We start from the raw sequence: 72089 nt of genomic DNA on the forward strand, positions 1-72089 counted from the left end.
CACAGACACGTTTGATCCCTCCCAGTTATTTACCGCTTTTTTTTTTTTTTCAGCATGAGAAATACAGTGTGTGGCGTGAGTGCGTGACAAAAGAGGCTTGGGGCCAAGTTGGTAAGCAGTTTTCAGTCAAGTCGGCCCAGACCAACTCAGCCCCTTGAGAGCCCCGAGCGAGTTTGTCTGGGGCCGACTTGGCTATGGGCTGACTTGACTGTATCCCCTTATTCAATGGGATTACAGTCAGGTCAGCACCAATTCCTAGTCGGCCCTGCCAACTCGACACCGGCCCCGGGATACAGTCAAGTCGGCATCAAGCCAAGTCGGCATCAAGCCAAGTCGGCATCTAGACAAGTCGACCTCGCGGGGGTGTGCTCAAGTGACCGAGTTGGTCGGTGCAGACTTGACTGTACGAGGAGGTACCCAAAAGTTCCCGGAATTTGGTTGTAACTTTTTATTTCTGACATTTCAAATAAAACAAAACAAAACCGTCGCCTTCAAATAATCTCCATCCGCATTAATGCAGCGCTCCAGCCATGTCTCCCACTTCACGAATGTGTCGTGACAGCGTGCGTAATTGTGCCATTTGGGGCCGGCTGCGTTTTTTCAGTTTTTTTTGTTCTTCCCAGTCAATGTCGCCATTTGGAAAAAGCGCAGACCGCAGCGGCACTCTGTTACTATAAATGGCGCCTGACAGGCGTCAGTGTCACTCTGGGAGCTCAGCTTTTTCACAGATATGCACGACAGCCAGAAGTCGAAACTCATTATTATTAGTATTTTATGACCAAATTCCGGGAACTTTTGGGTACCCCCTCGTAAGATGCTTACCAACTCAGCCAAAAGCCTCTTTTGATTTTAATCACGACGCCGGCTGCGGCACAACGATTTGCACAGTTTTTTTTCGTGCCGGCAGCGCCACTTCTCCTCACTTAGCAGGCGGGGGGGCTGGAGGACAAACTGTGTGATTATGGTGACTGACAGGTTAGAGGTGGAGAATGGACCTGGAGCTTCATGTTTGACGTTCTGTTTGAACCAAGTAGCTTAGCTACGAGCACGCAGCGCGAGCAGCTGTCTGGTCATGTGACCAGATCATGTGACCAGGCGGCGTTTGATCAAACCACTCGCCTGCATTATAATTATAACTGTGCAAATTGTTGTGCCGCAGCCAGCATCAGCTCCAGGATTGAGCTTGATGCTGACTTGACTGTATCCCGGTTGCGGTGCCGAGTTGGCCAGGGCCGACTTGGATTGGTGCCAACCTGACTGTATTCCTATTCAATGACAGTCAAGCCTGACCTGTATTGTGTTTGTGATTCAGACTGAGATTGCTTGACTAAGTGGGCTGAGAAATCCTGCCACTCATATCATAGTGTTGTAAGGGTTGTTAGGGTTAGGGTTCAGTAACAATACTTCTACTCCTACTTTATACCTCTGGCTTAGCTGTTTAAAGCAGGTTAAACTTTGTAGGTAAAATAAGGAAAAAAGCAGACCTTAATACATACAAGACCAGTAATTAGTGGCATTTCCCTTTCAGATGATGACCAGTAAACCAATAGGAAAAGTGCAGTCGTGGACCTACTGTTCGGATAGACATTCGAAGTGAAGGGAACAACAAGATCTTCATGTGCGAAGAGGGCCAGTGAAGAAGTCATGAGGTACAGAGAGCGGAATCCATTGCCCCTCAAAGACAACCCACTGCAATTGGTGGAAAAGGCAATTAGACCGCCCACTGCTTTCATCTCTGGCTAAAAGGTACCTCTGTATACCAGCAACCAGCGTAGCATCAGAGAGAGTTTTTAGTACAGCAGGGGATATCGTTTCTGCGCAACGCAGTGTTCTCAGACATGACCATGTCGATGAGTTGATGTTTCTCAAATAGAATCTTACCTGCATGAATGAACTCCTTGAGTTGTGTGGTGTAAATATACACACACCCACTCAGACGCGCACACATACACACCCAGATCCACTCTTGTGCACACAGATACACCCCATTACTGTTTCAGCCATTTATTTTTGTCTTGAAGGAGACTGATAAAATGTTATGTTGGGATGGAGAAAACCTTTTCCTTTTTTCTTTTTTGCTAATTAGGGGTAAGGAGCAGGCACACACAAAATAAGATTGACTTAGGGGCACACATATGCACACACGGACACAACAACCTTATCCATTCAGACACACACATACACTACTCTTGCAGTTTGAAATATTTTTTTGTATTAAGTAGACATCAAAAATGAAATTTTTTCAGATGGAGAAAAAAAAAGTTACTTTGTCAGATGGAGAAAAAAGTTATGTTGTCAGATGGAGAAAAAAACAACAGTAGTTTTTCATTGTTAAGAGCACTGATTTTCTTTTGCTAATTAAAAAACTGTTGCATTTTCTATAATACACTATATCTAAGTTATTTGTAGCACTTGCTTTTCATTTGGTAAGACATCGTAATTCCTTTTGTTTTTTTCTTATTCTTTTATTTTATCAATTTATTTTTCAATCATTTTTTTTTCCGCCTTAATTTTTTTTTATTGGTATTATATTTTAAGTACAGGCAGAGTTTGTTGAAATTACTGTAGTTGTTGAAGTCTGTTTTGGTTTACTCTAAATACAAAAAAATATACAAAAGCTGTTTTGAAGTTTCTGTTTTTCTCTTTCTTAGTTACAGAGTGCCTGAGAGTTACAGTAAATTGTCAATTTGTATTGATTCAAATCGAGCCGAATCGGATCGGACTGGATTAGATCGAAACAAATCGAATTGCTGAGTATTTCTTATGAATCGCCCCTGAATCGAATCGTAGCCTGTGAATCGAGATCGAATCAAACCATTTTGTGGACTCACACCCCTAATGGAAAAACACTTTTTTAATACAAAACCCCGACATAAAAAACATTGGAGAGGCGAGATGGAACCAAATCGCGCAACAGCGAGTTGTATAAAGAGCTCCATAGCAGAATACGAGCGATTGCCGGCTGGTGTTATGGATTAACTGGTTCCCGTGTTAACGAATGACAGCGGAGGTCTGTGTAAACACATGCTGATTACAGCAGTTGTTAAAGTAAGACTCACAAAAGACCTTAAACGTATACAGTCACTGTGACTGTCGATAACCGACGTTCGCCAGAACGACTAGATGTTTCACAGTCATTATTGGTCACAAGTTAACACGGGCACCAGTTAATTCGAAACATCGGCATGCGGCGCAGAGCTCACACCGAGACGTGCTGCTCCGTACGGCGGTGCTGCGGTCAGGGGAGCAGCCGCTCCTTCAGCAGGTATCATGGAGATTTTGGGACATTATTTGAGCAGATATCAGCAGATAAAAACTCTCTGCTTGGCGCTGAGGACTGCTGCTGCAGAGAGGAAGACCTGCAAGTTCCTCGTGAGACTTTGTGCGCATGTCACAGGGTCCTTGTAAACGAGGATTCATCGTGGATGCTTTGTATGCTGTACATGAATACACTCGCGTTTAATACTATTGTTTACAATCGGATTGAAAAAAACACCATGTAAACTGGGCCAATAATGTGTCGCATGGGAAAGCTGGGGAAAAATGTTCTGGTACATTTGTGAGCTTTTTTTACTTTTTCCCAACTGTACCGAAAAACGTACCGAACCGTGACCCTTACACCGAGGTACGTACCGTACCGTGGCTTTTGTGTACCGTTACACCCCTAATATATATATATATATATATATATATATATATATATATATATGTTTGTATGTGTATATGTATATGTATATATTGTATGTATGTGCATGTGTATATGTATGTATATGTATGTGTATGATTATGTGCGCGTATGTATATGTATGTATATGTACGATATGTGTATGCGTGTGTATGCATATGTATATCAGAGGTTTCTTTTGTGTTTCTCTTGTTTATTTTTTTTTCTTTTCTCTAAGATGTTCGAAATAAACAAAAAAAAAACAGGGAAGTGGATCTGACCAACCACAGAGCTTACCAGAAATTGCAGTCATATCCATCAAAAACACCCAAAATAGATGATTTTTTTTTTCATTTGATTTTATTCTTTTAGTTTTGAACCTGTTTTTGATGTGTGCGCTTACTAATTATTTTTTGACATGTTGATAATTGTTTTCAGACCCAGCCAGATTTTTCTGTGCTGCACTGCAAATCTAACCTTGCATAGCAGATGGGCCTGATTCAGTTCCTAAATCCTGCAGATCCCATCTTGTAGCGCTCCATAGACCAGTGATTTCACCGGGTTAAAATGTCACCGGCCCAATCAGGGGAAAGAGGCGGGAGCTACGGGAGGAGCGGAAGTGACGAAAAGACGTGACGACAGCGGGAAGCGCATGAAAGTTTGAAAACAATGGCGGCATGCGAAGCGATCTCCGTGGACATGGCAATGTCTGCAGTTTTATAAGAAAGCGACTCAGTTTCTTCTTTGAAAGAGGAGCACAGAACATCACTTAAAGTCTTTTTGTAAGGAAACGATGTCTCCTGCTTCTCAGCAGCACAGAGCGCCGTCACACCGCGGCTGGATGTGGATTGGCCTGTGGAGAGTGTGTCGCGTGTCAATCAGAACGGTCGTCCAATCTGCTTCTTCTTTGGTTCGAACGGTCGTCCAATCGTCAACTACGGATTGTTTTGAAGGTCCCGCCTCTGAAATCAAATCGGAAGAGCGGCTACCCAGATGGACTTGTGAAATATTTCCATGGCGGACATATGAAACTGTCCATCTGGCGTGTCAGGTTACTGCAAATCCACACTGACTCAAACATGCATACATGACGTTAGACCCGCTGTGAGATTTCATCTTATGTTATGGTCACATCCAAATTGATAAATGCTGATCCTAGTGTGCCATGCAGTTTTCTGCTGTATGTTCACTTGATAAATGAGGGTCCATCTTTCTGTCTTGAATATTTTCTGATTGTTTATGAAATTTGAAATTCTAACAGAGAATATTTCAAAAAGATCAGCCCAGTACATGGAAATAATCATGGTGAATGGTCAGACTTCAAAGAATTATCTGACCGTGTCATGACAGTGAATACATTTTCAATTTGTTTATCTATCATTGACAAGGGTCAGCAGTGTCTTTTGTGATGAAGCTCAGTGACAGTCACGCAGCACCCAGACCACGTGTCAGCTGCTCTAAAAAGGATGCGGGAGGGTTTTGCCTCCACAGCAAGGCATTGTGTTTTGTAGTGTTCAGCTACATTGATGACAAATAATACATGAGTTTGGAATTATCCCAGGAGTTTAAAGACTACAACTAATTCCAGCTGAAAAGAACAGGTAGGTGTCACTTCAGGTGTAGGATAAAAAAATGTAAATCTAACAAAAAATTTTCATTGCCTTTGAATGACGGGGTTGAATGTATTCTCATTTTACTTGATCAAAAATTTAAAGCTCAAGGTCAACTTATAAAAGTCCCTGAAGTTCACAGTAAATTCTGTAAGCACTCCGTTATGTACTCTGCACTCTACCTAGAATTCACTCCAAAAAACTTTGAACCTGAAAGAATTAGTCTCTTGGAACATTCTAAAACCTTGTTGGGAAACTGTAATCTGTATCATAGCTGCATTACTTTAGTATAGACTTTATTACTCTGATCTGTCTGGTTTTTGTTGTTGCTGTTGTGCTTTGTTTTTTTATCTTGCCTGATTTGTATTTTATGTGACCTCTGCAGGGTGTTTTATAGTACTTGAAATAATGTATTAATCTGCTGTCTTGGCCAGGCCCAGACATTGAAAAAGAGATCATTGTGCTTTAATGGGACTGACCTAGTTAAATGAAGGCTAGTGCCTCAAATATTTGAAATGTGCTGTTGTTTTGTGGGGTTGAAAAAAATACATGGAATATAAACTTCATGCACTTCATAGTTCACATTTGCAGAACAATAAACATAGTCTACATGTATTTGCAAAGTTGCATCGGATTCCTTTTTTCAAGGTCTGTGTATGTCTAGAAAGTCCCACTGCTGTACATGTTGGGAGAAGCTTTGTAGCTTTCTCACCTGCCACCTGTGAGTTCTAATGTGAGAATATCTTTTGAGGTTCTCTTGTCTCTTGTGTTTTCATTGAGCTGAATGTAAAACAAAAATAAAAATATAGTCCAATCCATCACCTGTTTAGGTCCCGTCTGATGAATATTCAGTCTACTATCAACAAAGAAGTGTTCATCCCTCAGGGTGAGCGGCTGCTGGTGGCGGTGGAGGTATGGAGAAGACAGAGAAAGAGGATGTCCTTCCTGCCTGTTGGAGCCAAGGATTACTCCACATTCATCTGTGTCTCAGGTCTAAATCAGTCTTTAGGCTCATGGGTCATGTTTCATAAGATCTCATGTACACATTTAGGGCTCTGTTTTTGTAGACCAGGCTCACCTGCACCTCATCAACAGCGTGTGTCCAGGGCATTTTTGAGTTTTCGTGCAAGGCACAGTCCAGTGCAGCACAGCACACCCTCCATCCTTTCCACCAGAGCAAGTAGCAAAGAGAGAGAAGAGAAGGCGAGAGTGGGTTTAATCCAGTCGAGTGTAGTCTTGACCAATCAGCCTTTCCTCATCTTTAAAGCAGAACTATGCAAGATTTGCTTTAGCGCTCCCCCTACTGGTCTCCTGTGAAAGCTCACTGTCGTAAACGTCCTCCAAATCCCCCCCCCACCCGCGTGCAGAGAGCGTCCCACTCCCGTTTCCTTTTTTCCGCTCGTTAGACAAAGTTTTTTTTTTCTGTCATTTTGGTTCTGCCATCCGTGAGCACCTCAGGGTGGCGTTGCTAACGCTAGCAAGGGTTTCATGTTTGTTGAACGCGCTTTTGTTAAATCTTCTGCAGCGACGGTTCCTCGCACTGCCCGGGAACTTCCTCTGGTTGCTCCCTCTGTCGTAGACGTGCCTGCTTCCCACAGTCAAACTTATTGGAAAATAAACACACTCGGAGAGCTACCGCTTTCAGCTCAGTGCAGCGAACTCACTCACTGTCTTGCGCTCACTTCTACGAGAGGAGGTGCCACTCCTCTTTATTTTTCAGTTACCAAACAGAAATTAGAACCAATCAACACATCATGCAAAGATTGTGTATTGCAACACAATGACAGATCTCGCACTCCAACAGCTTTTATACTTGTAATCCCGGATGAGTGCCGTAAAGCAGGTTTGTTCTCTCAGATGTAGTCGGGTCGCTCCTCTGAAATTGCAAGCGCTGTTTTCAGGACCCAGACCCCGGGGGGAGGGGAGGGACCGGCGAATCACCGTGATAAGTCTTTGTTTACCCCCACAGGGATTCTGAATAGGGATGAGCCGTATCCTCGTTTTAAACGAGTACTCGTTACAGATAATGCATTTTTTCTGAATCCGAGTACAGCCCGAGCATTGTCAGTCATTATTCGTACTCATGCTGATGGGAGATCCTCATTGGTCCTTCATTCTGCTCCGTGCTGGACTGAGACGACAGGATCCTTGTGAGAGAAGCCAATCGGACCTGATAAATTAAAAATGCGGCATTTTATTTCTTTGTAGCGTGCATTGTGCCTGAGAAAAACCTAAGGTCGAAACGTCGGGCGATTGTGCATGCTCCGGGTTTTTTTTGGGGGGAGGGGTTTAAGTTTCGCTTTCCCTTTTTTTTTCTTTTCTTTTTTCTCTTCTTTTTCATAATAATTTGGGCTTGTGCTCCACTGGGAGGCTGTGATCTGTGGGAGAGAGATGATAACTGGACCGAGGTCCACGTCCCGGTCATGTCCGTGGCACTGCAGCCGTGGACATGACCAGGAAGCTCAGCAGGGGGGATGAGAGGTTTCCCTGGACGCCGGGGAGATTCCGATGGGGATCATGGGGGGAGGCATTCATACAATTAAAATATTCATGTTCTGACTCAATAAAAAAATACTTTTTCTGTCAATAGTTCCTTTACTATTGTGACCAAAAATATTCAAATTTTATTTCTGAGGCTTTTGTGTGAATAAATAATAATTTATATAACTTTAAAAATATTCATGTTCTGACTAAAATAAAAAAAGAAACAAAAATCTGTACATTGTATCATTGAGACTGTTCTGTAAATAGTTTTCAAATGAAGAATCAATATAGCAACTTCTGAGCAATCCATATCAATTTCAGACTTAAAATAGTGCACCAATTTCTGCCCCAGCCCATTTCCAGTTAAACCATGCCCACTTCCATTTTAGACCACGCCCCCTCTGAGTACAGAACGGATACAAATAATTTAGATGGGTAAACAGATAGATAAAGATAGTAGTGTACTCGCTCATCCGTAATTCTGAAACACATTTATTGAGGTAAAAAAGTTGCAAAGTTCTGCTTTAAATGTGCTGCCGTGAGAGAGTGCTAATTGAACAAGATTAAATTCTTATTTCCTCCATTTAGCCATGAGCAACATGCTGCTTTAAGTTAATTTCTGTTTTTTTGTGCTTTTGCACAATTATGTTTAAGAGTAAAGTATCTTGAAAGTCCACTCAGTCAGGTAGTGGCTTCATTGTATATGTGTGTTCATAGAATACTTATTGATTAAACATGACCCCCCACCCAAAAAAAACAAACAGGAAAACAAAATACACTCATATATTTACTGATAATAAACCATCAGTATATATGCTGATTGTTTCCTACTTGCTATATTTTAACTATTATGTTCTAACATAATAGTTAAAATATACCAACCAGGAAACAACCAGAAAGACTTGCAGTCTGGATGAACACTTGTTACTCAGGTTTTTTTTTTTCTTTTTTTTTTGTGATTTGCCTCAATAATGTAGCAGTTTGCTAGCTGGTCCGTCCAATGATTCTTTTTCAATTTCTTCCATAAGAAAAAAAAAAAAACATTATTTAACATTATCTGCATCTTTACCGAATTTTATCTGTATCTGTACCTAGTGACCAACACGAAACCCCATCAGCTCCTGATTACAAAGGTGAAGCAGTTTGGTGGCTCTTCCTCCTTTGTCAGGAGGTCCCAGTGGACAGTGGAGCAGCTCCAACAGGTCAATGGTATCAACCCAAAAAAGGTGATCAACAACCTTCAGGCAGAGCTCACAGTAATTGTGTTCTCTAATGGCTAGGGATGGGTACCAACTGGATTTCTTTGGTACAACAGAGTACCGACACAATATTTTTTTCTCAAGCACAATATTTTTTCTCAAGACTGAGGAGTGCAGCATTTTAAACAGCTTCAGATCTACAGCTACAACTCATGCAATATGGCACTTTTAGCATGCAGGTGACTAGTCTGCTGCCAGCAGCAACATGGCATTTAAGACCACATAAAAACACACAAGAGTACGGAAAATTGTTAACATTGCGTACCGGTACCAACTCTCAGGTAGTGGGAATTGGTACCCTGTCTTTTTAAATGTGAACGGTACCCATCCCTATTAAAGACTGCAGTATGCTGTTATTTTCACAGTCAAAGTCCATCCCAGACTGTGGTTCTTCATCTTACAAGGCAATATTTTGTGTTCACCATGGCTTGTGTGGGAATGTTGATTTTTGTTTACATTTTTTTTCATGTATTTTCATTGATGACATATTTATTTTTTGTGGACTCCATTCCTCCAGGATACCCCAGAGTTTGATTTAGTGTTTGACAACACTGTGGACAAGTGGGTGACCTGCTCATCAGCAGAAAAGTGCATGTTTGTCCAAATCTTGTACAATGCCTGTGAAAACTTTTGGAAGACCAAAATAAGCAGTTTTGGCATCTCTGGTAAGATCAACAAGGCAGGCCAACAAAGACGAGCAAGTCAACATGCTCCTCATGAGCTCTCAGTAGATTCCAGCAAATATCACAGAAACCTGAGGCGCTATGATCCTCCTAAAAAGACGGAGTTCACCAACTGCCATTCCAAACTGACAGGAGGTAAAGTCATTGGACTAAAGTTTCTGATTTTGGAAAATACTTTCAGCATGTCTGTAACTTGCTCAACTTGTGTTGTCAGATGCCTCCACTGTGAATCTGGTCATCTATCGCTGCAAAGCTTTCTTAAATCGCATGAAGAGCATGATAGCCATAAGCCAAAGTCATTCACCAAGACCAGGTAAGACATTCAATTTTTCCAGACAGACACTGGTGATGGAAGTTGTCATTCATAAGGAATAAAGGAATATTTTCTTATATGCACAGAAATTCACAAACTCTGTGGCATGACTACAAAGTTTGGTATGCAAGTACAAGTACAAACCAAAACATTAAGGGCTGAGAAGTGAAGAAGAGATTAATGAGGCAGGCATGATGAGACAGACACTCCATATGAAAAGCGTGTTTTCCCAATGTGTGCATAGGTTTCCTCCCACGGTCCAAAAACATGCATATGAGTAAACGTTGACCCTATATTGTCCCTGGTTGTGGATGTGTGTGTGTGTGTGTGTGTGTGTGTGTGTGTGTGTGTGTGTGTGTGTGTGTGTGTGTGTTTGCCCAGTGATAGATTGATGAGCAAGCCTAAAGACGATAAGCTGTAGAGAAGATTATTGAATGGCAATATTGATTAATGATTAATATGAATAACAATTATAATATAAACCAGTCATGCTGCCACAATAAGATGAGCTATTCACTTTACCTGTTCATAATCACTATGATTCCATCTCAGTTCCTTACAGATTGTGTTTTGCTGATATTGCACAGTCCGAGAGTAGATTACTAAGAAGTCTGATCAGTCCTCTGTGCTTTATTTAAATTTGGTTTCTTAAGACCAATTCAAAAAAAGTACATTGAAAATTCTCTTCAATCAGAAAACAGCGCAATGCCAGACCTGTGACTTGGATTTTGGTGTAACTGAGGATATTTCTTCATTACTAAAAATATCTTTGTAAAACAGTTCAGACAGTGCCACTGTATTCTGGTTCTGTGCTGTTAGTTCCTGTTCAGTGTTTTTGTTTATTGTGTTTTCTGTTGCACCTCTTCTCTCAGACAGAAAGCCCTTTCTGTGATGTTTCAATCAGATGACAGTAGTTGTTTCTTTCAAGGGAGATCTATACAATAGCTGCTGTTTTGGGAGCGGACAGCCAGGCAGAGAGTGTGGCGCACCATTCAACCCACTGACAGAGATCTATGGATAGGACATGTGCTTATCCTCAGTTTACAGTTTTTCACGATTGTCAACACACGTCTCTCAATACAATAATGGCTGTCTCAATATTGCACACACAAAACTGAAAACTGCACGCACAAAATGCTAAACCTGACACTCCCTTTGCAAGAACACTGTTGCCATCAAATCTCTACATTGTGTTCACAAAAAGGAACTCATGTTTTTTATATGCTACACACAGTCATATTTTCCAATGACTGCTGGCCCTCCTTGATGACCTCCATGAACTACTTTTTCCACCAGATCACATTCATGATCCACAAAGAATTACAGTAAATCAAGCCTCATCTATGAAAATATATTCATATAGCTCATTCACCGTATCAAGCTCCTGGATTTGCTGAAACAAACACAGATAGAATGCAAGTTACTGTATGGACAGAGAGGTCAAAAGACACTGTAGAAAAGTAAAAAAAAAAAAAAAAAAAAAAAAAAATATATATATATATATATATATATATATATATATGTATGTATATTACTGTACATCACAGGTAGGCTACAATACCTTTATGTCAGCGCTTACTGTAACATATGGGACTTATAAGCACAAACTGGTGCTGTAACTCCTTCACATGGTCTGTGTTTCTTTGGAACGGGACCCTGTAGACCAGTGGTTCTCAAACTGTGGGGCGCGCCCCCCTGTGGGGGCACAGTGCGATGCCCGGAGGGGGGGCATGTGACCGTGCGGAACATGCTTTTTTCCCGCGGACTAAAAGAAAGTGTAATTGCACATCCACTCCAGTAGTTGGCAGTGGTGCTCTCATTGTCAGAGTCTCTACAGTGTAGGGTTTTTTTTTTGTGATGTGAAGCAGTAAACAAACCCTGAGACAACATGAAGACATTTGGGATGAAAAGAAAGGCGGAGAGAGACGAAGATAGTGAGTCAAAAGAGAATTCTGGCTGAGTGTAGAGAGGCAGGATCCACTCTAAGAGCAGAGGTCTGTGGGCATTATGCTTCCTTTTGCAACATCTTACCTTTGTGAAGCCAAACGTCCTCTGAGAAGCTGTGCACTGCAAAACCTGCTCATTGTAGCCATTAATCCTGGCTTCCTCATTTTGATAAAAAAAGGGAAAAAAATCAGCACAAATTGTTTTATTGGTTTTTGTTTTGTAGGTTAAAGTGTTTTATATATTGTGCTCCTGAGTTCATGTTGCTGAAGTGAATTTGAATTTGTTATTATTTATTGATTTTGTTTAATTTTATTTTCCAGCAGTAAATGGTGCAATAAGTATGTCAAAAATGTTTACAGTTTAAACAAGGATATTATTATTTTTTGAATTTCAGGCAAATTGATGCACTTAAAATCTTTTCTTTTACAGACTAATAAACACTGTTAATAAAGTCACTCTAAGTTGAACTATATCTCTTTCTTTTTTGTTTTCTTTAATGTTTACAAGGATGTTATGCAGAGGTGTACCTATAACAACTTTATAGACAAATGCTATTATTTATAGTTGCGGCAGAGGGGGGTGGGGGGGTGGCGGCGTGAGTTGTTTTCTTCTTGCTGGGGGGGGGCCTAACAGAAAAACATTGAGAACCACTGCTATAGACCATAGCTAATAAATTCCTCTTGAGGACACTGTCCAGTGTAGACAGGTTGACATTCTGGATTGTACTGGAAGCTGCAAGATCTGCTAGGATCTTATGTTTAATTTGTCTGAGGGTAATTGCATTGTTTTCAAGATCCATGTTCACAATAGGGTGTTCCTAATGACGTCATCGGTTGCTGAGCAACAGTTTCGGGTGCCATGTTGGAGGGCATACACGGAGTTATAAACACATCAGACGGTGGCGGATTACTGCAGACTTTTGAGCGGAAAAAAACAGGATTCTGTATCGCGAAAAGTGCAAGGGGATTGACTACTGACCCATACTTGATCGCAAGCACGGAATTTACCCGGAACGAGGATAAATGGGCTGACATCAGCTGCTTCGACATCATTAATTACCTGGTCTGCTCGCTAAACCGTCTGTACACTGTGACAACGAAAACTGCAAAATGCAGCGGTTCCATTCAGGCTGTGTGAACATCAAGGAAACCCCAAAGGGTGTAAGGGTTCTGGATTCTGTCCTGAATGCAGAGGTAGCAGGAAAAAGAGTCGTTAAAAGCAGCTCATGACATTACAGCTCCTCAGCTGCTTTACACCTGCTAGAGGTGTTACTGAAGTCTGATGTGGCATGTGACTCAAGTTGTGGTCGTACTTGATCTATATGTGTTATTTTGAAGTTATCTGGCCTTTTCTTGTTTGTTTTTATATAAATGCCTGAGTTGTGTTTTGATGTCTACTCAGCCTGCTGAAACATTTTACATAAGGGCGACAGTAGCTCAGTTGGTAGAGCGGGTCGTCTCATAACCGGAAGGTTGGCGGTTCGATCCCCGCTCCCGCAGGCGTAAAACTGGCGTTGTGTCCTTGGGCAAGACACTTCACCTAGTATGAAAGGTGTGAGAGTGAATGGTTGGTGGTGGTCGGAGGGGCCGATGGCGCAGACTGGCAGCCTCGCTTCTGTCAGCCTGCCCCAGGGCAGCTGTGGCAACAATAGTAACTCACCACCACCCAGTATGGTGTGAAAGGGTGATGTGATATTGCAGTGTGAAGCGCTTTGGGCTCTGTCATGCAGGGTAAAAAGCGCTATTCTGAAGTGATTGTGACAAAATCCACACCAACATATATGTAGGAGCTTAAATACAGTTTGAGTTTATCAATGTGAAAATTGCCATTTCATATTTAAATGCTTATTTGTGTTTTAGATGTGAAGTGATTATTTAAATAATCTAATAACCTGTAATTACAGGTTAAAATATTCACAGATGATTAGGTTCATTTTGTGGTTAATTACTTTTGATAATATGTGTATAAATAAGTTAAGGTTAAAAATCCATATGGATAAGGTTTGTTGGATGCTATGGAGTAAACTGAGGATTAATGAGTAAACTGAGAAGATAGGAGCGTCAAGCTTGGGCTTCATTATTCAGGAACCTACAATATATGCCTCTAATACAATTGGTTCTTACCTCTTACTTGTTCGTGAATCTGCAGGCATGCTGATACCAAATAAAACTGAGTGGAATTGTGTCTTTGCATTTATCATTCAATTGGTAACCAACTAAAAGGAAAGGCATATATTTATTTGGCAGTTCAAATACAAATCATAAGAAACATGTTAAGACAAAACGTAAAAAGCAGCATGGAGTCCTAAGTTTTCAAGAAAAAGAATACAGCTGGTCTTTAATACTGCACAGAAACATTTACAGTTCAGTCAAAAGGCACAACGGTGTCACCGATGTTTGTCAGTGCAGCATAGGTGCACAATTTTGTCTTCATCCTCTTCTGGCTGCAGCATGGAGGTCTGCTCCTCCATTGGTTCACAACCACTGGTCGCACAGTCACTTCATGACATGTTCTGTAAAGCCACTAAACTCTCAGCAGCTGTAAGTCTTTCCTCCTCTTGTTGCAGCTTCCAGCACATTCAGGACGGCCCGGGGCTGCTGGAGGGGGTGCTGGGACCTTGTTGTGGCCCAGATCCACTAATGGCTACCAGTCAGTTGTTTCTGGGGGAAACAGGTCTGATGGATGTCCTGGAGTGAAAACATTAAAAAAAAGACGTTTTTAAAAAAAATCAGTGTCACAAACAGATCATTACATTAACTACAATTTACATAGACTCTACCGTATAGAATATGAGCAATAAGCCTGGACATACTGTCTTGCAATCATGGTCACTTTTTTACTCCCATAATAAATCATAGTCACTTCATCATACACACATTCTGTTGCACTAAAACATACTGTATATATATATATATATATATATATATATATATATATATATATATATATATATATATATATATATATTATAGCTCCTGTTATATTTTAGATTTATGTTCTATTTAAAGTTAGGTCTTTCCTCCTTTTAGATCGAATGAATGAATGAATGAGCTTATTTGAGTATTTTTGTATATAGAAAAAAAACAGTACAAAAAGATAATACAAAGCAATATTTGACACTCAAAAGGAGTAGGTTGGAAGTTCAAAGAACTTAGTGGAATCCTACCCCTCATTCTTCAAAGAATGATGCTTTAGTGTAACACCTTGCTGCTGGATTCTCCCTTGTAACTTATGTACAGCATCATTTTATACATATCTCTGTATATACATATACACATATATAAACATTTGCACATGTGCTCTGTATGTCTACTAAATATACATACGAATACATGTATATACAGAGATGGTACATTCGTTTATGGTAGAAAAAATGAAATAATGGATAAAACAATTGGAAAGGTATATTGTACATTATTGTTTGTATTTCTGCAATTTGTCATTTATGGTCATATAAACTAAGAACAACAGCTAAAAGAAATGGAGAGTTAAGGTTGTACGTTATTTATGTTCGTACACATTATCATTTATGATCGTCTAAACTTAAAGAAATGGATACAAGAGACAGAAAAGGCATGTTGTACTTTATCATTTATGTTCGTACAAATTTTCGTTTATGATCATATAAATGTGAAGTAATGGATAAAAAACGATGGAAAAGGAATGTCGTACGTTATCATTTATGTTCGTCCACATTATTGTTTGTGATTGTTTAAACTTAAAGTAATGGATAAAGGAAAGAGAATCGTGCAATCTACATATTGTTTTGGTTTAGACACTCAGTACTAACACACAGTTTCTCCTTCAGCATATTTATTCATGAAATGAGTTTTGTAAAGTGCTTTGAAATGTATTAAGTCTTTTGCCGCTTTGATATTGTCGTCCAGACTGTTCCACATTTTCACCCCACATCTAGTGATACACATTCATTTTCGAGTTGTTCGGGAGAACTGTATTTTCAGATCAGTTTCCCTTCTCAAGTTATATTTTCCTTCTCTCGTGAGAAACATTTTCTGAATATTTGTTGAAAGTGGCCCCTGTTTCACTTTGAAAAGTAATATATTTGTTTTGTATTGAACAAGGTCTCTAAATTTTAATGTTTTTAATTGAAGAAAGAGGGCATTTGTATGGGCACAATATTCTGCTAAGTGTACAATTCTAATTGCCTTTTTTTGTACTCTACAAAGCAATTCAGAATTACTTTTGAAAGAGTTTCCCCAAATCTCTACACAGTAAGTTAGATAAGGTAAGATGAGGGCACAATAGATCGTATACAGGGCTTTCCTGTCGAGATAGTATTTGCATTTGTTCATTAGGGCTACAATCTTTGCTGTTTTATTTTTAATTTTTATTATGTGCAGTTTCCAAGAAGTTTTGTGATCCCGAGTTACACCCAGAAATGTGTGCTCATATACTCTTTCCATTTTAATATTGTTAATTTCGACTTCCATTTGCTTATCAAGTTTACGTGTGCCAAAGTACATCATTTTTGTTTTAGATACATTAAAGGGCAACTCCGGTTTTTTGACACCTGGACCTTATTTATAGGTGTGTGCATGCTCATATACTCACTCAGACAAACATGGTGCAGCTCGGAGTCCTTCAGAAGTTATTTAGATCCAAACGATGTAGCCGCACTAGCGCGGGTGCCACAGCAATGGAGCGTTAGCGCGGGACATAATCTCTGCAAAGTCGCTCATTTCGGCTGTATTTCTTCATCCATCGCCAGTGTTATCATAAAGTCAGCTCGTCTACCGTCTTCAGGTGGGTCAGCTGAAGAGCTGACAGTTTTTGCTAACTTAGCCACAATTAGCTCGGATGGGAACGTTGCGGCGCTCCTCTCCCCAGCAGAGAGGCACTTTGAGTCGGCCTCGGCTGTCACGGCGCCCCGGCGTCTGACTTCCAGGGCCGAGTTGGAAAACGGCCCTCAGCTGCTCCACGGAGGCTCCGGACACCGGCGAAGACACACGGCTCACGCGCGGCCGCTGGGCCGCAGGACGTCTCTCCTCGCCGGGAGGAAGCGTATCTCCGCTTCCCGGCAGATGCGCGCTCCACGCCGGCCGGAGCGCTCTCCTCGCTGGGAGAATCCAGATCTCCGCTGCCCGGCGGATGCGCGCTCCAACCCAGGCCGCGGGACACCGCCGGAGGCCCCCCTTCCGACCGAAAGGCAACCCAGCGCCGATGGAGGAAAAATACAGCCGAAATGAGCGACTTTGCAGAGATTATGTCCCGCGCTAACGCTCCATTGCTGTGGCCCCCGCTAGTGCGGCTACATTGTTTGGATCTAAATAACTTCAGAAGGACTCTGAGCTGCACCATGTTTGTCTAAGTGAGTATATGAGCATGCACACACCTATAAATAAGGTCCAGGTGTCAAAAAACCGGAGTTGCCCTTTAAGCGACAGTTTGTTTCTGTCGAACCAGTTTCTTGGCTTACACATTTCAGTTGCAATCTCTGTCAACAGTGTTTCAAAGTTCTCTCCTGAGCACAGAACAGTGGTATCATCTGCAAATAAAATGAATTTACATTTTTCAGAAGCTAAATATAGGTTGTTGATATATAACAGAAATAATTTAGGTCCTATCACTGATCCTTGTGGAACTCCACATACTGTGGTGTCACATACAGACCTGTGCTGTCCCCACTGAACATACTGTTTTCTGTTTGATAAATAAGACTCTATCCAGCTGTAGGCTGTTCCTCTTATTCCATATCGATGTATCTTTTACAGTAAAATGCCATGATCCATGGTATCAAAAGCCTTCTTTAAGTCAATGAAAATTCCAACCAGATACCTACTTTCATCTATGTTTTTTGTGATTTCTTCAACTAATTCAATTAAAGCAAATACTGGTGACCTATTTTTTCTAAATCCATGTTGGCTATCATTTAGTATATTATTTGTATCAATAAATGCATCTAATCTATCTATAAAAATTTTTTCTAATATTTTTGAAAGCTGAGGTAGGATTGATATTGGTCTGTAATTCTCAAATTGGTCTTTTGCACCATTTTTGTGAATAGGAATAACTTTTGCTACCTTCGTTTGATCTGGAAACATACCAGTTTTAAAGGATACATTGAAAATTTGAGATAATGGTAGCGCAATTTCCTCAATGACTCTTTTGATAATGCTTATGTCTAAGTCATCACTGTCAGTAGATTTTTTGTTAGTGCATTTTTTTACAGTATTAATGATTTATTTTTCATTTGTTGGAGAGAGGCAAAAGGAACTTGAGTTTAGAGGAATACCTTCACACACAGGCTCAGTACCTGTTGTGGCAATAGTTGCAGCTAATTGTGGACCTATGTTTATAAAATACTTGTTGAATTCATTTGCAAAGTCGTCTTTGTTTTCAATAATTTTATCATTATAATTGAAATTTTCAAGTATTGAAGTAGTTAATGTTGTCTTTATTATTTTGTAACTGTGTGCTGTAATATTGTTTTTTGCAATGTCCCAATATATTTGTGAGTTTATTTTTGTACTTTTTGTATCTTTTTTCTGCTTCCTTTGTTTTTGTCTTTAGAAAAGTCACATACAACTGTTTTTTTTTTTTACATGCATTTTCCAGTCCTTTAGTTATCCATGGCATTGTACTCTTTCTTTGCTTACAGTTTAAATTTATGTAGGGGCAATGCTGATCATACAGTGTCTTAAAGGTACTGAGAAAGGAATTATAAGCTGCATTTACATCAGATATTTCTAAAAGGGATTTCCAGTTACAGCGTGCGAGAGTTTCTTTAAATGCAGACAGAGTTTCATCATTTATTTTCCTTCTGTAATTAGTTGTAAGTTTCCCTGTATATTTAGTTTTTTTTGTTTTTAAATTATGGAGAACAAAAACTGGAAAGTGGTCACTTGTGTCGGTTATCAAAATCCCACTTGGGATTTCTTCATTCAATACATTTGTATATATGTTGTCAATGAGTGTTGAGCTTTCTGAAACAGATCGCACAATTTTTGGGTAAAATACACAAAAACAACTCTTTTTGACCTACATTTCCAAATAATTTTACAATACTATAAATATATTATAAAATATCAATATTAGTCCCCGGAGTTCTGTAAATGCAGCTTATTAAAACATTTTTTCTCTTCTCAAAGATTAATTCCACTGTAAGGCATTCCATTATGCCATCAACAGATTCAGTCATATTTTTTATAATTTTTACTTGTAAATTATTTTTAACAAAAAGTGCGACACCCCCTCTGATTTTGTGGTTTCTATTTTGTTTAAACATTTCATAACCATCCAGTGCAAGTCTTCAGGTTTCTCATTTTGCATCCATGTTTCTGTAATTGCTATGACATCAAAAGGCATACTGAATTTACTGAGAAAGATTCTTATACTATCAAAATTGGCGCTCAAACAGCTATTTAAGTGAATTATCGACAAGGTATCAGACTGAAATGGAATTTGATAACTTTGATAATATTTGCACGTACTTTTAATATTAGAAAAAAAACTGTCATCAGGATCAACGTTATTTATGGTAAGTGGCAAGTTTTGTTCTGTGTAGACAGGTGTATCAAGTTCATAACAATGGTTTACATTAACTTCTTTAGTATCACTTTAAGATGTAGATGTTTCATAGTTCTCGTCTGTCATTGCTTATTGTTGAAAAAAAGAAAGAAAAAAAATGGAAAAAAAGAACTTTCGCAATGAGATCTGTTACCTTGTCTATTCACACAATTTTTTCCAGGTCACAAGCATCTCTTATACATAAAACTCTGGCCTCTTCAGGTGAGCCATTGAGTTTTATGTATACCTTGCAGTTCGAAGTCCAAGAAGCTTGAATTTTTTGCTGTTTTTTTCAGGATGCGTGCTTGCCTGGCAATATCTGAGTTATTTTTAGTCAGGTGCTCATTAATGTACACGTTTGTTCCATTAAGTTTTCTTCCCTGTCTGAGCACAGCAGTTTTCTGTTTTCTGTTGGTAAATCTGAGTATTACAGCACTCGGACGTTTGTCCCTCTTTGGAAGTGGGTGGCAGGCTTCAATGTCTTTCGTGTCAATGTATATACCTTTGGTGTTGAGAAAATTGACCACCTGTTGCTCCGCCGATTCTTGGTCCATCTCAGTGGGTTCTCCGTTTAGTCCAGTCACTGCCTTGGCGTAGGATCTTGGCTTGATGGGTAGGCCGGTGACAATCAAATCATTTATCCTGCTGTATTGTTCCAAGTCTGCAATGCGACATTCCAGTGCATTTATCCTTTGATCTTTCTCCTGGTTTTGAGTTTTTAAGTTCTTGATTTCATCCATAAGATTTTAAATAATTTGTTGTTGATTAGCAATTGTGTCCGTTTGCTCCAAAACTTTACCCAGTGATCTCTTTATCTCCTCCAATTCCTCCTCCATTCCAGTGGACGCCTTTTTTGGAGGCATCCTGAGACGCTAATCCAGACGAGGTCTCCTTCGTAGCACACCCGGGCATCCAGCGCTCTGCGCAGACAAACACTGCGGTGGGAGCCTATTAGCTCCTTCGCTAACGTCATGCAGTGTCCTGCTCTTCGGCAGTAGCGGCGGTGATCCGGCTATTTCCCAGTCCTGTCTTTGACGACCCCAAACCGTGAGCCGTTTGGGGTTTGTGATCCATTAAATCCCTGTTTTCAGGCCACACGGCCTTGACATTGGCAGGCAGCTGGCCTCCGGGTTAGCCACTCGCAGTTTGGCACGCAGCAACTTCGTCAAGGCGTATAAACTACCCCAGTTCTTCTTAGGGTAAGGTTGTAGCCACCAGTTCAGGTATAATGTACGGCACCAACAACACTGTGATGAATAAATCCAAAAGTTTAATCCAATGGTTTATGCAGAGAAACTTACTCTCGAGCGTGAGCAGCAACAGCGCGGTACACAACCCGGATCTGTAAAAGGATCTAAATCTAGATCTGTAGATCTATTATCCTATTAATATTCTTATTAAGATTTGGACTATTATTTATTCTCATTCCTTATTTACACATTTCCTCACTGTTTTGCCCCTGTGTGTTCTTTGAGCCTCTGTAATGGTAAATTTCTCCGTGGTGAGATAAATAAAGGCTATAGTATTCTTTACACATCCATACACTCTCACTTATTCTAAACTTTGAAGACTAAGAAATGCTGAACGCTATCCTTACAATACCAAAAAATTAATATGATACATTGGATGTTGATTTGTTATTTTGGGGCACATTCACTTGAGGGTCCCCTGCAGTGGCTGCTCTCAAGCATCAGTTGCTATGATTAGAAATTGTTCCTAAAAGCAGCACTAACCCTCAGTAATAGTCAGTCCTAACTCCAGCACCAAAAACATGCTATAATTTTAGACAGTAGTCTAATATAAGTTCAGTTGCACCACAGTGCAGAGCACAGGGTTCCACAATAGTCATTCTACTCAAATGCTGCATAAAATCTTCAAGTAATAACGCTGATCTTACCGGATACAAAGTGGAGATCACAGACTCTCGTGTTCTTTATGCTTGATTCCTGTACATCAGCTCTTGAAATCCTCGTTAGCCAGCTAGCCGTCTTCTTTGTGAGACTTGTCGAGTCTGCTCTCCTTGGTGCGTGAAAACAGCCGGTTTCTGAAAAAAAAAACACAAAAAAACAAACGACCCACATCGCGGTCTGCCCGCATCCCACAACAGCACAGAAGTTCACCATTGTCAGTCTGGACTATTCTAGTAATGCAGGAGCGATGATATGTAGCTACTGGATAAACTGTTCAGTCCGCTTGAAACCGCTGTGTGACCACACCGTTTGTGCCCTCCAACATGGCGATTGCCATGGAACGTCACGTGACCGTGACGTCTATTAGGAACACCCTATTAGGGTCTCCTGCTCCGGTGTGAAAACACGTCTTTTGCCCCCACTGTGAGGTTGTCTTTCGGTCCTGCAAAATATAACTACTGTGAGCACACTGTATTATATTGAAATGTAGTACTGTATTACAGTACACAGTATGTACAGTACACAATGTGTACATTACAGAAATGCATAGTACACAAATGCGGTTTTACAGTACACAAGACAAATAGATTTATAGTAAAGTAGAAAGTAGTACCTGTTCTCCATCCTGAATGTTCTTATGATGGCACCAACTGTGAATCAGCTCAGATTGGGTTGGACCTTCAAGCCAGCCTCCCTCATGCTCAAACCATGGTTCAGCACCTGGTCTATCACAGTGACCCGGATCTCATTAGAAATAATAGTTCTCCTTCTTCTTAATCCTTCTGCTCCTCTCTGTCCTCCTCCTCCTCCTTCTCTCAATCTTCCTCCATGCCCTCCTTCTCCTCTCTCCTCCCCTCCTTGTCCTCTTTCTCCTTGTCCTCCTCCTTGTTCTCGCCCCTTCTCCTCTCACTCTTAAACTTCTCCTTCTCTGGTTGCTCTCTTCAAGGTTCTCCATTGTTCACCAAACACAGAGGAGGAGGCCCAAGGCTCTTGTATGCTGCATTCTTGATTGCTAATTGCTCACCAGACTTGAATGTGTTGAGTTTTGAACATGTGTGTTGTAGGTTACCACTGAGATGTTACATGAGAAGTGTATGGAACCACAGAACATTGTGTGTAGTGTTTTGACAAAACACTACAATTGTATACTACTAATACTTCAATTAACTGCAGCATGTATTGTAGGTTGAAGCTGTGAGCTTTTACTTGAGAGGTGTGTGCACCAACTGAGTGTGTGTCGTGTTTAGACCACAGGGTGATGTGAGATTGGCGTCAGAGTGTAAAGAAGGAAAGTCAGAGTCTAGAGGAGTCATAAGAGAATGTGAAGTAGTGACAATTCGGGTCAAGCGAATAGTACGTGAAGTTAAGGTTGTACAAATTGTGCCAAAGTTTAGAATTTTGCGTTTTAACAATTGCGAAAAATTGTAACAGCACAGCAAGGAATTGACCTCGGTGGCCTTATGTGTTATTAAAAAATATTCAAATGGTTCTTTCCTCCAGGCTCACCTGTACCTGATCAACAGGGTGTGTCCAGGGCATTTTGGAGTTTTCGTGCAAGGCGCAGTCCAGCAAACGGATCTTACGTTGTGTAGCGTTTTGTGTCTGGAGGTGCCGAATCCAGGCTCTTATTTCGCCCTCATCGCTGCTTTTGTGTACGCAGAAGAACTGTCAATTAGATAACAGTAAATATCCGCGTACTCCAGATCGGGGAGTTCTTCAGTGTCAGTCGTGCATGGCTGGAACAGGCAGCTGGCATAAAGTACAGGTCATGCTGCAAGCCTGAAATCCGTAGTTTCTCCCGGTATCGGTCTTTGTGTGTTACGTCAAGATTGTCCACTTGATCTGACAACACAACAATATCCCTACTCTCCTTATAAGTCGATATTTTCAATGTTAAAGAACACGAACGCGCACTACTGTATGTAATGAAACCGAGTATCACTGGTTGTTTTCACTCCAATATGGCGACGGTCCTCCGGTTGCCAACTCCCGGGTCACGTGACTGCAAAAACTGTATAGGTGAGCGCACACTTTTATACACAGCTATTCTAACGGTGTGTTTCCATTGGACGCGTTTAACGCGACTGCATTCGCGCGACAAATGACACCGCGCTGCGCTAGACGAACGAGTTTTAGCGCTGCTGTGTGAATTCATCCGCGCGATGCGGCACGCTGGTACAAATATGCAACACAGAACATCCTGCAGAAACATCACAGCCTCCTCATCACCGTCTCCTGCACAGCAGCAGTGGACAGGATTCTTCTGATGTTTTCCCACAGTTCTGTGTGCGCCTGTCTGTCTGTCTGTCTGTCTGTCTGTGTGCGCGTGCGCGCACATACTGATCAATGGTGCGGTTTTTGTTCTTTTTTGATTTTATGACTGTTTTTACTGTTCAGCACTTTGCATTGTTTTTTTTTATGAATATGAGAGGAGCTTATATAAATAAAGATTGAGATTGCGATGGCTCCGCCTGCCACCATGCTGCCTGTATTCTGCATGGGGAAGTCAGCTCCGGCTGAGGCCGAGGTGCCGGCATCGCTTCTGGATGCATGCTGGAGGCGGTATAAGCTCGGTGAGTTCCACCGTCTTCTACAGGAGCTGCGCCCTGCGGTTCCAGTGCTACTTCAGGCTGATGTAAAGTTTCCACCAGAAGCAGTGAACAAATTAGATCACGCACGCCACTCGCCACAAGCCGCTCGCCTTGGCATCACGCCAACTGTTCTGCGTGGTCGGAGCCCTGCATGCCCTACATCAGCACGTTTGTGACGACCTCCACGCTGATAGGCTGTCCTGGCGCCATTTCGCTTGAAAAGTTCAATTATTTCAACTCAAGCTACAAGCGTGGAGCGATGAAGTGGAGGGCTTTGGGCGGCGATCTGCAAGCAGTGGGCGGGGCCAAGTGGCAGTGCAAGTCGATGGGCGCGCGGATTTTTCACTGAAAACGCTCACCACCGGCCGCTCGCCACGTCATCGCTCACCGTCCGCCACCCGCTGCTCAAGATTGAGCGATAATCGCGTCATTACATTGACTTTGTATGTAATCTCATCGCATGAAAAATTAGCGTCGCGTCCGGTGGAAACACACCTTTAAACAAACAGTACACCTTCACCTCATTCTGTCTCCTACGTATATGCTACACTTCAAATAAGCAAAAAAATATGTAGCTAAAATCCAGTATCTTGAAAACAAAATTAAAGAACTTTAAAAAAAAATTAAAGAAAAACGCCCTGTGAAATCAAGGGATAATATCACTCTCCAACAGCGGAAATCAACACAGCTGGAATATAATGTGCTTAATACACATAAGACAGAAAATGCTATAAAGGGAATGAAGCATAGATATTATGAACATGGAGACAAGGCAGGGAAGCTTTTAGCTTGGCAGATTAAGAAAGACGAGACAAACATGGCAATATACACAATTAAAAAAGATGACAAATTTACTAGCAGTCCTAAAGAGATTAATGAGGCTTTTCTGAGTTACTACCAGTCTTTGTATACATCACACGGATGTAACACTGTGAGTATACAGCATTTTTTGGATAAGCTCGATCTTCCGACACCATCTGATGATAGAAAGAAGACGCTAGAGGCAGTATTACAAAGAAGGAGGTGATGAAAGCCTTAACCTCACGAGCCTTGGGAAAATCACCAGGTCATGATGGATTTCACATGGAATTTTTCAGAGCATTTATTTCTAAACTGGTAGAGCCCATACTCTCAATGTTTGATTATGCCATAGAAACTGGCAGGCTCACAGAAACACTGGAGCAGGCACTGATTATTGTTCTACTAAAGCCAGGGAAAGATCCTAAACTATGCAGCTCATACAGACCTATTTCAATTCTGCCCAGTAAATCTAAATTTTTTCTAAAATCCTTGCATTACGACTTGCAAAAGTACTCCCGAATATTATCGGCATGGACTAAACAGGATTTATTCAGAATAAATCATCAATTGACAATGTGAGCTCATTTTTTAACATAACTTACAGGTCCAAGTCAAATGAAAACTCATGTGTTGCAGGATGCAGTTACTGGATGCAGAAAAGGCATTTGACCGTGTCGAGTGGCAGTATTTGTTTGAGACAATGGGAAGAATGAATATAGGCCCCAACTTCACCAATTTGGTTAAACTCCTATGCACAAATCAGACTCACTCACAAATCAGACTCACTCAGCCAGATTTGTTCTATCACACAGTACGAGACAAGGTTGTTGCCTTTCACCCTTATTATTTGCTGGCACAATTGAGCCACTGGCTACAGCCATAAGGTCAAATCCAGCCATTCATGGTGTTCAAATTGGTGAATGCACTTACACTTTGTCTCTGTATGCAGATGATATATTGGCATACCTCTCAAATCCACAGAAACCTATCCCAGCTCTTATAGAAACACTAACAGAATATGGTAAAATATCTGGCCATAACATTAATATAAATAAAAGTGTTATCATGCCTCTAAACGCCAAAGCCAATCTTATGAAATACATAAGACATTCTCACTTAACTATCTACCATTAATAAAAAAGACAACGGTGGACTGTAAGAGATGGAATAAGTTACCATTCTCTCTAATCGGGTGGATTCATTGCATAAATAGGGGCGGCTGTGGTTCAGTGGGGAGAGCAGTCATCTTGCAATCGGGAGGTTGTTAGTTCGATTCCTGTCTCCCCCTGTCTGCATGTCGAAGTGTCCTTGGGCAGGACACTCACCCCCGATGCACACTGGATGTGGTCTGGACACTGCAGATAATCCGTAGTCATTAAAATCAATGCTGTGGTGCACACCGGCTGCAGTCTGACTCCGAAGCCTCTGCGGAGCTCCGGTCTCTTTCCGCAAGGATCCTATTCTTCCGGATGCCGCAGACCTACCGCGTCAATTCAGACAGAAGCAACTCGGGTGCCGGAAGGAAACGCGATGCGTGTTCCAAAATAAGTGACTTCAAAATAAAATCTGTGTCGTGTTTTTGCCTTAATATTCTATTTTTTTACTTCTTCTGGGACTACATCACGTTCTGGGACTACATCACGTTGTTTGTTCTGTATTCTAATACAGAACAAACAATGTGATGTAGTCATTATACGCATTAGAAGAATGAACGGTTTTGTACTTCATCACTGCTATAAAGTCAAATGACACCAAAATGGCTCAAAACAGCTCTGTGACCGGAGCAGCTCTGTGTTGCCAGATTGGGTGGGTTTCTGCCAAATCAAGCTTCTTTTTAGAACACGTCGGATAGGTTGATGAAATGATTATGTGTTTATGACGTGTTTGTTGTTATAAAAATACAGTTTTAACGTGCATTTTCAACCGAAATGGCGGTTTGGGCTGCTTTCTATTGAGTTAAACGGGTCATATTGTTTACGGGGAAGAGCGACATATCTGGCAACCTCCTCCAGTGGACTGCAGAGACACCGCAGGCGGTGTGAATCTCAGTGCTGCGGTATACCGGAGCTGGACTGGAGCCAGAATGCATCCAGTGTGCATGAGGGGTGAACCCCAAATTGCCCCCAGTGGATGGACTGAGCGCCTTGCATGGCAGCCGCCTCCACTGGTGTGTGAATGTGTGTGTGAATGGGTGAATGTGATAATGCAGTGTAAAAGTGCTATATAAGTGTAGTCCATAAATATGAATGTATTATCAAAATACTTATATCTTTTCCAGATCCTCTTCCGAAACTATTTTTTAAACACAGTTTGTATGGCGGAACAAACCACCCAGGATAAAGATGACCATATTACAAAACCCTCCTGAAAAAGGTGGGCTGAAAATCCCCAATTTTGAGCAATTCTATTGGGCAGCACAAACAAGAGCAATATGGGCCTGGCAAACAGAACAAGTCAGTCCACCTAAGTGTAAACAAATTGAGCAGAATCATTTATTAGCGTTAACACTGAAATCAGTCCCATATATTAGCTCACTAAAATCTCTTTTGGTTGCAACAACAAAGAGAAACAGCTTACCTGTATGGTACCTTCCTTTTTCTCTGCCTTAATGCCTCACAGTTTTTATTCACAAACACAGGGTGGAGCTTACAAGTGTTTCTTGGGATAAGATTGGTTTCAAACATGTTTTGTATGGAAACATTGCAACAGATGCACCAGTTGCAACAAGAAAAGGATAACCTACACTCAGTCAGCATAGATAAGATTAATCTAATCAGCATTTTGCAGACTGCAGACTCTTTATCCATTGTGCTCCTCTCGCTGTGTCAACCTTCAGTTTCCCATGCAGTTTTCAATACATTTAACAATTAAAGCATTTAGTAATGATAATCAACATAATATTTCCAACAAACCCCCATATGAATGAAAGGGGATTTGTCTTTGTATTTAAATTTGCACATTTTCTTTTTCATTTCCAGGTCAAACTTGGCATCGCGCCATGGGAGGAGCGATGGGTAAATTAGTGCAAACGATGAATGTGAGTGTGGGGAAGCGTGGAGACACACTGAGCTTGGCTGAAGACAAGACTGTGGAGCTGCTGCAAAAGGCCCAGCAGTTTGCCGACACTGCTCATATGGTGACATGAGAATATTCTATTATATTCTATTATATATCATATTCTACAAGATCACAATATTTCAAATGCTAAAACTGACTGTTATAAGTGTGGCAAGTAGGAGATAACAGCACAGATAAAACTAATACTGTTGCCAAAGAAAAGGGCTAAATAATGCCACCCTTGGAATTTCACCCAGAGCTTTTCAACACAAGATTCACACAACTTTTCTACCCAAGTGGGTCACAGGTCACTCATAAAATGTAGTTATAGGTTTTAAAATATATCTCTACAAAATAATAATTCTTTCTAAAAGCAAACATGAATCAAAGCTGCAAGTGGTGTTGAACAGACCACTTTCAGAATAGATATTCCATTCATTTTGTTGTTTAGAAGCCGTAAAGGCTAAACTTTGAATCAACATTTCAAGTGTGAAGCAGAGTGAAGCATGCACAGCTTAGTTCATTAATCAGTGAACCAATTTACTTAACCGAAAACCACCAGAATGCAGAGGGGTGTGTAATGATAATAATAAGACATTTTATTTGGAAGCGCCTTTCAAGTCAGCCAAGGTCGCTGAACAGAAAAGCAGGGTTTTGACTGGCAATTTAAAAAACAATATATCAAATCAAATCAAGTCAAACTTTACTTGTAAAGCACTTTTGATATTCATAAAAACCAACACAAAGTGCTCACCAGTAAAATAAGTTTAAAAGCAAACAAAAGTTAGGAATGTAATCCCGGATGACCGCCAGAGGCAGTGCTTAAAGCACTGGAATGTTCCCTTCGTGCATGCGCAGTTCGAGTATGTACACCAACAACATCACTCGTGACACCTGGGTGACCCAGGAACTGCTTTAAGTTTGGGTCTCTAAGGGCCAGTGCCCACATACTGCGAAACGGCTCCGCTGCGCCGCACAGTTTGCAGCACTCCGCAGCAATTACGCACCCATTGAAGTCAATGAAGTTGTAGGCAGAGCGCGCCCACTGCCTGCGCAAGTGCTGCATTGAGCGTCCGCCCGCCGTCGTACTGCGGGAGGCTCTCCGCACAACTTCGGTCCAGGTCTATTTTTGCCGGAGGCGCAGCGGAGCCGGAGTCAATTTCCCACAATGTCAAAGCACCGACAGGAAACCAAAAGAGTGCAACATCCATTTTATCAAAACAAATTACTACAAAAGTTGACTTTTTTATATTCCTCGGCATATTATTTATATAAATATCTATATAGATTACTATTGAAGCTGTCACACATGTTTTTACATGTAAACACAAGCGTAAATATACATTTTATGGATGAGTGTTTTATTTTGAAACCTGAACACGCTCTGGCGTCGCAAAACAGATGAGTAGTGGAAGTTTTTAAACTCAAGCAAGCGTGGTTGACGAAGAGAAACTGATCCTGGAGGAACAAGAGCACAGAATCCTCTCTGACACCAGTCATCCTTTTTATAAAGACACCAGCAGAAAAGAGAACACTTGGGCAACAATTGCTGAAGTTACTGGTGTGAGTGGTGAGTAAATTGTAACTATATAAAGTGCCTGTTCAAACATGTTTACATGGAGATCGTTATGGAAACATAATCCCACACATGCGCTGAGCGCATGTCTGGTCAAAAGGCGGAGTGGTGTGGCGCAGCCGTACCGCATCAGGTGGGCGCACTAGTACGGCTGCGTGAGTGCTGCGACCTGCGCGGCGCAGCGGAGCCGTTCCGCAGTATGTGGGCGCTTGGCATAACCCAGGCTTGAATCCTACGGAATCTTCCTGGTTGACCACGAGGATTCCAAGTGCTCTGGCGGTCATCTGGGATTCATAGAACCGTAGTTACATTTGTAACTTTCATTCTATTTCATCCCAACTGACCGCCAGAGGTGGTGCTTAAAGCTCTGGAATGACGTATGCCAACTTAGTCACGAGGAACCACGGAGACCAACCTCACTGAGAAGCCTCTGCAGGGCCCAGTACCAACCGCAGTGGATGCGGAGGCACAACGAAGGTGTCTGGCATCGTCCAGACAGCGTCAGCACATAGCTCATCCAGGGGCAACCCCTCCAGGGCGACCCATGACGTGGACACCGCCCTGGTGTAGTGGCAATGCACACCGTCGGGCAGAGGCCGGCCTTGTAGGCATGGCGAATGGTGTCCACAACCCCAGCGGGACAGGCGATGCCTGGAGAGAGCGGAGCCTCTAGGGCATCCTTAGTAGACAACTGGCTTGTCAGATGTCCGCACATCCCCCATAGCAGACATGTAGCTTCCCTGAGCTCCAACTGAGCACAAGAGCCCTGGCCGGCCCCCCGGGTCGTCCGACGAGGGCTCACATTGAGCGAGTCGTATAGGCTGGTGGCTCGCAGCCCCAGCAGCACCTAGGAAGGAAAGTGGCATTCACAGCGTGACACCTGCCCCATCTGGATGGGCCACAGGGACCAGGCAGAGCACCGGGTCCCCCCCCCCCACAGCTATTGCACCCCTGTGCAACCAACCTCCACCTATTATCATACAGCCGCCTGGTAGATGCCCTTAGCATTCAAGGTGGTCCGCCTAACAGGCTCCAAACAGCTGCTCACAAACAGCGAGTGTAGCCCCTTCATTGCCAGGTGCACAGAGAGAGGATGAGGGCGGGGGTGCCCAACCCTCTTGGCTAAGACAGCAGATCCCTCCTGCTGAGAAGGTGCCATGGCCCGCTGCAGGACAACCTGCTGAGTAGAGGAAATCAAGCCCACGCCTGCCAGTAGGGGGCCACCAGCAGCAGTGTGTGCCCCTCTGAAGCATCCTGATGGGTGTCGGCCAAAGCGGAAGGGTCGGCAGGATCAGCAACAGAAGGACCCGTGGCCACGAGTACACAATTGCATCCTGGCACAGAGGCCAGCGGCTCTTTCCAGGGGGGGTCAAGCAGACAGTGGGTCACTTCCTTAAGCAACCCCAAGCGCACAGCTCCCCTATGGAGGCACCACGAGAATTGCAACAGGAGAGGGAGTCCACTAGCGCCTTTAGGCCCCTGCAGGTACACAACCTGCAGGCCGGCCAAACAGTTCACCGACTACAATAGCAGGGTCTGTACAAAGCCTGGGGAAGGGCGCAGCATGGCCGTCACCAGCTACAGGCTCCGAGCCATCACCAACAGTGGGACAGAAGACAAGGTCAGTGTGATAAGCTGAAGAAGGTTGCATACGCTGCCTTCACAGCAGAGGCAGACACAACAAGATGCACACGACGCCAGAGCCAACAAGACGTAGCTGAGCTATGCTCAGGAGAGATAAGACAAGGCGGTGCCCTCTCTCTCCTACCCTCCTGCCAAAGGCACCCTGTACCACAGTAGGCACCAATAAGCCAGAAGAACGCAAAACAGTGCTTCCACTGGCGGTGTCCAAGCCAACACACACCATGTGGCGACCACCTGGGGTAGGAGGGGAAGCAGCATATGGGGAGACATTTCAGGACCAATCTGGATCTCAGACGCTCTTTTCCAGGACTCGAACGCAGCCCAGACACAGCAGAGCCTGGATCCATCGACTCTCACACTCCTCTTCCTCTTTCGTCTCTCCACATTCAAACACACAACACGCTGGTGTCCTCCTGCTCCTGTGCGCACGCTACCTACAACTAGCCAACACTAGCCCTGCCGGTATCAGTGAAGATCGTGCTGACAAGTGCTACCCGTCGGGAATGGTGGGTGCACACAACAGGTCTATACAACGGCAGTGCGATAAACTGGGGGAGGGGTGTATGCCGCCCGCACAGTGGATGCCATACTACCAAGCCCATGAACGTCAGCTGGGGCTGTGCTTGGGAGAGGGGACAGCCTCCTAGCGGCATCCTCGTTGCTGTGCAATTGGAGCAGTACCAGACCAGAAGAAACAGCAGCATACAGGAAGCCGAGGGAAGGAGGCGTGTGCCACCTGCACAATCAACCTCAATCACCAGCCAGCAAGCCGGCTGAGCCACATCCAGGAGAGGGACCGCTTATGCCACCATATGCCACGTCCTGTCTGCGGAAGTTCAGGGAAGGGGGCGTACGCTGCCAGCACAACCAAATCAGACTGCATCCAGCAAGGAGAGCGGCCACCAGGCGGCTCTCTCTCTCCTCCTGCCTGACCGCAGTGCCACGCGCATGCACCAGGCCAGAATAATGGCAGCGCGAAAGCTGAGGGAAGGGGGTGTACACTGCCTGCACAGCAACCGCAGCTGAGTCCGTCGGAGGAACAGGTGCCCAGGAGTAGGAGATGCTAGCACGGTAAGTTGAGGGAAGGGGGCATACACCACCTGCAAGGCAAATGCAGAGTGTAAGCTAGCAGGTGGGCAGCACCACAATAGAAGAAAAACAGTCGACCGGATTCACCTGTTCCCCACCACCCTGCAGTGGTGCCACATGTCGGAGTACCAGGTGCCTGGGACGGTGGTGCGGTAAGCCGATGGAAGGGGGCATATGCCGCCTGCACGGCAAACTAGATGAGTGCCGCGCTCTCGCCCGCATGCTTGTTGGCGCAATAGGAAGCCCAAACCAGCAGCTACGGCGAGCCCCGCACAGCAGGGAGTTCAAACACTGCTTCACAACAGTCAGAAGCACAGTATCACACCAGCAAAATCGCTGCTTCACTTCCTGAAACTGGGCGAGGGACATGAGTGGTGGGAGCAAGCCGCTACTCCCCATCACTCACCATGAAGAATAGTAGATTCAGTAACTTTACCGTCTGCCTGGAGGTTATGAATGAATCTCTCAATGCAGGCGACACTGCCTCAGTGTCGTCGAATTAGGTGAACGGGACCGCAACACATCACAGCCTTTGGAGAGCATCAGCAGCTCCGACCTACACGGTCACAAGGCTCCCAGCAACAGTGCGTCATGATGCCGCACAGGCTCGTACTGTAATCCTCAAGGTGTATATGAACTGAAGAAAAAAGGAGCCCAGCCTGGGTTAGAAACCCGAACTTATAGCAGTTCCTCGGTCACCCAGGGTTCACGAGTGACACTGTTGGTATACACACTCGAACTGAGAATGCACAAAGGGAACATTTCGGTGCTTTAAGCACCACCTCTGGCTACTGGCATCCCTGACCAGTAGGGATGAAATAGAACCGCACCTTCAATCAAGGCCGCGCACATGCAGGCAAACACATCCAGGCGTATACACACACACGCACGCACGCACGCACGCACACGCACACGCACACACACACACACTCCCAGTTTGTTTCACACAAAAGGGGGATGTGATGTGATGCAAAACTGATATAAGATGAGATTAAGAGGTAAAGGTACAAAATAGAAAAAAATTACGTAAATAATGCTGAAAAAAAGAGGAACATAAAAGGTAACTTAAAAGCTTGATAAAAAGGTGTGTTTTTAAACTTTAACCCTCCTATTGTGTTTAGGGATGGGAATTTCGACGAATTTCCCTGCCGACTAGTGTAAAATTTTCTTTGTGACTAGTCGACTAGTCTATAAGCAATAAAACCTGCAATTTAATACCCATATTTAATTAAAAATGTGAGATGTGAGTGGAGCAGCGCAGGCGTGGTGTCGGGGGGGATAAGAGCGGCACGGAGCAGTCCCCCCCCCCCACCACCTTCTCCTCCCTCCCGACAGCGTCTGCCGTCTCTATTTATGAGTTTTTCACTCTCGGTGTGTCTCTGTGTGGAGTCATCAAGCTGCAGCTCCATCTGCCGTCACTTTTACCGTCATGTTTTGTTTGTTGTAGCGCTCACAAAAAGAGGTCAGTCACAAAATCTGGCTTCTGCGCGGATGTCCGTGGATCGGTCTGTGCGGACCCTAGCGGACAGGAATTCATGACGATTTTTACATCACGCGGACCAACACGCAACGCACACCCAGCAGCATTTAGCTGACTAGTAAAATACTGAACGTTTAATAAATGAGTAGGCGGTTAAACGATTTAACGATTAGCCGTGCACATCCTTAATTGTGTTCTGTGTCAAATTAACCTGTTTTAAAGTTTAAAGATCTAAAAAAATACTTAATTTATTTTTCAGTATGAAACTTCTTCTCCTTGCCTTAATTAGTGTGATCAACATATAAATGATAATGGGTCATTTCACATATTTAATCCCAGCAGGAGTGCTCTGTAGAATCTCTATAAAACCTGCATCTGGTGATGTTAAAAAACACACAGCAGAAATCAAGACAAGAATCAATGTGGGGCAGAAGAGGGGGGGAGGTGGGGACAGGTCGCCGACGTCAGGACCGGGGAGCGCGCTGCAGGTGTAGCTGCACTGCTGGAAACAGCCTCATCCCTGGTGCGATGATCCTGGTGGAAGTAATTCCTGGACTGGACAGTCTCTCTGATAAGCCTCAGGCGAGCTGCTTGAGGTCGAAGCCAGGGGTGGTTGCTGCATCTCCGGACCGCGGAGAAATGATCTGGCTCCAGGAAAATGGTGGAGTGACGAGTTTCGAGGGCCATCACAGTGTCCGGTAGCACAGCTGGCACCACGGAGGTTGTGGCCACCAGATCATGGAGGCAGGGAGGGGGACACACCTCCGGCCTCGCCGTCCTCGCCACGCTGTGCCAGGGCCAGGAAGTGGTACGAGACAGGGGGTGGAAGCGGAACCGCGGTTGACTTGGACCGGGAGGTGTGGGTTAAGTCCGCGGTGCATGGCTGCCACCAGGGTTGGGAGGGTTACTTTTAGATTAGTTGTGTAGGACTAGATGTTATTATCCCTCAGTAGATACTAGGGGTGGGACGAGACACAAATTTCACGGGACGAGATATCTCGCGAGATTGAGTCCACGAGATCGAGACAACATGAGACGGGGGGGGGGGGGGGGGGGGGGGGGGGGGGGTTGCTGCTGAGGTGTGGGGGGCAACGCGGTACTCACATGCAGCGTCGGAGCATGGAGTGTCGGGTCGGAGTGCCCCTTGTACGGCCACGTTGCCCTCCGCTCTACACTGCGCCCGAGGCGGCCGCCTCGTTCCCCTATTCCCATTCAAACCGCGGCGCACAGACGACGCCATGACTGCATGTGCACTTCATGCCACTAGGTGCGCTGTTTGCATGTTCAACCTTATTTTACACAGACACCACAGAGGAAGAAGGGCTGCAGGCTGCAGGCTCTCTCTGCATGCTGTTAGAAAAAGAGTGTGAGCCGGTAAGACGTGGTAAAATGTGCATTGATGCGATGCACCGTTTTTTCAATAAAAGAGAAGAACTGAACGATCGTTTCCGCACATTTTCTTTACGTCGTATCAATTAAACTGTATCACAAGTAGTTTGTGGACTCAAAAGACCAAGATTCCTTGCAGATAGAACATGTGCAGAACAGTATTTCATGTCCTTTTCGACCGGGTTTTTAAATATGAATATGAGCATATTCAGGGGTTTGCACGTGTTTATATGGCTGTGCGCCTTGTAATGTATCATTCCGTCAATATTCCAGTTAATAAAGAGTTTTTGCCTTGATATAAACGTACTTAATCTCGCGGCATTGCGATCTCGCGAGATCTCGTGACACGAGATCTCGTCCCATCCCTAGTAGATACTGTTGTGGAAATTCTATTAATAAATGCACCAACGATGAGTTCCTTATTTGTTCCTTTATTTCCAGTTGCAACAGGAGAGAAGTCACAGCTGCTCAGTCAGTGTGAGTTCTGAAGTTCTGAGACACAGACTGATATTTATACCCTGCCCTGAACCCCTGGGGCCAGGGGGAGACATGTTAATGTCATTAACATGTCTTAGAGGCTGCCCTGAGATAGGAAGGGACACATATTTAACATATGAAGTGACAAAGGAACAAACTCCAACCACCCAACCTACTTCAACCCCCTGTGGCTGCCGATGCATCAGAGAAGAACAGCATACAGACCACAGATACCATTTGGAGATTACACCCGGTCAGGGGGAGACACATCTGGTTAAAATGCAACAGGACAAACAGGAGAGAACCCCCATTTGGGTTTCTTGGTGTCAGGAGTCCAGGGGGGCCGTCTGCTCAGGAGTCTACTTAAAGTTGATAACCATCACATGCATCAAATACATAAAATTTCCATTACAGTTTCCCCCTTTTGATTAAATCAAATACATTTCAATCATCATTATTGAATGGAAAATTTTACTCAAACATATGCAACTTTAAATCTTCAGCAGCAGCATAGTCAGGGTTCTAGCACAGTTCCCCAATAAGAGCGCAAAACCCCTCCTTTCTCGACAAGGAGATCCAAGGCCACTCTGTTCTGCAGGCTCATGACACGCATGGTTTCCTGTTCGTCTGTGAGAGTCAAAACGATACAGCTGGAATTATGAAGTCCTCCTGCTCCTGTGTGGACTGTTTTCCACCATAGATTGTCTTGAGGTCCCACGAGGTCTGCCATGTGTCTTTGCTGAGGCGAAGGTGCTGTTGCCGTCTGAGGCAACAGCTTCATCAGGAACAGGAACATCTTCATCGTTGCCTCGTGGAGGGTGGACCACCTCACACGGGAGTTGATCTCAGGGATTATTCTGCCCTGTGGCTGGGAGATCAACTTAACAGCAGTGTTGGCTTGTCTTCCAATGTTTCCTTCAGCAGTCCTTTACCAGGACCCGATCTCCTGGTTTCAGCTGATGACGAGGTTCTTCAGCAGGGCGAGGGAGAGCTTCTTTCACTGTCTGTCGGTCATGGAGACTCTGTCTTCTCGGAGTTGCATCCTCCAGCGTCTGTCGAGTGGCTGCTGCCTCCTCCTGGGTTGACCTCTTGTTTTGTGACTTCAAAGGATGACCTGGAACTCTTTCCATGGAGGTGAAGCATTGTTGAACTGCAGTCATGGCATCTGAAAAAGAAGAAGAGAAACAGAGACAGACCTCCCTACCCTAACTTTAAACATAAATATTCATTTAATCTCATGTTCCCTATCGTAACATGACCATTAAGAATCCTATGAAAACCTAGAAGTCAGTTACTGTTTCATTGTAAAAACCTTGACTCATTAGTTTCAACCTGAACCTTCGTTGATGCTAAATCACCATTGCAAATTGCCAAATTAACCCTTGACCTTGTATAACCTAAAGAAGTCCTTAAGCATAATGCAAGAATTTAGTGTCAAATTCAACATTATATCCCAGATAAAATGTTAGAATTGATCAGCCAATTTCTTCCCTCTGACATGCTGGAACTGCTGAAATGATAGAAAACAAAGTTATAATTCCATCATCCATATTCATCATATGATGGTATTGATGGAGGTGTTGGGTTTCAGGATCTTTGTCACCTGTTGGAAAAACTGTGAGTCTGGTTTAGAGTTAGTGGATTATTTCTGTTAGTTTAAGTGTTAGTCATATCATGCTTTGAGACATGCCAGTTCAGTTAGAAACAAGCAAACAAACAACAAACAAACAAAACATTTAACATTTAACATCCTATCAGGAGCTGATTGAACATCCCTCCATAAAACTGGATGCTGAGCGGAGCGCATCACAGCAGCACATACACCCATTTGGTGAGTGTGTCAACCCCCACCATGTGATAGTTCTTCCCCTCCACAGGGGTCAGTTCATCAGATGATCAAAGGAAAGTCTGGTGAGGATGAGGATGAGCAGCGTTCTCCACAGGCTCGACCCGGCCTGCATTGTGAGCAGCACACCTCAAACATTTTTTACAACTCTGTTCTACGACTACTGAGAATCCCTTAGTGGACTGCAGTGATGTAATCTGTTGAACCGTTCCCCCTTTTCAACACATGGTCACAACCAGGTGCAACTCTGCAGTCTGAGCAGAGTAGTGAGCAGGGAGGGAACCAGAGGTCAAAGTTTCATAATCTGAACAGACAGCGAACCCAACCCGGTTCTTCCTCTGCCTCGAGGGTCCATGGAACCGGTTCCCCAGCTGCGAAAATGCGACCCATAGATGCCTCTGTTTAGAGAACACTTGTGACCTTACCCAAAGAGATGCTGCAACAATGTCAGGGTGTCAACTTGACACTAGGCCTCTGTAGGTGAGCAGACCAGAAGATCATCTACATACTACAAGAGGAAGAGCAAAAGATAAGAGAGGAGGACACCCAGCACTGAATTGTAAATAACCTTGCCACAGCCATGTGAAGGTGTTGGTTTCCCTTGGAATTCAAATGCAAACCAGCACATCTGGGTGAGCTGGGGCAGAGAAGAATGCATTTGAAAAGGTCTACCACAGAGAAGAACGCTGCTGTTGGTTCTCTTGCTCTGTGTCCTGACCTCCTGCAGTGTGAAAAACACATCTCTGCAGACTTAAACTCCAAATTAACTTAAAATTACTGAATGTGCTGTGCAACCACTGTCTACATAAAATCTCAGCACTGGTCAAAAATTAAGGTCTTAAGATTATTGATCACAAAAAACTTTTACACATCACAGAAAAGTTGACCAGAAAATGTTAATTCTCCCCCTTTAAACTGGTGTTTCCTCATCATGCAAGCACCAGTTTAAAATATATCTGTGATCAATGGTGGCATTTAAAAACAGTTGACTTGTAACAGAATGATTTTTCACCATGAAAATACCATTCTACTGCATTCTCTTCATTTCACTTACTCTTCTCGTTCTTTACACTTTCCCTTCACCATCTTATCACTTTCATCATCTCCTCCTCTTAACCTGCTTTTCTCTGACTACAAATCTGTCTTTTACCTGATTTCTTTTTCCCATTTAAACTTTACATTTTCCCAAACTCTACCTTTTGGGAAAAGGCACTTCATTTAACTGGAACCTTCCACTTTGCTGCAAAGCAGCCACACATTCAGTAATTCTTCTAGTCTACATGAACCCATCATGCTCTTCTCTCACTTGCAGTATCACATCAACCATGCTCTCATGACGATTTGCCGACAGTGCCGGACTTACAAATGAGCCACTGAATAATTATTTGCCCAAAACATAAAACATAAACCATACACATATTTCAGACCTCACCATGTACTCACTCACATCCAAGACACTTCCTGGATGTGGAAAATCACACCTTTCTTCCAAAATCCAAACTACACCCCACAGATTGAAACTGGTGCAGTAGGTGTCCACTGAGTACAAAGCCAGGACTTTAACACACCAGAAAGATCAACACCATGTATTCAAGGCCTTCAGATCACTCAAACTTCCACATTCATACTCAAAACATCGATGTTTCTTCCACTGAATACATTCACACACACACAGGTACATTTGGGTTTCCCGTAAAAACAACTAATTTAGATGATTTAAAAGTTTCTAATTTTTCATTTTAGTATATTTTGAAGTCAATTTATTACAGTTCAGAGTCAGTCTGGCTTTCCCTACTCTCCCCACAGCCTCTGCAGCAGCTGTGGGCAGGGATTGTGAAACTGCCCCTCCTCTTTCTTAAAATCCTATTTCGCTTCCTTTCTTATTGTCTATTTGCAGTTTACTCTTCTTTTTTTTTCACTCTCTTGTTAAGTTTATTGATTTTGTTTTTATTTTCTTTAGAGCTTGAAAATATACTAACACGTCAGCTGCACAGTGCGCTGGGCAGGAAAGAAATTTGAAGCAAAGATCCTTCACCCCCCCTCACAGAGTGAACTGTGAAGGAGTGAGGGAGACCACAGTCCCACACCAAGTGTGAAACATCAAGTTTGTCATGTTTTCATGTGTCTCTCTGAACAACTGTTTTTCATAACTTTCATCTAGACCATCATAGCAGGAATAGGACGTACAGCGCAAATCTGCTGCTTCCATAACAACTAAGGAAGACACCACTCGATCATAAATCTTTTCAGCCAATGCAAATTAGTTGGTTGTTGACCAAATCTCCACTGATACACACAGCTGGGTGTTAGTGGACAATCTTTCACCATTGTGAATTTGCTCATATTGTCCTCCACAGGAACAGCTGGCGCCCAGCCCCTCAGGTCCTGACACAACCGCGAGCCTGAGTTTACTATTAGATCTCTACCCAGTAGATTGATCGGGCCTAATTTTGATAGAAGAAATTTGTGAGTGAACTGTGGTCCTGTAGAGGGTGAACAGGCTGCTGGCGCTGTAACCCACTCTCTCTGCTGATGCTCAGATGTGGCTGGAGTTTATGGAATCCTCACTCAGTCTTAGACCTGGAGTGAGGAAGCCATGCTGTATGACTGAATGGGTGGCTCCTGTGTCCACCATAAATACTACAATGTGACTTCTTGTATCGCTAAGTGTCTATATATGCTCGTGTGTGATGTCTCGCATATGCTTGTGTGTGAGATGTCTCACTTCCCTTTTCTGTCGCTGTTGAAATCTCATCAGTGGAATCCACGATCCTGGAGTCGCCTCCCCCCTCTCACACCATCAGTCTGCTTGCTCTTGGTTGTTATCCTGGTGGCGAAACTGTCCCATGGAACTTTCTCTGGCCCAATGTCCATGTTGTCCACACACAAAACAGCAACCAAAGTCCCTTCTGTGTTGACCTCCTCGTCCACAACCTCCTCTTTCGCGGCCACGTCCTCTCTCACTTCCTTGGACAGGCGTACATCCAGAGAACATGGTCAGAGCCGCCTTATGAAGTGCAGCATCTCACTTGGCAGTTTGTGCAGCGGCCTTTTCCCTGAGCCTGTGTTGGGCATGGCTGCAGAGCCTCCTCAGCAGAGACGGATCTCAGGTCTCAGGCTCATGTAGAGGTGGCTCACATGAGCTGCTGTGTTGGAAGACAGTCCATCCATGATTGTAGCACACAGAAGTCTTTCCCAGGAACCCGCGTCGTTCCCCAGTGTTGCAGGACGCTGCAGACCAGAGTGAGACTGAAGATGTCTTCTGCACGATGCATGAAATTCTCCTCCATTTTCTGAGGGCCCTGCTTCAAGGTTCTCAGGGCTGTCAAGGCCATGCGATGTGAGGCATTGTCTGCGTGGTCCCAGTCCAGGTCTCTCATGTGGCTCCATCTCCTGCTGGGTCGCCTGCTGAGGGTGACGGTGCCCGGTGTTGCTGCTGGTGGCGAGGTCTTCTCTCATCTCTGCTCCAGTGGGTCTGAATTCTTTGCAGAATGCTTGAAACTCCTGTCCAAATGCCTGTCCATTTTCTATAATGGTGGAATCTGCACCCCGATCGGATCTGGTGGACACAGAACACTGACGTTGGCGAGTGTGTGGCAGAGATCTCACAGGACTGCGATCTCGGCATCTGTTCGTAGCAGAATCTGAATCAGCGTTTCCTCTGGCTTGATCGTCTGCAGGTGATGATGGTGTCTGCTGGTGGTGGTGAGGGGGATGCGAGTCCAGGTCAGGGTCCACTTTCAGCGCAGTTAGTGCCTGTATAGCAGGAGCATAGGCCAGGAAGGTGAAGCACCACTGAATCAATGTACGGCGGGGGCTGTGTCAGATGGCTTTAAAGCTGTTTCCTTTCTGTTTCCTACATCTAAACTCGCATCCAAATCTCCTGCCATTTTACACTTAGTTGCTTTCTTATTTTCTCTTTTTTTTTCTTAAAGTTTCTGGTTCACACTCAAACTTCCCCCTTTTTGGGGAGGCCAAACTTCTCACACCATTCTCTCACACACTCCACACACTCGGGCCCATATTTCTTAGACATGTCATTACATATTGGACTGTCTGGAGGACTTTCTACTTTAACAGATCTGTTACCCATCCTCAGTTGGAACGTCTTCCACTGGCCTTTGCCTTCGTGACCCCGTCACAGGGTGCAATAGTGCTAAAAACCCCCTTCCCTTAATGTAACCCAGGCACTGTGGTCCTGCCACTTAGATATCTGGTCACTGTGGCCCAGCCACTTAGATAGGAAATGCTCTAGGTGGTCCAGCCACCCTTCCTATCTCAGTCCCCCAAACAACCCAATATGAAAGGAACTCACCGGGTGCCAGATGAATTTCCTCTGAGGAGAAAAAAATCTGTTCGTGGATCCTATCGGTGTCCCGGACGGTGGGTTCAGACCCAGTCCCCTTCTGGTCCAGCAAATGCGGTGGGGGCTGCAGTAATTTGTCTGCAGGATGATCAGTCACCAGGTCGTCGTCCGCCACCGGGGTTCACTCGTAGGATCCTGCCGACAACGCCAAACTGTTGTGGAAATTCTATTAATAAATGCACCAACGATGAGTTCCTTATTTGTTCCTTTATTTCCAGTTGCAACAGGAGAGAAGTCACAGCTGCTCAGTCAGTGTGAGTTCTGAAGTTCTGAGACACAGACTGATATTTATACCCTGCCCTGAACCCCTGGGGCCAGGGGGAGACATGTTAAAGGGATACTTCAACATTTTGGCAAATTGGCCCATTTAGCGCAATTCCTTAGTCATTTCGTACAGCATACTTACTTTTTTTGTGAGGGCGAGCTTATCCAGAGGTGAGTCGGGGAAGGTTTTCGGGATGGACTCAATGGAAGTGAATGGTATTTTTGTTCCCCCTCGTCAAACTCATCAAATACACAATCCAACAACCCCCAAACACTTTGGTGGACACGTTATAATCCGCACATTTACTACGCTGTGAAATGTTAATGCAAAGTTTCGAGATTGAGTTGTTTATACGAAGAATGCTCAGACGGAACTACTTACTAAACATGGCGTCTGGGCGTAGTGATTTCAAAGGAAAAAGTAGTTCCCAGTATTTGCTTTAGTGTCGTAACGCTACAATATTATTTGTTGGTGTTCCACAGCGTAGTGAATATGCAGATTATAACGTGTCCACCAAAGTGTTTTGGGGTTGTTAGATTGTGTATTTGATGAGTTTGACGAGGGGAACCAAAAATACCATTCACTTCCATTGTGTCCGTCCCGAAAACCTTCCCCGACTCACCTCTGAATAAACAATAGCTCGCCCTCACAAAAAAAGTAAGTATGCTGTTCGAAAAGACTAAGGAATTGCGCTAAATGGGCCAATTTGCCAAAATGTTGAAGTATCGCTTTAATGTCATTAACATGTCTTAGAGGCTGCCCTGAGATAGGAAGGGACACATATTTAACATATGAAGTGACAAAGGAACAAACTCCAACCACCCAACCTACTTCAACCCCCTGTGGCTGCTGATACATCAGAGAAGAACAGCATACAGACCACAGATACCATTTGGAGATTACACCCGGTCAGGGGGAGACACATCTGGTTAAAATGCAACAGGACAAACAGGAGAGAACCCCCATTTGGGTTTCTTGGTGTCAGGAGTCCAGGGGGCCGTCTGCTAAGGAGTCTACTTAAAGTTGATAACCATCACATGCATCAAATACATAAAATTTCCATTACATTTGGAGGCCCAGGTCAAGTCCTTCCTCTTGGTCCATAGCCACTGACTCCCCTTCTCAGCAGCCCTGGAGAGGTCCCTGACAGCCTGCCTGTGAGCCTTACCCCGCACTCCCATCTCCCTAAGTAGCCGAGATGTTGATGAGGCTACGAAGCCTCTGCAGCCTACTTCCACTGGGCATACTTTCACACACCATTCTTTGGCATCTGCTGCGAGATGGGAATACCTCAGCAACTTCCGCTCATAGGCCTCCTCCACTGCATTCTCCCAGGATATTGTAAGCTCAATCCAGTACAATTACAAGTTACTTGTCAAAAAATGTGATCAGTAACTTACTCTAATTACTTAAATTAAAAAGTAACGTACCAGATTACTTTGTTACTTTTAGATTACTTCACCAGCAAACATAAAAACAAAGACAAATACAATGTGTCATCCCCACAGTGTATTGACAACTCTACACAGTAAACACTAAATGCTCAGAGTGTTCTGAACTCTGCTGAACTCTGTGTTCAGCCCCAATTAATACCAAAAACATGACCTTTAACCTCTAAACCTACTGAGAATCTGACTTTTTCTTTCTGACTCAGGATCAACTCCATCTGTTCAGACTGTGTTCCTCTAGTAGTTCTACAGTCCAGCAGCAGCACCAGGAGCCAAACTGACAGTGTTAACACACATTTATACTCTATCCTCAGTCTGCTGTGTAGCTGTACTGCTGTAGTGAGGAGCAGGGTTGTCTTCAGGTCCGCCATGCTCAGTATTTTTTCAAGAGTTCAGAGTTGATTCAACCCTCAGTGACAGAAGGAAACATGCCGTCTCCAGTAAATCCTCCATCCAGGCTGAAGATATTATTGCTTCCATCAGATTCTTCTGAGTTCAGCCTGGTGAGGCTGCAGTTCTCAGCAGCAGGTTAGTGACAGGTTAGCAGGTTAGTGACAGGTTAGCAGGTTACTGACAGGTTAGCAGGCTAATAACACTTTAGCTTCACTGTGACTTCAGGTGTGTTTCATACCTGTACCTTGAGGTTTGATGATGAGTTCCTGGATGTTGAGAGCATTTTCACAGCTGGAGGCAGAATTTACATTGTACAGAGAAGTTCTGGGCCTCATCTGACTTAAATACAAAATGTCTATCTTTCCAGCCAGAGAAGGAGTTTCTCTTCCAGGGAGCAGCCATGACTCCAGCAGCAGGGGGTAAAAGCCACGGCATAGCGGGTTGTTTCATTCACGGTTAAACGTGTCAGTAGAGCAGGAGGCTGCTCCAAGACAGCGATCGATGTGGCATCTATCATTTATATATCTACGGTGTCTATTGTTTACAGATCTACGATGTGGCGGTTTGTGCCGTGAAGTGCTGGGATGTTCTGTAAAGTGTCACAATGTCTGTATACGGCGCGTATGTCTGTTGTTGCTTGTATATTCCGTCTGATTTTCAAAAGTAATCCCGCTCAGTGATCTGTGTTTTTATCAGGTATACTTGTAACGAGATTACATGTTGTTTGTGCGTACTGTAACGGATTACAGTTACAATTTTTCTGTATCCTGATTACGTAACGCCGTTACATGTAATCCGTTACTCCCCAACCCTGGTCCTAAGTTCCCTATGTTTCAACAACCATTTCCAACTGATCCACTGTCACAAAAACACCAAGCGACACTCAGTCATGGATGCACAAATTTAAACAAACCAGCATACCATGGGACAGTGACAGCTGAAATACCTTCATGCCAAACCAACAATCAATATTGGTCCAGGCCAATCCACCAGGAAGGCAAAAGACAATCAGTGGTCGCGATGTGTCCAATCAAGCTAAACTAAGAAAAGAAAGAAAAACCATTAAAATCAGCAAAACAACACAATAGAACACTGAACATCTGGTCATTCTCAAAGTCAGTCATCAATGTCAATGTTAGTTTGTTAGTAAGTCAGTTTTGTCAGTCTTCACACAGTCTCAGGCTGTGTTCACACCGAATTGAGTCGAGCCAGGACCCCTTTTGGGAAGTGTGAATTTGTAAATCAGCCTCCCCATAAATAACTCAATCGTGTTCTCACCAGCGTCGAACCGAAGGGGCGTCTAACTTTCATTTTCGCATCATAATCCAATGCTAATCCAACGTTGGAAGTCCAACAAATATTCAATGTCTATTTAACGTTGGAAGTTGACGTCAAGGCTACGTAAGGATTTAACGTAAACCTAACTTTCATTTTCGCATCATAATCCAATGGTAATCCAACGTTGGAAGTCCAACAAATATTCAATGTCTATTTAACGTTGGAAGTTGACGTCAAGGCTACGTAAGGATTTAACGTAAACCTAACTTTCATTTTCGCATCATAATCCAATGGTAATCCAACGTTGGAGTACAACATTGTTCCAACGTTACATCAACGTCAAGTGCCTGCTGGGTAACTGAGGCTGTGTTCACACCGAGGCATTTGGTTCGACATAAATGACGTGGTGGAGCCGGTAGCGACAGTGTGAACACGTTTTTCACGTTGGAGTGACCTACTTGTGGGTCCAGCTGGGGCCGCCTCGAGGAGGAGATCCGAGGTCGGCACCGGCTCGATCTACATGCGGTGAGAACACGGTCACTCCCCGGGTCCAGCCAGCTTCGTTTGCCACACTTTTGACCGCGTGAGGCTTCAGTAACGCACGACACGCACTGTTATTCTGAGCGCGCACATCGAGCATGGCGGAGAGTCTGTGCTTCCTTCTGAAAGGTGGCGATTTGTATGGTCTGCAGAAAAATCATGTACAACAGAACAACCGTTGTTTTGGCTGCGTTCCGTCTGCAAAACGGAATCACCGCAGCACCGTCTGCGGTGTCTCCGCAGTCCGCTGGAGGAGGTTGCCATATATGTCGATCTCGCACCATAAACCCGTTTAACTCAATAGAAAGCAGCCCAAACCGCCATCTCGGTTGAAAATGCACGTTCAAACCGTATTTGTATAATTAATAAAACACTTCATAAACACATAATCATTTCATCAACCTGTCAGACGTGTTCAAAAAGGAAGCTTGATTTGGCGGAAACCTGCCCAATCTGGCAACACAGAGCCGCTCCGGTCAGAGAGCTGTTTTGTGCAATTTTGGAGCTGTTTGACTGTCCTGCAGAGATGAGGTACAAAACCGTTCATTTTTCTAAAGCGTGTAATGACTACATCACATTGTTTGTTCTGTATTCTACCAGAAGAAGTAAAAAAATAGAATATTAAGGCAAAAACACGACACAGCTTTTATTTTGAAATCACTTATTTTCAGTGTTGGGCAAGTTACTTTAAAAAAGTAATTAGTTAGAATTACAAATTACTTCTCCCAAAAAGTAATTGAGTTAGTAACTCAGTTACCTCACTGAAAAAGTAATTAGTTACTCAGAAAAGTAACTGACGTTATTTTTCATGTTCTACACATTACCACATTTTATAACATCTATAACATCAAAGATGTTTATATCAACTGATTGAAGAATAAAAACACTTAATACAGTATTTTAGAACATTTAGTATTTATTTGAACTAAATTGCAGCCTGTTAAGAAAACACAAATGTAAACTTATGGCCATTAAGTATTGCAAATCTCTGTAACTGTACATTAGGCCTACTGTGTTCCAGTGGACCTGCAGTCAGTGTTCAGCTCGGCTCTGGTCGCCTGCTGGTTGCTTGTTGCAGAGCGGTCCCTCTCCCTCCTGCTGCGTTTGGACTCGGGGTCGGGTTAGCAGCAGCAGCAGCAGCAACAAGTGTCATGCTAGCATGTGGCAGACGTGGATAAAGTCTCCAGTGAGGCTTCCAGTTTCAGAACGCTACCTTTCTATGTCCTGAGCTCGAGCTCCACGCCATTGTCTCTGTCTTGTGTTTACCGGTCAGCGCGTGCAGCGAGTGAGACACGTGGGCAGGGCATGCCCGCCCACCAACCAATCAGCATCGCGTCTTCATCACCCCCCCCCCCCCCCCCCCCATTCCCCTCTCCTCCGTCCTCCCTGCTCTCTCCTGCAGCTGATGTGTGCGGCAGCAGCGGACACTCGCGCTTCATTCAGTCAGTAGTAACGCGCCACTTCATATTTTTAGTAACGGTAACGGCGTTGCAACGATGGGAAAAGTAACTAATTAGATTATTCGTTACTGAAAAAAATAACGCCGTTACTAACGCCGTTTATTCTAACGCCGTTATTCCCAACACTGCTTATTTTGGAACAAGTTTCGCGTTTCCTTCCGGCACCCGACTTGCTTCTGTCACTGTGCAAGACTTCACAACAGATATGAAACCTACCAGTTTTTGTCTTTCCTCCACCGAGTTCAGCGACTCGTCAAGACTTTTAAGTTCTTCAACTGTTGTAGCCTTGTCAGGAAGAGCTGTGTCCTGCGGCTGTGCTTGAATGACCTTCAGCTCCTTCAACATGTCTCGGATCTCCACAAGCATCTGCATAACTTTTCTGTGAAATCCTAAAGAAATGAAACAAATGACAATTGTAATTAATCAGAGCACAACCTTACCAACTCAGCACTTGCCCCCATTAGTTTTATTTGTTCCACTTTACTGCAGTAAAACTCACTGGAGGGGTGTACCCTGGTCCAATTTAGAACGCGTACAATTTTGGTGTGGATCCGACTCATCAGGCAGTTCCACTGGCCATCCAAACTTGACCTTCTGTTGACCTCCATTCATTTTTTGGACCAGGATTACACCTCATTTTCATACTTAAATTTGTTTGTCAATAAAAATTGTAATACATAAAATGTTTGTATACATATTTGCTTTCACCATGTTAAGTTTCATTATGGTGGGAGTAAAGGAAAAACGGCCGCCATCATGAAATTTTTGGTGGCTAACGGCTTTTATCAAAAAAGCAATGCCCAAGGAGCATGTGTGCCAATTTTGGTGCTTGTTTCCACAAGTGAACGATTCTCCTGTAATTTGCAGTTATCTGCCCCACTATCTAGTCTGTGTCGGGGTTTGAAAGTCACCGGTTCGAGGGTCCTACCGGCACGGCAGTGATAAAGGTGAGGAAATGGGTTGTTCCTCCACCGGGGTATCAGGATCAGGTTCTGGGACAGCTCGTCACCTCTTTGGTCAAGGAGGAATCCATGTTCAATCCAGGGGTTCAGCGTACCAGAGGTTATCAACCAAGGGAACAAAAGAAAACCCAGCCTGCATGACAATAAAAACCTTATTGTACACAGGATGTTACAGAGCATATGGCCATTTGTGTTATTCAAATTTCTGTATGCTACTTAGTAAAGAACACAGTAACAATCATTGCTATTCACTCCTTTCAAGACTTACTTGTCTTTATGAACCAATACATCAACTCAAATAGAATATTTTTTTAACCTATGAATTGATGATGGGTTCAGTTTGGGCCAATCCCAATTCTACCCCTTACCCCTACCCCTATGATATGCACGTTCACGAGGCTTAAGGGCTATCCCAATTCTCCTTTTTGAATAGGGGTAGGGGAAAGGCTATTCCACCCCTTTCAGCGAAGTCTGCATCGATGCTCCCTATTCTCTATAGAGGTAGGCGGAGTTTCACATTGGCCAGAAAAAAACAACATGGCGCCCACCACGGAGTCGCACAAATGTAAGATTGCTTTCTGCATACTATTTAAAAAGCTATAAAAAGTGCATTAGCTTTACTGAAATGTGTAGATATACTAGCATGACAGTGTCCCAGTCATGGATTGACGTTTTAGCGCTGCGCAGCACCGTTTCCGATTGTAAATTTGTAACTTCTGAAGAGCACTAATTGCTGTATTAACGTCATCTTTTATCATGTTTTTAACGTAATATGTTAGACACAGGGACCCCCGATGAAACCCGACTGCTGATTCAGTTTAGAGCCGGGTTCCTCAATTAGCGGACCGCGGTCCACGACCGGACCGCGGCACACCTCGCTGCGGACCCAGGGCAAATGTATGGGAAAAAAAAGAAAAAAATCTTTCTTTAAACGCTCCATGTTCCGTGTGAGCACCGTTCTGCACCGCGCCGCTCTGCGCGTGGTGTAATCGCCGCTTTGCAGCGCGCTCCGTCGCACCGCAACGCACTGCTCCCCCCCCCGCCCGCCTCCCGCTCCCACAGGGCGCTGAAGTCCTTGTATATAAATGCTTGTATATAAAAAGCAAATGTGGACCTTCAAGATTTGTATTTGAGGACCCCTGGTTTAGAGGTTAAAAAGGAAGAAAAGTTTTTTGAAATCAAAATACAGCGCCAAAACACATTAGGAGTAAATTATATTATTCGTCTCAGCTATAATATGTCAGTAATAAAACGTGTTTATATAAATATATCTGTATTACTTTAGGAAATTCATAAAAGAAAATGGCTTGGAAGGGCAAGTTACAGCCCAGCAAGCTTCAAAAAAGTGGGAGAACCTCAAAAAGAAATATAAGGTAAAGAATAATACCATTATTAAAAAATAAAAGTAATTTCTAATGTAATTTCTATCATTTCTAATATCCATAATTTTTTGTTGTTATAGGAGCGCGGCGGGGCTTAAAGGGCCGAGGGGGATCCCAATTCATAGTGCTGCAAAGATAGCCCTTCCCCTCAGCCCTATTCTAAAAGGGGTAGGAGAGTGATAGGGGTAGGGCCACGGGCTGAGGGGTAGGTGAAAAGGGTAGAATTGGGATTGGCCCTTTCTTTTAAACCATGAGTTATGATTACAAATTTTTACCATGAAACCCATTGTTTGTATTTCAAATCATGAACTAGAATATTTTTCTAGCACAACTTCTACACTGCAAAAACTGCAAAAGTTCAAACTCTTACCAAGTTCAAAAGTCTTGTTTTCATTCAAAATGTCTCATCTCACTTGATTGAAGATATATTTAAGACACAGAGACTTATTTCTTGATTTAATATTCTTATATCAAGATCTCGTTTTAAGTAAAATTCACTTGCTGCATGGACAGATAATTTCAATAGTTTTAAGAGTAATTTTCTTTTTTTTGCAGTGTAGCAAATTAACTTTTTATAGTTAATGCAACTTTTTTGCACACAAAAACATTATAAACCCATATTTTACAAACAAACTGGCAAAATCTCTTCACAAAACAATCAAACCAGTTAATTCAAATCAATACTCAAGAAAATTGCACTGGTGATTTTGCAAAACACAACTGAATTAAGCTACAGCTCACATCAGAGATCCCAAAATATAATCAAACCACAATAAAATGTCTTTTAAAATTAAATAAATCTATCAACTGTATCCTAGCAGTAACTGTAGTTTCAGCAGATGAACCAAGACGACAGGAAAAAAAAAACACAGGCTGCCAGCCCGCCATCAGCAGGCAGCAGCTAGCTTGATCAGACACGTCGCTCATTAGCTGAGCTGAAAATATCACTCACCAAGAATTTCGGAGAGTTTTAGCATCACTTCCTGGATGCTTCCTCGCTTCCAAGTGCGTTCATGGATGGCTCAAAGCTTTTCCAGCTCTTCATTCATCCTTAAAGTAATGATTTTTCTCAGTTCGCCTCCTCCTGTGTGTCTCCTCTCTGCTCGTCCGGATCAACTGCGCTGCTACCAGATGGGGCGGGAACTAGCTTCCCTCCAACCAATAGAATTTCAGTATTTCTACATAGCAACCAATGAAATGAATGAAGTCTCACAGATATCGTGAACAACCAATTAGTTTCTTTTTTTTTTCTTCACAGTGTCTGAGAATAAATGAATAAAAAAATAAAAACCACAATATAAACGAAAATAAATTAAAACACATTTATAAAATATACACACAGTTCAGAGAGCGACAGTCAGCTGACCAATGGTGCTCAGTGTTGCCAAAGGCCAGGCAAAAGCCCAACGGGAGACATAGCCTTTGCGGTCACAGCCCCCAAACTCGAGAACACACTCCCACCTCACATCAGAGCAGCCGAGACCATGGAGGTCCTTAAATCCCTCCTCAAGACCCACCTCTTCTCATTTGCTTTTAAATAAGTGTCCAGCCACCAGCCCAACCCATAGATAAGTTAGGCTTTTTCATTATTATTATCATATTTAATTACCCTCTGTATATATATTTTATCAAGCTCTTTATGCACTGTTTTTATGTGAAGCACTTTGGTTTCAGCTGTTGCTGTCTGTAAATGTGCTATAGAAATAAATTTGACTTGACTTGATGTTAGAATTTAATGTTATTTTGACGTTGTCATTATGTAATGTCCAGAGGATGTTGGAATTTGGTTATATACCCTACGGCTGAATGTCAGTATTCTACATCAATTTGACGTTAGCCTTTGACGTTGACCAGACGGTGGATGTTGGTTACTTGCCAACACAACTTGAAACCAGCTAAAGTACAACATTGGGTTGACGTTGAAATTTAACATTGCTTGGATGTTGTCAATATAATATTTAGAAGACGTTGGGCTTTGGTAATATACCTGACGTCAATGTAACGTTAGCACTCAACGTTGAGCAGACGTTGGATGTTGGTTACTAGCCAACGCAACTTGAAACCAACTAAATGACAACGTCAGATTGACATTAAAATTTCTACGTTTAACTGACATAAGCTTTAGATGTTGTATCAACATTGGCTTTTGGTTGTCCAACGTTGCAACCCATATCCAACCAAGAACCAACGTTAATACAACATAGTGTGTCTGCTGGGTACATTCACCCATATTCAATTCAGAAGATATTTCCAAGGTAAAAGTAAAACCACAGAGTAATGGCTTCACACCCCGACCCCCCTGCAGACAGGCACTCTGTGCTTTATTCAACAGCAGCAGAATGTGACACATGTACCATGCATCCGTTGTCCCGAACCAAAACCTGCTGCAGTGATAATCTCTGGTGGTGCATCAACTGCTCACAGACTATTTAGGAGCCCAGGAACCCAGTCAGGAGTCTGCAAGAGAAATAAGCATCAGGGTGATATGTGGTCCATGATCCGAACCAGAATACCTGTAGAGAACCGTCCTTTCCCTTGGAATAGAGATGGCAGGGCAGTCAATCAAAGATGACAGGCAATCCCAGACCGGAGGCTGATGTTTAGTCTTCCTCCAGATGTTGACCCTCCTGTGACATTGTCTCTGTTCACTCCAGTACTGCAGAAACATCCTTGTGTGTGGTTGTCCTTAACACAGTCTACAGCTGCAAACCAAAACCCCAGTGATGACAGCATTCCGCCAGACCCAGAAAAGACAATGTCTCTTCTTTTAGTCTGTAGTGGTCTTCCCGAAGACCAGGACCGGTTCTTGTCCTCCAGATCCTCTCCCCCGGAACATGTCCAAGGAACGTCACTTTCAGCTGCAGCTGGGCTCAGGATGCTCGGCGGCCTCCCTCAGGAAGACGGTTCAGGAGTAGAACAGTGTCAGGCTCTTCAAGCTGACCAGCCAACCAGCCACCACACCACAGGAGCAGCTATCTCCAAGAATGTGTCCACTGCTTCCGCAGTCACAACACTCTCTCCTTTCCTGTATGGAAAGTCTCAGCAGAACAGAAGGACAGAGAATCGCCACACGTCATCATCATAGAAAAACCAATTTTCTCACTAAAATCTGAGTTTCATCACTCCTGTGTGTGTGTGTGTGTGTGTGTGTGTGTGTGTGTGTGTGTGTGTCTGCACTTCCCGCTGCTGAGGATTGCGGCCGTGGATCGGAGCGGCGAGTGCCTGTACAGGACTTAAACAAAACAAACACTCAAGAGAGAAAAACATATTAGTATGTTATTTTCATATTTGTCTATCAAACAACGTGATTGGTGGACCTTCATCTCCATTCTCTCACTGGTGCTGATATTTTCTCTGGATTGTTTTCTGTTCAATGTCCTCGGCTCCTCAGCAGTCCGATAAGGAAGAACCACTGAAAGAACTGCTTGTTTAAGTTCACTTTGGAGGGTTTAGAATAGTCTGGAAATTCATGGGTTTTTCATGTTGCAATCCCAAAAAGTTGAACTCCATGTTCAGTTTGTTAAAAAAAACAAAAAAACAAAAAAAAAAACAGACGCTATGCAGGTTAAAGGTGTAATACAACATTTTGATTTCCGGGTGGATCACCTAAATAATTGGTGGGTCTGTTTGTCAATCATTCTGACGGGCTGCTTTCGTAAGGCGGTTCTACGTGCTTGCGCCCAATCAGCTTCTCCCTTTTGCGCATTCAGAGTGTTTATGTAGCCGGTGAGCTTCTGAGCTCATACTTACCGATGACAAGTCTGACATAATGGAACTGTAACTGTTTCGGAAAAAAAGCTTTATTTATGAGCGAAGCGGATCGTAGAAACTGTAAACAGAGCCGTGCACGCCGGAGAAGAGGAGATCGCGCTCGTACACTTCCACATTTCCTGGGAGAAGCAGGAGAGCCGGGCGGATGGTCTGGCACATGCGCGTTGTTCAAAAAGTGAGTAACAGACGTGGGGCTTCGTCTTTTCGAGAAAATCGTGTATTAGACCTTTAAGATTTTGTCAAAAAAAAAAATTAGACTGCCTTGCAATTTCAGGTTGTGTTTTCTATTTAATATAATCATGAATAATCATCCTGAAGGTTTGTCCTCAGGGAACCATCCTCAAACCTGTCAATGGCTCAAGCAGTGACCTCTGACCCTGCACGCAGCTGGCAGTCTTGGAGAAATCAGTTTTCTCTCAAACAGGCCTGAATCACTGCTTTACAGCATTTTCCAGGAAAAGGCTCACAGGTGGTTCTACTTCTTAAGTGCTTAGCCCGCCTACGGGCTTCGCTAGTGGCACACCTCCAATCTCTGTCCAATCCACTGAGACTATACAAAGCTCGACGCACCAATCCCCCGCACGCGATGGCGCAGCGCCACGCCCCACACCGAGGGTACATAACCTCGGATGGCGCTAAGCAAACCCTTCTTCTTTCTCAGCATCTCCATGAGACTGAGAAGCCTCTTCTACGGATCAAGATTCGACTTGAATGGATTCGCCGGCCCGGGACCAGTCGCCATCGGGCGTCGGGTCGTTCTCCTGCCGCTCCTGCGGCATTCCGCTCATCGTACAGGACTGTCACGAGCTCTGCTTCCTCTGCTTTGGCTGGCAGCATCACCGCAAGCGGACCTCCTGCCCGGCCTGCCTCGCGCTGCCGCTCGAAGAGAGCCAGCGGCGAGCAGCCTTCATGGGCTCAACCTCCCCGGCTCCTGCCGGTGAGGACGACGCCGAGGAGACCACCGCCGCCGCCTACGACTGGGCCGAGATCCGCGGCAGCGTCAGCAGCAGCAGCAGCAGCAGCAGCAGCAGCAGCAGCAGCGTGTCTGTGTCACGGAGTTCGACTCGGTTCGACTCCGCCTCCACCGCATCCCGTCTCCCCCGTGAGCCTGTGGAGCACCTCGCGGGGCTCTTCACTTCAGCCGCCGAGCGCACCGGCCTCGCGCTGCCGCCGCAGCCTCCGGAGCCGGTGCAGCGTGAATTTGCACTCGGGCTGGCAACCCAGTCACGGGCTCGGTCCCGGACTGCGGTCCTATGTCCCGCCGTGCCGTCGTTTCAAGCTCACGTGCAGCGGGACTGGGGTACGCCACTTGCCGCCAAGGGTACGGTGAAGGGCTACCGAGAGTATTCTTGTGTGGAGGGCTGGCCGCCGGTCTCCGGAGTGCCTGCCATTGAGGACTCCGTTCGGCTGTGCCTCCTCCCCCGATCCTCCGCCTGGCCCGGCGGAAAGCCCGTGCTGCCGTCTGAAAGGGACAGGCGCATGGCGAGCTTCCTGGATCGTGGCTACGCTAGCGGCAACCTGACGTTCGCCCTAGCCAATAACATGACCTTCCTCCTGGGCTCTGTGGACAAGATCTGCCACGAGAAGTCCCAGCTTTCCCCCGAAGACATCGTGGAAGTCCAAAATACGGCCGAAGTCCTGATGCGCATGTGCAGAGCCATCGCCGTCAGTGGAGGCCGCGTCATGGCCAACGCACAGCTCGCCATGAGGCACCTGTGGCTTGGTCTGTCTTCGTTATCTGAGCGGGACCAGCGGGGCGTCCTGGGACTCCCCTTGTCCACCTCTTCTCTTTTTGGGCCCGATATACAGGTGATCATCGAGCGCCTGGAGGCAGCAGCACGAGACTCGCAGCAGCTCGCCCCGCACCTCCAGCCCCGCCGTGAGCCGCCGCCGCAGCGCCGCCGCTCCGCGGACCAGCGGCGTCCCGCTCCTTGGAGCACCTCGGCACCTGGACAGACCGGACCGTCTTTCCGCCGATCCTCCCGGGGCGCCGATCAGCCCAGACGGTCCCGCGCTCCCGAGACACGGAGCGCCCCTTCCGCTCGACCCGCACCTGCCAGCAAACATGCAAATAAAGGCCGTCAGGCCCGTTACATCTTCCAGAGAGCAGCAGTCCCTCCTCTCCCCCGTGTTAGCATGATCGAAAAGTGCAAAACCCGGCTGGGCCCTTCTCCCTCCCTCCTCCCGCTCTGCGATAAGGCGGCTGAGGATGGTGAGCGGAATGCGCACGGAACCGCCTCTTCACCGGCGCTTTCTTCGCGCTCTGGCCGCAATGCGGCTGCGGACGCGGGGCATAGCAGCGCGCTGGAGCCGCTAGCTTTCCCGCTGTGTGCGTCACGCAAGCGGTGCGCTGCTGATGTCTTTTCAGCGCCCCGCAAACGCTTCAGGCTGCACTCTCCACCGGCTTCGGCTCGAGTGAGCATTTCGAAACGTCAGAGCGACGGCTCCGGCCCGGCCCGGATCCCCGCCGTGGGGTATCCCGGCCCCGGCCGCACCCATAGCGCTCTCAGCAGCGTCTGTCCGCCGACCTCCGCTCGTGTTAGCATGACGAGGCGTCAGAGCGGCGGTGCCGTTACGCCCCGGGCTGCCGACGTGCAGCGCCCCAGCCCCGGCGCCACTCATGCCGCTCCCAGCGGAGTTTCTCCACCGAGCGGCGGACTCACGCCGGCCCGGGTGTCCGCCGTAAAGCGCCCCGATCCCGGCCTTATTGGTGTTGCTCCCGGCAGCGCTCCCTCAGCTTCCCCGTGTGTTGTCACAGCGGAGCCTCGGAGCAGCGGAGCCCTGCCGTTCCGGGCTCCCGCTATTGAGCGTCCCGGCTCCGGCTTCAGCATCACGGCCAGCGATCCGGAAGGCTCCGACATCAGCACCGAGGACAGCGACCCGGAAAACTCCGGGATCGTGCTGCCTCTGCTCGGGTTGTCCCCAGCAAAGCGCCGGTCCGCGGCCACCTGGCGGCCGCCCGCTCTCATTCAGGGGACGCCTGCTCCACAGCCCTTTCGCCGGGGGCCCCCCGTCTCCCGAGGCCAGGAGGACGGGTGGGCCGTCCCCGCTGGCCGTGGTACAGCCACTCACGCTCCGGTTTCACACGTGGCGTGTTATGTTGGGACCGCTTTCTCCCTGGCTGTCCAGGACGCTGAGAAACGGTTATGCCCTGCAGTTCGCCTGTCGTCCGCCTCTCTTCAACGGCATCCTTCGTACGCGGCTCGCATGCCCTGCGGGGACGGCCGCTCTCGAGGCAGAAGTAGCCTCACTCCTCCGCCGGGGTGCAGTCACGGAGCTGACCGCGACAGAGGCGCACTCGGGTTTTTATTCCCCCTACTTCTTGGTCCCCAAGAAAAGCGGGGGTGTAAGACCCATTCTGGACCTGAGGGTCCTCAACACTCACATAGCCACCAGGAGGTTCCGCATGCTGACGGTCAAACACCTCCTGGAGAGCATTCGACCTGGGGACTGGATGACTTCGATCGACCTGACTCCGGGATCGGCCTACTTCCACATCCCCATTCTCAGAAGGCACAGAGCCTTCCTCCGCTTTGCCGTGGGGACCAGGTATTTTCAATACAACCGGCTCCCCTTCGGCTACTCTCTCGCCCCTCGCACCTTTACCAAGTGTGTCGAAGCAGCGTTGGAGCCCCTCCGTCGTCATGGTCTGAGGATCCTCACTTACATCGACGACTGGCTCATACTGGCGTCCTCTCATCAGGAGGCTGTGCTGCACACGACCCAGGTCCTGCACCACATCGAGCTCCTGGGGTTCATGGTGAACCGACACAAGAGCGCACTCACCCCAGCTCAGAGCATGGCTTATCTGGGGTTGGAGCTGGACTCGCTCTCTATGACTGCCCGCCTCTCCGAGGAGAGACGGACCTCCCTTCTCTCGACCCTGAGGTCTGCAGTGACCACACCCCTGGTCGGGGTTCGTTTGATCAGGACCGTCCTGGGTTTAATGGCCGCGGCCCACCCAGTGGTCCGGCTGGGCCTTCTACACATGCGCAGGCTGCAACGGTGGTTTGCACGCCTCCGCTGCGTGGGAAAGTGGGACGGATGCAAACGGTTCCCGATCCCGCCCCAAGCACGCCAGGATCTCCTTCATTGGATGGATCCTGCTCTCCTAATGCAAGGAGTTCCCCTGGGCTGCGTGTCGCATCACGTTGAAGTGTTCACCGATGCGTCTCTCGCGGGATGGGGAGGCACCCTAGACCACCACGCGGTGGGCGGTGCTTGGGATTTGACTCCCACTCACATCAATGTGCTGGAAATGACGGTGGTGCAGAGGGTCCTGCTCCATTTCCAAGCCAGGCTGAAGGACAGCCATGTGCTCATCAGGACGGACAACACTACGGTGGTCGCGTACCTGAACAGGCAGGGGGGGACCCGGTCTCCCCCTCTTCATCGCATAGCGGCGGAGATCCTCCGGTGGGCGGACCGGCACCTCGCGTCTCTCAGGGCGCGTCACGTGCCCGCAGTCCTCAACGTCGGTGCAGACAGAATGTCCCGGGGAGGCCCACTCCACGACGAGTGGGGCCTGTCCCCGTGGGTCGCAGCCCGACTCTGGCGCAGGTTCGGATGCCCAGTGGCAGACCTTTTCGCCAGTGCAGAGAACGCACAGTGCCCACTCTGGTTCTCGCTCAGGTTGTCAGACGCCCCCCCTCTAGGGGTAGATGCCTTCGCACACAGGAGCTGGCCGTCGGGCATCCTGTACGCGTTCCCTCCAGTCCACCTCTTGACCCCGCTGCTGCGCAGGGTGAGGTTGCACAATCTTCACGTGATCGTGGTGGCTCCGGACACCCCGAGTGCGCGGTGGTTCCCGGACCTGGTTCAGTTGGCAGTCGGGGACCCGTGGCCAATTCCCGACGGGCCCGACGCACTGCAGCAGGCAGGAGGCGCCCTTCGGTCCCGCCCCTTCCTGGGCGGGAGGCTCCTGGCTTGGAGGCTGAGTGGGTGAGGCTGGTGGAACTAGACCTCCCCCCAGCGGTGGTGTCCACCATCCAGAGTGCCAGGGCCCCCTCTACTGTCAAGGCCTACAGGTCTCGGTGGAAGCTCTTCACATCATAGTGCTCGGAGAGGGGCTTGGACCCGGTCTCCTGCACCGTTGGTGGAGTTTTGGAGTTCCTCCAGGCCCTGCTGGACAGCGGTCGTGCTGCATCCACCCTGGCGGTGTTTGCATCGGCCATCACAGCGGGCCACGGCGGTTTCGGCCGCTTTTCTGCACGCAGCCACCCGCTTGTGAAGCGGTTTCTGCGCGGGGCGTGTCGGTTGCGACCGCCCCCCAGGCATGTGGTCTCTCCATGGGACCTCCATGTGGTGTTGGAGGGCCTTAAGGGACCTCCTTTCGAGCCTTTGGAGCAGGCGGAGGACCGCTAAAGGAGACTTTAAGGCCGCCATCTTGTTGGCGCTAGCATCCGCCAAGAGAGTAGGGGATCTCTGCGCATTGTCAGTCCACCCATCCTGCATGGTGTTCAGCCAGGATGGGGGACTCGTGCACCTCTGGCCTAACCCGGCCTTTCATCCCAAGGTGATCACTTCGGACTTCCGGTCGCGAGTGATCCGGGTCAGGACGTTTGACTCCATGCCTGGTTCGTCTGGGGACGACCCACGCCTGCGGTCACTGTGCCCGGTCAGGGCTCTGCGTCTTTATGTCCAGCGCACAGCTGGCTTTCGCACCACGGACCAGCTGTTTGTGAGGTTTGGAGCCCGGGGGCGTGGTTCCCCGCTGACCTCTCAGCGTCTCGCCCACTGGGTGGGGGGCGCTTTTGCAGCTGCCTACGAGGCACAGAATCTCTCGCCACCAGCAGTGATTCGTGCTCATTCCACAGGACGTGTGGCTGCCTCTGCGGCCCTGTGCAGAGGGGTCACGGTGAGTGACATCTGCCAGGCTGCCTCCTGGGCCTCTGCGTCCACCTTCGTGCCTTCGTATCTGTTGGATATGTGCACTGACTCTGTGGCCATGTCGGTTTTCGGCGAGAACAGGAGTTCAGTCGTCTAACCGTTTCGGTCCTTCTGGCCTGGCTGCCGCGTCCCGGGTGGGCTCGCGGACCAGGGGTTCCCCACCTGCCGCTCGGCTCTGCCGCGGTCTGCGGATGTTGTTTACGGTGTTGCAGGGGCAGGAGTTCTGCCGCTTGCTGTTTTTAGGTTCGCTGCCGCTCCCCGTGCGTGGGACGCGGGCCAGGGGTCCCCCCCTTCACCGCCTGCCGCTGTGGTTTCCCGGCCGGCGTGTGTGTGTGTCGCTGTGGCGATGCTTTGTACGTCGTGGGCCGCGCTACATCGCTAGGTGCCCGCCTCGTCCTTCGGGAGTTCTACGGCCGTTCTGGACGTACGGTTTGTTTACTTCCGTCTTATGCACCAATCCCGTCAGCAGGCCAGCTGGGAGTACATTCATCGACCTACGGCCTTCGCCTTGGTGAGTACCACTAGCGAAGCCCGTAGGCGGGCTAAGCACTTACGAAGTAGAATTAGTAGTTACTGGATGTAACTCCAGTTCTACGAGTAAGTGCGTGCCCGCCTACCTGCTGGCCCAGCTGTCTGCTTCCCTTTTATTTGCTACGTCAGAAGAAGGGTTTGCTTAGCGCCATCCGAGGTTATGTACCCTCGGTGTGGGGCGTGGCGCTGCGCCATCGCGTGCGGGGGATTGGTGCGTCGAGCTTTGTATAGTCTCAGTGGATTGGACAGAGATTGGAGGTGTGCCACTAGCGAAGCCCATAGGCGGGCACGCACTTACTCGTAGAACTGGAGTTACATCCAGTAACTACTAAATCTTCTGGCCTCTGCCCACCTACTGAAGATGTATCTTTACGGTATCTGTACGCTTCTCTTCAACAACCGGTTTTGTGGCACAAGTGAGTAGTCACAATCAGTGTTTAACACAGAACCATCAAATGCAAAACCAACATGCATTAAAGTAAACTTTAATTCTCTCGGAGTTCGCAGATCACTCGGTTGTCTGCGTAATAGGGGTGTGCCATCTGAGGCACCTCACGATTCGATTCGATTAAGATTCAGGGTGCTACGATTTGATTATTCAACGATTATCTCGATATTAATGATAAAAACGATTATCATGATTTTTTTGTGCATTTTTTTCCCCCTCACTTGTTTCATACTTTGAAACAATGTACAGCTATTTCTCAGTATACATAAATCAAAGTAATCAAACAAATTCAAATCCAAAAAAAGTATTTTTTATTGATGTCAAGTGGTCCATCAGCAACCATGGCATAAACTTGGTGCTTGTAGCTGTGGCCTAAAGAGCCAATAGAACAAAAGGCTGCCCCTACTGACAGTAGATCAACAGTTGCCTCCCTTAAGTGCAAACAACAGCAGATATGTCATATATGCAGATATATGTTCAGTTTGAATTTACTACTTGGCATGCAGCATATCTAGACACCTACATCTAGATATCTATGTCTATATGTCTAGGCGGTAGTGTGACGTAAGTGGGAGCTACGGAAGCTGCAGTGTTGTTGTGTGCGTGTTTTTTCGACTGCCGATGCTAACGCATGTTTCTGATCCCTGCTCTTGGAATAAACATCGTCACGCTGCCTAACACCTCTGGACTTCTTTCCAGCAGATTACAAAGATAAATGTTGTGGTTGTTTTGTTGACCTCTGAACTGAAAGCTTTGTTTACGGCGCCGCGCCATGCGCAGTACGGCTCATTGTTTCCGGGGCTACCTGAGGCGACACACGGAGCTTTTTTTTCCCAGTGAAGTGTAAAATGGACGAATATCTGTCGGATGAAGATGTTGTGGACGAGAACTTTGAATGATTTTCTCTTTAGCAAAAGCAGCATTGGCATTTAGCACTAGCTTTTAATCCACAAGAATGAATCTCACGCTCTGTTACTGTAGCTAAAGAGCGAGCTGTCGCCGTATTAACCAGTCCGTCACTACAGATGTCCGGGTGGTGCGTAGGAACAATACTTTGGTTCCGCAAGTGCCGTCCGTGCTCCTGGCGTCTAGTTATTATGAAAAATAATTGATTTTGAATATTTATGAATCGTAATCGAATCATTACGTGTCGCATCGCGATTAATCCAATAATCGATGTATCAGCACACCTCTACTGTGTAAACAGCCAAAAATCATCGCTCGGGCCGTAGATTGTGACTCTTCTAAACATTCCAATATCTTGGTCCTGCCAACCACCCCAACCGGTGTGAAGTCATCGAATAGTTTCTGAAAACTTTCAACAGGATCAGACCACGCCGTTCTGTTCTACTTCTTGTCTCTTCTTTTCCTATGTTCAACACTTTAGTGTTTACCAAAGGGATTAGCACAAACAATAACTGCACACAAAACAGCAACACAAACAGCAACACATGTCCTCTACAAACCTAAACAGCCTCCCAGCATTGTGACCTTCTTTACCCCTTTTTACCCCTTACAATGTGGTGTGCCGTTTTTGCGGAAAATACGGTAATAAAGACCAGGCCACTTACCCCCCAGTCCGCCCCTGCTTTAAGTGTCAGTTGATCATGCATTTTCAGCTCCCAGACAATTAGGGTAACTGTGACATAGCTTAGCAAAGTGACTGACCATTAATGAATATCCTCCATTACCTAACTCAAATTACCGATATCCTTATTGACTTATCGAATCATAGTTCATCATCGATAACAAATAGTAAAGAATGTGTAGTTTAATCTTTTTTTCTCTCTTCCTTACTTTTTTTTAATGAAAGTCACAGTTTCAAAATGACATTAAATATATTAATTGTGCAATGGCAGGTCTAACACAAGCTTCAAAAACTGACCTCCCCATTTTTTCTACATACATTTAGGAAACAAATCTTGATGTTTCTGATGCTGATGTAGTGTCTTCATTAACACCATTCCTGTTTATTTAATTAAATTTCTAGTTTTTATTTTTTTCTTTGCTTGAGGAGGTATGGAGATTCCAGTTACTTTTTTCTCGAAACCAAAATGTAATGCAACTATTTTTGGGCAACTTTTTTTTTTATTTTTAAGTTTTGTTAAACCTACGCTAAGGAGCTTTTCAACCTTCAACCAAGCTAAGGTTGGCAATTTGAATGAGATACTTTTTTTTTAAAATACTGGTTAAAATGATCTTTATGACCCGATGGGAAGCAATTCATAGCATGTTTTAAAAGTAGAGCGGAAAATATCCGCTATCTACAGCAGGAGTAAAACAGGAAAAACAGCAACCAATAGTCTTGAGGGTCCACCTTTTTTAAACCAATCAAATCCCTTCGCCGTTCGACCTGCCCCCTGCGCGTACATGTACGCGTGCACTGACCCTGGTTCAGTGCGGTGTAGAAGGACGGAGCGTCGTTGCAGAATGGCGGAGACGAATGTTTGGGGGTTTACTTACCGTTGAGTGCGCCATACCTTGGCATAGTGCAAATAAAGAAAAACGAAGAAACGAAGCGCTGAGGACAGGTTACGCCAGGAACGCACTGGACACGGAAGCGCCACATGCGCTGCGCGTGCCGCGAACGTCTCCAAGTCTCTGCTCCCAACGGGAGCTCCTCCAATGGGGTGGGAGCTGGGCGGAGCTAGCTAGGCGGAACCTTGGGGACATGCTACATGCTAGCGCTAGTTTTCCAAGATCGGCAACCCTAGCTTTAATAAAACATTTTAATATCTTTTGTGATGATACATCGACTTACAACTAGTTGACTGAGCCCTTTGAGGGTGTCAGTATTGCTTTCACTTGGACTAAGCAACTGTGAGGAGGGTGGTAGGAACCCTGCACACTAAAAAACTCCAAATGTGCGGACTGCTTTACAGCATGGGTCATATAACATTGTTTAGCCACCATTAGATTCATGACCTCATCGCTATCCGTCCTTCACACAGCCACTGGAAACAAATGAAGGCGAGTTCAGTCCGACAGCACGCCACCGGGAGCAGCATTTTACGACGTCACGCACAAGTCCTCATGGGAACTGTAGTATTCCTTCAGGCAAAACACTATCGCTTTTGTCCACTGGCGCCACCAAAATCAATGAAAACTGAAAGTTCCTTAGTGTTGCTGTAAAGCAGGGGTGTCAAACTGGTGCCAGAAAGGGCCAAGTGGCTGCAGGTTTTCGTTCCAACCAAGCAGGAGCACACCAGACTCCACTCATGTCATCAAGCTGCACTGAAGACCTGATTAAAGATTTGGCATAAATTAATTAAAATTTGTGAACTAGGAAACACATTAAAAACTTTCAGATGGTGTGCTTACAATACTGATTTCCAACCGAACAAAAATGATAAAAGATTCCAAATTTGGACAAAAAAAAGGATTAACAACATACCTAACGTTTACACACAAAGGAACATTAAAGGATTTCCAATCCCTGCAAACTCAGTTTGACTTGGAGCAAACAGACTTTTTCAGGTTCCTCCAAATACGTGATTACTTTCACAAGCATTTGTTGGGGTTTACAATTGGTAATTGGGAATAAATTATTTTTTGTGGAGGCAAAAACTCGGGTCTGGGAGGAGTTCGGGGGAGGCCATGGAGGAGGACTATCGGTCAGCCTCGAAGAAATTCTGGCAAACCGTCCGGCGCCTCAGGAGGGGAAAGCAGGTCTCTGCCAACACTGTTTACAGTGAAGGTGGGGAGTTGCTGACCTCAACTGGGGATATCACAGGACGGTGGAAGGAATACTTCGAGGACCTCCTCAATCCCGTCGCCACGTCTTCCGTGGAGGAAGCAGAGGCTGAGGTCTCAGAGGTGGACTCGTCCATCACCCAAGCTGAAGTCACCGAGGTGGTTGGTAAGCTCCTCGGTGGCAAGGCACCGGGGGTGGATGAGATTCGCCCTGAGTACCTCAAGTCTCTGGATGTGCAGGGACTGTCTTGGTTGACACGTCTCTGCAACATCGCGTGGCGGTCGGGGACGGTGCCTCTGGATTGGCAGACCGGGGTGGTGGTCCCCCTGTTTAAAAAGGGGGACCGGAGGGTGTGCTCCAACTATAGGGGGATCACACTCCTCAGCCTCCCCGGGAAAGTCTATTCCAGGGTACTGGAGAGGAGGATCCGACCGATAGTCGAACCTCGGATTCAGGAGGAACAATGCGGTTTTCGTCCTGGTCGTGGAACAGTGGACCAGCTCTATACCCTCCATAGGGTGCTCGAGGGTTCGTGGGAGTTTGCCCAACCAGTCCACATGTGTTTTGTGGATTTGGAGAAGGCATTCGACCGCGTCCCTCGTGGTGTCTTGTGGGAGGTGCTCCGGGAATACGGAGTCCGGGGCCCCTTGTTAAGGGCCGTCCGGTCTTTGTATGACCGGAGTAGGAGTCTGGTCCGCATTGCCGGCAGTAAGTCGGACCTGTTCCCGGTGCATGTTGGACTCCGGCAGGGCTGCCCTTTGTCACCGGTTTTGTTCATCATTTTTATGGACAGAATTTCTAGGTGCAGCCAGGGGTCGGAGGGGGTCCGGTTCGGGGACCACAGGATTTCATCTCTGCTTTTTGCAGATGATGTTGTCCTGTTGGCTTCATCGAACCAGGACCTACAGCATGCACTGGGGCGGTTCGCAGCCGAGTGTGAAGCGACAGGAATGAGGATCAGCACCTCCAAATCCGAGGCCATGGTCCTCGACCGGAACAAGGTGGCTTGCCCTCTCCAGGTAGGTGGAGAGACCCTAGCCCAGGTGGAGGAGTTTAAGTATCTTGGGGTCTTGTTCACGAGTGGGGGACGGATGGAGCGTGAGATTGACAGGCGGATCGGTGCAGCGTCTGCAGTGATGCAGTCGTTGTATCGGTCCGTTGTGGTGAAGAGGGAGCTGAGCCGAAAGGCGAAGCTCTCGATTTACCGGTCAATCTACGTTCCCACCCTCACCTATGGTCATGAACTTTGGGTCATGACCGAAAGGACAAGATCCCGGATACAAGCGGCCGAAATGAGCTTCCTCCGTAGGGTGGCTGGGCGCTCCCTTAGAGATAGGGTGAGGAGCTCAGTCACCAGGGAGGAGCTCAGAGTAGAGCCGCTTCTCCTCCACATCGAGAGGGGCCAGCTGAGGTGGCTCGGGCATCTGTTCAGGATGCCTCCTGGACGCCTCCCTGGGGAGGTTTTCCGGGCATGTCCCACCGGGAGGAGACCCCGGGGAAGACCCAGGACACACTGGAGAGACTATGTCTCTCGGCTGGCCTGGGAACGCCTTGGGATCCTCCCGGAAGAGCTGGAGGAAGTGTCTGGGGACAGGGAAGTCTGGGCATCCCTGCTGAGACTGCTGCCCCCGCGACCCGGCCCCGGATAAGCGGCTGAAGATGGATGGATGGATGGAATAAATTACTAAAGTATTGATTACTGGAAGTAATTGATTACTTTAAGTAATTTAGTTACTTATTAATTTGGGTACATTTTGATTTACCAATTAATAATTGCAGGTCATTCGTAGTGGATCACCAATAACAATCAATTACGGCGTAATAAACTGTTTAAAGTGAAGCACCAAGTAATTTAGCACAACATCAATTATTATTAATCAGAATAAATGGTTATTTATTCGTTAATAATGTTAAATAATCCGCTATTAGGGAATGGAGTAGACCACAGAGTGATTTAACCATTAACTTATTGATTAACAAGGTGTTGTTAATTAATCAATAATGCCACAAATTACCAATTACTGGAAATGGGTAAATTACAGAAAATGAGCTGAGGGAAGTTGTGAATTATGCATTAAATAAACCTGTGGGTTATTTAATTGATAATTCCGGGGCACCACCTCATTAGAGGAACATCCATTGCCAATTTTCAGTCTCAAAGATGGAAAAGTAATTTAAGCTGGTAGTTAATCTTTGGATAAACAACCATTAAATTATCAGAGAAGGTGTGAGATCAAGCATAGACTGTCCAACCATGGACATTTGTCACAAGACATCCAAAAAGAAGCATGAATCGCTCAGTTCAGTTAATGAGCGTTTATTAACAATGCCTATTACTAATTAACACATTGAATAACACAAACATGGAACATATTCAACTTGCAAGTTGTGTGTGTGTGTGTGTGTGTGTGTGTGTGTGTGTGTGTGTGTGTGTGCGTGCGTGCGTGCGTGCGTGCGTGCGTGCGTGCGTGCGTGCGTGCGTGAGCGTCTGGAGACGCACAGGAAGGGGCGTTAACCCGTTCGGAGTGTGGCCCGATTGGGTCGGCTGTGTGGTCCCTCTTCCTGGAGGAAGAGGAGGTGTGTGTGAGCGTGGGTGTGAGCGCGGGTGTGTGTGTGGCAGAGCGGCCACCCGAAGCGACAGGAGTCGATCCTGAGTCACTCACGAAGTAGGCGTGACTCGGGTCACGCTCGGGTGTTTGTGAATGTTCGGATTGCTGACGAGTCCGCACGTGGGTGTTCGCATGCATGGTAGAGAGAGAGAGGAGAGAGAGAGAGGGAGAGAGGGGGAGAGAGCGGGGGAGTCTCTCCGAGTCCCGGGTCTGGGCTCGAACTGAGGGACGGTCCCTGTCCGGCTACCCCGGGAGGGGTAGCGGGGAGGGGCGGAGTGAGAGAGTGAGAGAGAGCGAGAGGGCGGATGAGCGGCGTGCGTACGTGCTCTCGACTCGAGGTCTACCGCGCGGTTCAATTTACTACTCTCGGGTTAGTAAAGAGGAAAGGCGGAGAAAGATGAGCCTGTCTTCCTATCTGACACGCACAGATGCACGGCTAGCCGGCATCTTGCGGAGGAGAGCAGAGCTGTAGCGGTGGGGTCCGGCTGGTGTCTTCGGTCTGCTCCAGGGGAGTCCCTGCCGTTCTGCTCCGCTGGGAAAAGGGGCTTCACCGGTGAAGAAAAACTGGTCCCAAAAGTCCCGGCCAGCGGGTCCGTTTGGTACTGGGTATAATCCGTTGGAGAGACGGCTGTGCGTCCTTCCTGGATAAAAATCCTTGAGAGAACTGAAGATGGAGGGCGGGATCTCAACTTTTGAGTGGTGATTGCTCACCCAATCAGAAGGCGATCTGAGTCCACTCCTCCTCACTCTGGGGAGGAGCCTCACGAGCGCCCTCGTGAGGTTGGCAGTGGTATTGCACCCGTATCTGGTTTCTTTCGCTGTGAGGAGAGATAAGCGGCTATTGCATGAGGGTTTCTTTGTTCTGAGCACATGGTGGAGGAGATGGGCAGCCATTTCAGGTTCTGGGGGACAAGATGGTGGTGGCCTCCTGCTGAGAGGAAGAAGTTTCTCTCTTTGTTCTAGAGAGCTTCAAAGTCTGCTGCGTCTCCACCACTGCGGGGGTCATGTCTCCTCTGTGAAGCAGAGACTAGCCCTAGGGACATGGAATAGCACCTCGTTGGGGAGGAAGGAGCCCGAGCTTGTGAGGGAGGTTGAGAGGTACCGGCTAGATATAGTCGGGCTCACCTCCACACACAGCTGGGGCTCTGGAACCCAAACTCTCAAGAAGGGCTGGACTCTCCACTTCACTGGCGTTGCCCGCGGTGAGAGGCAACGGGCATGTGTGGGTTTGCTTATAGGCCCACAGATCAGCCGCCATGTGTTGGAGTTCACCCCAGTCAACGAGAGGGTGGCAATGGGTCGGGGACAGGTACCTCACTGTTGTTTCGGCTTACGGGCTGAACAGCAGTGCAGAGTACCCAGCCTTCTTGGAGTCCCTGGGAGGGGGGCTGGACACTGCTCCGACTGGGGACTCCATTGTTCTACTGGGGGACTTCAACGCTCACGTGGGACCTGGAAGAAGGTGACTGGATCACACGGCCTCCCTGATCTGAACCCAGTGGTGTTTTGTTATTGGACTTCTATGCTAGTCACAGTTTGTCCATAACAAACACCATATTCGAGCACAGGGGTGTCCATAAGTGCACTTGGCACCAGGACCCCCTAGGTCGGAGGTCAATGATCGACTTTGTTGTTGTGTCATCTGATCTCCGACTGCGTGTCTTGGATACTTGGATGAAGACAGGGGCAGAGCTGTCAACTGATCACCACCTGGTGGTGAGTTGGATATGCTGGTGGAGGAGGAAACCGGACAGACTTGGCAGACCCAAACGTGTTGTGAGGGTCTGCTGGGAATGTCTGGTGGAACCCTCTGTCAGCGTGGTTTTCGACTCCCACCTCCAGGAGAGCTTCGCTCATGTCCCGAGGGAGGCTGGGGACATTGAGTCCGAGTGGACCATGTTCTCCACCTCCATTGTCGAAGCAGCTGCCCGGAGCTGTGGTTGTAAGGTCTCCGGTGCCTGTTGTGGCGGCAACCCCCGAACCCGGTGGTGGACACCGGAAGTAAGGGCTGCCGGCAAGCTGAAGAAGGAGTCCTACCGAGCCATGTTGGCTCATGGGACTCCAGAAGCAGCTGACAGGTACCGGCAGGCCAAGTGAACTACGGCCCAAGTGGTTGTGGAGGCAAAAACTCGAGTCTGGGAGGAGTTCAGGAGGCCATGGAGGAGGACTATCGGTTGGCCTCGAAGAAATTCTGGAAAACCGTCCTGCGCCTCAGGAGGGGAAAGCAGGTCTCCGCCAACACTGTTTACAGTGGAGGAGGAGCTGCCGACCTCCACTGAGGACATTATAGGACGGTGGAAGGAAGACTTCAGGGACCTCCTCAATCCCGTCGCCACGTCTTCCGTAGAGGAAGCAGAGGCTGAGGTCCCAGAGGTGGACTCGTTCATCACCCAAGCTGAAGTCACCGAGGTGGTCGCTAAGCTCCTCGGTGGCAAGGCACCGGGGGTGGACGAGATTCGCCCTGAGTACCTTAAGTCTCTGGATGTTCAGGGACTGTCTTGGTTGACACGTCTCTGCAACATCGCGTGGCGGTCGGGCACAGTGCCTCTGGACTGGCAGACCGGGGTGGTGGTCCCCCTGTTTAAAAAGGGGGATCGGAGGGTGTGCTCCAACTGTAGGGGGATCACACTCCTCAGCCTCCCCGGGAAAGTCTATTCCAGGGTACTGGAGAGGAGGATCCGACCGATAGTCGAACCTCGGATTCAGGAGGAACAATGCGGTTTTCATCCTGGTCGTGAAACACCGGACCAGCTCAATGCCCTCCATAGGTGCTCGAGGGCTCATGGGAGTTTGCCCAACCAGTCCACATATGTTTTGTGGATTTGGAGAAGGCATTCAACCGTGTCCCTCATGGTGTCTTGTGGGGGGTGCTCCGGGAATACAGAGTCCGGGGCCCCTTGTTAAGGGCTGTCCAGTCTCTGTATGACCAGAGTAGGAGTCTGGTCCGCATTGCTGGCAGTAAGTTGGGCCTGTTCCCGGTGCATGTTGGACTCCAGCAGGGCTACCCTTTGTCACCGGTTCTATTCATAATATTTATGGACAGAATTTCTAGGTGCAGTCAGGGGCCGGAGGGGGTCCAGTTCGGGAACCACAGGATGTCATCTCTGCATTTTGCAGATGATGTTGTCCTGTTGGCTTCAACAGGAGGCCATTAACTGGCTGCGTCAGTTGCTGCTTAAAGGATTGTGGTCCTAGTAGTTTCTATTGGTCAACATACAGTTTCCCTTTTCCAACCAAACACTAACACTTGAGACAAATTCTTTGTTTCAAGTCTCAATCTTTTTGGTGGCTGTGTGGCTTGGTTCTTTCCTTCCATAAAAGATATCAGCACTGAATTATTTGTGAATGGTGTACAAACACTTAAATTGGTAATTGTGATGTTAGATTAAAACAGCAAGTATAACAATTAAAAAAAAAAAACACTTCAAATTATTATTGTTATAAATAGTAATAATAGAAACATCAATAATAAAAATACCAGCAGTAAAAAATATGCACTTATGATGATAACAGACAAAATTCAGTTGCTTAAAATCACCCTTTTTTGGTTTCACAGCTAGCCAAAGGTTGTCTGGTACTCAGCTGAAATTCAGGTCAACGGCACAGTTTACAAAGTTCAAGTGTTCTGTTTTCCGTATTTCTTCAAGTGATGGTAAAGTAGTTAAGAACAGATTCTTCTTCGTATATATATATATATATATATATATATATATATATATATATATATATATATATATATATATATATATATATATACAGTATATATGCCATATATATATATATATATATATATATATATATATATATATATATATATATATATATATATATATATTATATATATATATATACCTATCATCATTTTGTTTCTTTAACAGTCCTGCACAGTTTTTTTGTTCTACAGTTTTTCTCCATTTCAATTACAGCAGTGTGTTAAATCTATGAAGAAGCGTGGTTCCTTTTGCACATTTTTACCTTAAAACCAACAGTTTTAATAATAATAATAATAATAAATTTTATTTCAAAGCGCCTTTCAGGGAACTCAAGGACACTTTACAAAGTTAAAACAACAATGAGAGGAACAATAATAATAATAAATAAATAAAATCATAGGTAACAACACAGCAAATAATGTCGGTAAGGAACTGAGAATAGTAGGAGAAAACTAAGTGGAGTATGCAGATCTGAACAGATGGGTTGGACTTGAAGAGGGGCAGAGAGTTCAGATTACGGAGGTCCGGGGGGAGGGAGTTCCAGAGCTGGGGAGCAGAGCGGCTGAAGGCCCCGCCCCCCATGGTGCTGAGGCGGGCAGGGGGCACAGTGAGGTGGATGGAGGAGGAGGATCTGAGGGAGCGAGCTGGAGTTGAGATGTGGAGGAGGTCACACAGATATGGGGGTGCCAGGTTATTGATGACCTTAAAAGTGAACAGTAGAATTTTGAAATGAATCCTGTGCTTGACCGGGAGCCAATGCAGGTGCTGGAGAATGGGGGTGATGTGGTGGTGAGAAGGGGTCTTTGAGATGATTCGAGCAGCTGAATTCTGGACCAGTTGAAGTTTATGGAGTGATTTCTGTGGGAGGCCGAAAAGAAGAGCATTACAATAATCGATACGGGAGGTTACGAGGCTGTGGACAAGGATGGAGGCAGCGTGAGGAGTGAGGGAGGGACGGAGGTGATTGATATTGCGGAGGTGAAAGTAAGCAGACCGAGTAATGCAATTTATGTGAGACTGGAAGGAGAGAGTGCTGTCGAGGATGACACCCAGACTCTTGACCTGAGGGGAAGGGGAGACCGAGGAGCTGTCAATGGGGAGAGAAAAACTGTCAACTTTAGCAAGTGTGGATTTAGTGCCAACTAGGAGGATTTCAGTTTTATTGCTGTTTAATTGGAGGAAATTTGCAGTGAACCAAGACTTAATGTCAGAAAGGCAGGAGATGAGGGAGGGGGGTGGAAGTGTGGAATTGGGCTTGCAAGAGAGGTAGAGCTGGGTGTCGTCCACAAAGCAGTGGAACTGAATGTTAAATTTGCGAAAAATACTGCCAAGGGGGAGGAGGTAAATGATGAAGAGGAGGGGCCCCAGGACTGAGCCCTGGGGGACACCTGTGGTGACTGGGGAGAGGTCTGATTTAAATGACTGAAGCTGAATGAACTGAGTGCGGCCTTTGAGATATGAGTGAAACCAGCTGAGGGGTGTGTGGGTGATGCCGATGGAAGACAGTCTATGGAGGAGGATTGGGTGTGAGATGGTGTCAAAGGCCGCACTCAGATCGAGGAGGATGAGGATAGAAAGTGAACCAGAATCAGCTGCCACGAGGAGATCATTGGTGATTTTAAGTAGTGCTGTTTCTGTGCTGTGGCGGGAGCGAAATCCAGATTGAAAGGGCTCGTAAAGATTATTGAGGGAAAGATGAGAATGGAGTTGGCTGGCGACTGCTTTTTCCAGAATTTTAGAAATGAAATGTTTTATTCAGTTCTTCTTTGTACAAAATATTTCTGTCAATTTAACATACTTTCTCAAAGTTTTTGTTTAAGTGTTTTTTTTCTGTCATCATTTTACAGCATTTTGCTGTCAGTTTTACAGACTTTTTTTACAGGGATATATTATTTTGTATTTATGTTATATATGTTGCTATACATTTACATGTTCTGTGTTTTTCTTTATTTGATTGTGCTTCTTTTAATTTTAGTAGCAAAGCCATAGGGCC

General features: G+C 45.9%; 1 protein-coding gene across 1 annotated transcript; it reads left to right on the forward strand.

Moving 5' to 3' along the window:
• Positions 1-6108: 6108 nt before the first annotated feature.
• On the forward strand, positions 6109-27934 carry LOC115384621 (syntaxin-binding protein 6-like). The gene is made up of 5 exons (XM_030086857.1): positions 6109-6265; positions 8854-8984; positions 9535-9835; positions 9915-10013; positions 27768-27934. Exons 1-5 carry the CDS (start codon positions 6115-6117, stop codon positions 27932-27934), a joined length of 849 nt encoding a protein of 282 aa, XP_029942717.1. The 5' UTR covers positions 6109-6114.
• The last annotated feature ends 44155 nt before the right edge of the window (positions 27935-72089 follow it).

Source organism: Salarias fasciatus, unplaced genomic scaffold (assembly GCF_902148845.1).
Source record: "Salarias fasciatus unplaced genomic scaffold, fSalaFa1.1, whole genome shotgun sequence".
NCBI classification, from domain to species: domain Eukaryota; kingdom Metazoa; phylum Chordata; class Actinopteri; order Blenniiformes; family Blenniidae; genus Salarias; species Salarias fasciatus.

Coding starts and splice junctions, on each gene's coding strand:
- LOC115384621 (XM_030086857.1), top strand. CDS start 6,115: ATGAATATTCAGTCTACTATCAACAAAGAAGTGTTCATCCCTCAGGGT. Junction 8,985..9,534: donor ATGGTATCAACCCAAAAAAG/GTGATCAACAAC, acceptor CCATTCCTCCAG/GATACCCCAGAGTTTGATTT. Junction 9,836..9,914: donor CCATTCCAAACTGACAGGAG/GTAAAGTCATTG, acceptor TTGTGTTGTCAG/ATGCCTCCACTGTGAATCTG.